The sequence below is a fragment of the Phyllostomus hastatus genome, unplaced genomic scaffold (genome assembly GCF_019186645.2).
Source record: "Phyllostomus hastatus isolate PE091 unplaced genomic scaffold, TTU_PhHast_1.1 phas_contig_40, whole genome shotgun sequence".
NCBI lineage: Eukaryota > Metazoa > Chordata > Mammalia > Chiroptera > Phyllostomidae > Phyllostomus > Phyllostomus hastatus.
Genome location: NW_025333872.1, coordinates 95,104,466 through 95,175,315, shown reverse-complemented (window position 1 = coordinate 95,175,315; position 70,850 = coordinate 95,104,466). Strand labels below are relative to the sequence as shown.

Genomic DNA, 70,850 nt, shown 5'->3' with positions numbered 1-70,850 from the left:
TGTGCTTCTCACTTAAAAAACCTTTTCACGTTTATTGGTGGAGGTGTTTCGGTTGCCCAAATGTTACCTGTCCTTGAGCAGTGGCTTTCAAACTTTTTGTCCATCAGATTTTCCTTTGAAGAAGACATCACTCTGAGTAGGCTAATTTTGTTTTTATAAATTTTATTTACTTATTTTTAGAAAGTGGGAGGGGGAGGGAGGGAGAGAGAGAGGGAGAGAAACAGCGATGCGAGAGAGAAGCAGCGATCCGTTGCCTCCCACGCGTGCCCTGGCTGGGGACGAACCCACAACCCAGGCGTGTTCCCTGACTGGGAATCGAACTGGTGACCTTGCACTTTGCAGGATGGCACCCAACCCGCTCAGCGACACCGGTCAGGGGTAGGTAGGCTAATGTTAAACAGAGTTAGCAGAGCTGCCCTATTTGAAGCCTGGGCTGGAGCCGAGCCCTCCCTCCTGGTGTTTCCTCCTGGAGGCGGCCGGGGAGCACTTCCGTGGGACTGCCAGTCTCCTGGGGGGGTGCGTGGTGGGTGGGCAGCTGTTCACTGAGAGCAGGGTCCCCTTGGAATCCGCCTGGTGTGCACAAATTTGACCCCTGTGGGGTTAGTCAGGTACCCCTGGAGTTCAGTGTTGGCCCCTGGAATTCTCCCGCCCATACCACACTGAAAAATGCCGCACTTAGCCATTAAATAGGGCTCTCACTCAGCATAGGTGGTGTGAAAAGCAAACCGTCTTCTAAGCCGACACGTGGAGAAAAACGTTTTGCCCTAACTGGCTTTTCTGTTTCAGATGGAGACTGAAGCCTGGAGGATGGAAGAAGGCAGGCTGGTGCTTCTGGGATGCCGTGCTCGGGACAGACGAAGCAGCCGAGTCCCGGGTCCTGATGTGTGGTCCCTGGTGTGTGAATTCGAGGGGGAGAGAGCACACACTTTCCTCTTTTTGCAGAAGGCCTGGGCTGGGCCACGTGACATCTGGAAGCTGACCTCAGAAGGCTCTGTGTGGAGGGCCGGTTTGAATCCCATGACTGCAGCCGCGGGGATGGTCGCCAGGCCAGCTGTTCGGTGTGCCAAGCTGGGTCTCTGTAGCTTTAATTCGTTCCAATGTAATTGGAAACATGTGTTAAAATAGTCATTTTTTTAAGGTTCAGAATTTCCTTGTGATGTACTTTCCGTACCGTTTTGATTTAAAAGCAGAGAAGGACAGTGCTGTGGCCAAAACCTTGTATGTCAGTATGTATGTGTTTTAAAACAAATGTTTTAAGAATAAAAATCCTGAAGAGTGGACAGGAAACTCTTGAAGGCCGAATCACCATCCTGAGAGTTGGGGCGTGTGAGGGGGCTGGAGGAAGGGGCTGGGGCAGGATTTCCCGGTGCAGAACCAGGAGTTTTGTCAGTGCAAATGTTTCCTACCCTTGCTTCCTGAGAAATGACTCCTGCCCCTGGACGCTGTGTGCGTGACCCTGTGCGGTGGAAGGAACGCATCTGCCCATAGTCACCCGCCCACACAGCTCCATCCGGGACAGAGGGAGCGATACCAAACGCCCTTGGGGCCTAGCGGGTACATAATGCGATGAGGCCAGCAGGTGGGGACCGGCCACGTGGATACAAGGGCTCACTTAAAGGGAGTTGCCATTAAAAAAGGCCCGTCCAGTGTTGTCATAGCTTCTGAGTTTTCAAGATAGTGTGGGAGTTAATAGTCAACGTAGAAATCTCCTGATTTCCAAAGTTTTGGAAATTGAGGATGTAAACACAGTGCGTGGTCCAGTGTATACCTCCGAAGTCCAGGACGGGCCTGGGGCTACCAGTGCGCCTCCTCTGTTCCGCAGGCCATGGTGTGGGCTGGCGGCAGAGCCTTGTAAAGGGCCTTACAGAGCCCTCCCGTCGGGCGGGGGAACCCCGGGGTAAGGGGGACAGCGAGAGCGGGGCCACGTCAAGATGAGGCCCGGAAAGGTGGCGTGTAGGGAGAACTTGGCTTTTCCACCTGGGTGTTTCGCTCCCATGCGTCTCCTTTGGGAAGCACACACGTCACTTCTGACACTTCTGGTGGCCGAGTGTGTGGTGCTTTTCCCGCACACCAAGCAGCTCCCTGCGACACTTGCTGAGTGTCCTACAGAGTGTAACTCAGCTCTGATGCTGTCCGTCTGGCAGTGTCCACCGGGCACTCCCTCGCCCCTCACAGCACCAGATCCCGCCGGCTGGGCCTCAGTCCCACGAGACCAAGCCCCACTTGAGATACTAATCACAGGCAGTGGGTCCCCAGGTTACCCCCAACTTCTGTCGGATTTGGCTACGATAGACCAGGACTTCCCTGACCCCCTCCTTAGGTTTGATTCATTTGCTGGAGTGGCTCCCAGACTTCAGGGAAACACATTTACCAGTTTGTTAAAGGACATGATTGATCATCTTGCCTGCTGTGGCTCAGTGGATTGAGTGCTGGCTTGCGAACCAAAGGGTCTCTGGTTCGATTCCCAGTCAGGGCACAGGCCTGGGTTGCAGGTCAGGTCCCCAGTAGGGGACACGTGAGAAGCAACCACACATTGATGATTCTCTCTTTCTCCTTCCCTTCCCCGCTCTAAAAATAAATACATATAAAAACAAAAAGGACACGATAAAGGATGCAGGTGATAAAGGATGCAGGTGAACAGCCAGATGAAGAGTACAAAAGGCAAGGTCTGGGAGGGTCCCACGCACAGGAGCTTCTGTCCCCGTGGAGTTGGGGTGTGTCACCTTCTAGTGCTCACCGACCTGGGAGCCCCCGATCCCTGGACTATTGGGGTTTTATGGAGGCCCCCCCACCCCATAGGAAGGGCTTCAGGAGCTCTGTGCCAGGACCTGGGGCAGAGGCCAATACATGCAGTTCCCATTGTGTCACATGTAGCAGTCCGAACGTGGGTAGAAGCGGGCGAGGTAGGTGGACAGCGAGCTGCAGGGACAGTTGGAAGGTCTGGAGTCATGGCCACCGGAGCCGTCTGTCACTGCTGCTGACAAATGGCTGGGAAGGGCCCAGGAGAAAGGCAGGCGGATGGCATCCCCTGGAGAGAGGCGACTTCTCGACGGCGTTTTTAGATCCTTCAGTATGGTCTGTTGTTATTAATCGCTGTTTTCAGGGGGACCTCAGTCCCTTTCTCCTCCCCTCCTTCCCCCACTAACTCCGCTTCCTTTCCCGTGCTGGCCCCAAGGAGAATGGCCAACACGGCAGCCTGGCGGCACCCGGCCTGTGGGGCAGCGCGAGTGTTTGTTGGAGGTGCTGGTGCTGTCATCGTCTTCCAGCCACGGGCTTGTTGTTGTTTTGACGGGGAGCGGACGGGAACTCGTGCGAGATGCACTGCTCACCACGGGCTCCTCTTAAACCCAGGGCACGTCCCTCACTCTTCCGGCCCCCGGACACCGAGCGTGCTTTCTGTGTTTGGTTGTCTCACCGAATCGCGTAAACAGTGCAAGGGGAATACTGGTCCCGCAGCTGGAAGCGAAAGCGTCCTTTCAGCGCGGCAGGATGTCCTCCAGCTTCCGCGCCTGTTGTCCTACTCTGTGTGGACGGAGACCTTCACGGACAAGACGGGGGTGGGGTAACAGGGTTTACGCATTTGGGGGATGCCTGTCCATCTGCAGGGAAGAAGCGCACAGCTAATTCTGTAGCAGTGTATCTGTTACTTGGGTAGCTCATGGCTCGAATTCAGGGCGTGTGCTGGTGGCACCGGGCGGAGGAACCGTCGTGTCCAGCGGCAAAGCTTCACCTGCTTTCGTTTCCTGGGGCGTTACATGCAGCTCAGACGTGAGTCCACGGTCCCAGGCAGAGCCTTAAATTAGTTCCTAGAACCTAGCTCAGTTCACCTTCACCACGAGGACAGGCACCAAGGACAGGCACCGTTGTCTGGGTTTTCCTGGGCTCCCAGAGGAGGGGCGATGGCCTGAGGGAGGCCCAGGGCCGAGGGGTGGGGCGGGGCGTTTTCCACCAACAGTTTCCTAGCTAGAAACAGACGTTCCAGGTGGCTCGCTAGCCAACAGCATGATGTAAAAAACATTAAAAACATTCTTCAGAGCATCCTTAGCTTTACTCCTCGGTTCTCAGTAGCTTCTATCTTGCCTTAAAAATGGATAGGAAACCAGCCTTTTCCTGGTCCACGTCTGTGGGCCGAGCTCGGCCTGGGCCGGCTGCTGCGCCCCGTGCAGCTGCGCCCCACTGCGCCCCTTCTGTTCAGTCTCCCTGCCCCTCTGCAGAGCAGCAACTCGAAACCACAGGAAGCGGCTTCGCATCGTTGGCAGCCCCCGTGGAGAAACCCTGTCTAACGTCCACAGGAGCGGCGGGATGGAGTGATTTCCCAGGGGCCTCGTGACCGGTGTGGGTTCACAGGGGGCGTGTGGCTGACCTGGACACTGGCATCGTGGACTGCGGCCCTGGACACAGCAGGCTGCTGGCCTCTCAGGGTCCACTGGGGGTCTTCGAGGGTCCGACACTGGCATCTCACTGAGATGAATTCCCAGGTCAAGGAAAAAAAGCCGTGCTGCAGGAAGAGAACTAACTGTAAATCCGGCCGTCTTCCCTGCCTGCCCCCTGACTAATTTCTAAGGCTGGTGCTTTGATTTAGAGACTGTGAATTATGGCTCCGTGGTGCTTTGAGAACTCGGAGCTCATCCGCTCGAGCCTCATTCTCGTCCAGAGGAGACATCAGGGAAGCGAGGTGCCCAGTGCGTCTCCCAAGGCCTGTCCCGGGCTGGGCCGCTGCCGCCCTCCCGTCCTTCCTGCTGCGCCACCCAGGTCCCCTAATTGTCCGCCCCCTCCTTTCTGCACCCGCACACAAGGTGCATTTTCTCAAGTCTTCACGGAGACCCTTACAGCAGCCCCACCTCCCCCCACCGCCCTGGCTGATCCCTGCGATAATCCGGGCGCATTTCCTCCCGACACGCGCAGAGCAAGCAGCACTGGCCGGCGTTTGAGGGTCGCGGACCCGGAGAAGGCCGAGCCTGAGGACAGGAAGTAACTTAGAGGAAGCTCGACTCGGACCCCGGAGCAGAGCGCTCGCTCCCGGTGGCACGCCCATTTGTCTTACTTTGCCAGGTTGCGGGGTGTTGCGCTGCGCCTCCCACTCCAGCCAGTGGGCCAGTGCTCCGTCGTCCTTTCTTCATCCCCTTGTCCCCTCTCTCCTACTCACCCTCTGACCCCCATGCCCGTGAGCTAACTTCTATAATTTACTAACATTTCTCTTTCAAATTTAGAACTGGTTTACATCGGAAAAGAGTTTTTCGAGGAGCGTGGCCAGCCACCAGCCGGCTCTCAACCCTCGCTGCGCTGGAGCAGCCCTGTGGGAACCGGCGCTTCCCCCGAGCTGCTTGCGAGGAGGGGGCTGGGCTCCCTCTGAGGGCCCCTGAATGGCGGGGTTCCCCGGCCCTGCACCCAGCTGTGCGGGGGGGGGGGGGCGCTGTTTCGTTGTTCCCAAACCTCTCTCCAGTGTTTCCTACCGTTGCGCTCATCGGTGCCCTGGGATGGGTTCCTGGGTTTGGTTGTAGCCACCTTGAAGAAGTGGGAGGGGCCCCCACCAGAATTCAGGTTGGACGTCAGGCCTGACGATGCCACACCCACATCCGGAGGGCGCGGGAGAAGCTCACCGCACACCTCGGGAGGCTCTGGGGGCGGGGAGGGGGGGGGAGCGGGCGGACTTCCCAGCGGGCTGGACATGTCTCGAGGGAGGAAGGAGACTGGGTGGGGTTTGTTCCGGTCCAGGGGCGCGGCTGGCGTGAGGCTCCCACGTGGGGAGAGGCTGGTGTGGATTGCCCCTCCCACCAGGGCCGTGGGTGGACGGAGCACCTGCTTTCTTACCAGCTCAGCTCACTGGGCGGGGGTGGGTGGGGAGGGGAGGGGCCTCCGAGCTGTCAGCACCCCAGCCTCCAAAAAACGGAGCCAGACTATATTGTCAGTTTATTTTGGATTTGAGAACGATTGTTCAAAATATGGAAAAATTTTATATGTCAGACCAGATTTACCCGTCCTTGATCAATAACCAGATTCGGGGGTGTGGAAACCCTTGAGTGACAAAGCCAGCCGTGCTCCGCCCACCCCACTTCCGCCGTCGGGAGATGGTCTCACAACACTGTCCGCTCTGCTGTGAAGCTTTCAGTAATGACTCTGGAAACATATGAGATGATTAAAATAGTCTTTATCCTTTATTTCAAAGTTATTTTTTAAAATATTTATTTTTAGACAGAGGGGAAGGGAGGGAGAAAGAGACGGAGAGAAATCTCAAAGTGTGGTCGCCTCTCATGCGCCGCCTACTGGGGACTTGGCCTGCAATCCAGGCATGTGCCCTGACTGGGAATCGAACCGATGACCCTTTGGTTTGTAGGCCGGCCCTCAATCCACTGAGCCACACCAGCCAGGGCTCAAAATTATTTGTTCATTCAAAGTCCCAACTGTCCTACCCATGATGAAATTCAACTGCCAATGAAGACCCTTATGCTGCAAATTTCCCAATTCACGCTTGCAGCCCTGAGCGCTCCCCCTGAGCTGCAGGCCTGGAGACCCGAGGGCGTCCTCAGCAGCTCCGAGTGCTCGGCTAGAGGGCAGCGCAGCTGGAACGGGCCCCCCACACGGCTCCCGCCCCGCCCTGCACACTTGGTTCTTCCCTGGACTCCCCGTCTCAGTAGAGGGCACCGCCGCCTCCCCCGTCGGGTCCTCCCGAGTTCTCTCCGAGGCCCTCTGCCCTCAGCCCCAAGTCTCGCGGGTGGAGTTTCAACACGTGGTCCGAATCTCGCCCCTTTTCCGCCTGCATTCTCTGGGCCACCGCTGCTGCCTCTCTCCTCCCCGAGGCTCAGGAGCCCCTCACGGCCCCGTGCCCGTCCCCGAGCCCCTGCTGTGGGCTGGACTGTGTCCGCCAACCAGATACATTAAAGTCCTCACCCTGAGAACTGGGAATGTGGCCTTGTTTATAAATCTTTGGTTAATTCGGAAATATAATGCATTTGTTCACCCATGTGTATATTTTATGTATTTTTAAGGTCAGTCAGAGGTCTTTGCACAAAACGACAAAGTAGCACGCGGCAGGTGTGTCTCCTTCCTGCTGCGGAAGATCAGAGCTGCAGTGCTCACGGGTGAGCCGCAGCCCCGGGCCGCTCCCCCAGGGACCCTCGGCCCGCCGAACCTGTCACAGAGGGAGGGGCCTCTGTGGGACTTAGGGCGCCTGTCCAGGTGCTGCTCCGGGAACTGTGTCCGGGGATCCCAGACCCGTGAGTCAGCGCTTTTCTATTGCCGTTGAAGCTTCGTCCCCTTTCCAGGGAGCTCCCGGGCCTCTGCCTCTCCTCTCTGGACAGCTGAAACAAAGAGAAAAGTCTAGAATTCTCTCAGGAGTGGCGAATAAAAATGAGCAAACTTTCTCTTGGAAGATATGAAATGGTCTAAAAATTAAGCAATACACCAATAACGGAAAGATGTAGCAGAAGCAGCTCAAAAAGATTGATACTCTTTTTTTTTAGGGCTTCTTGTTCAAATGTCATACTTGGCCTCTTGTCCTCATAGTCTAAGCCCCCGGACAGTTCCGGTACTGGTGGGTGGCGTGTCAGGGACCCGGCTGCACAGCAGGCGGTGAGCGGCAGGTGAGCAAGTGAAGCTTTGCTCATGTTTCCGCCTGAGCCCCGCCTCCTGTCCGCACTCCCTCCCCACCCCCGTCCTTGCACAAATTGTCTTCCACAGAACCGGTCCCTGGTGCCAAAAAGGTTGGGGACCACTGGTCCAAAGAATAGGGACGGTGCAAAAATGGGAGGATTCTTAAAGCCGTTCGAACTAGGACAGAGAGAGCTGAGTTTGAAGTGTTCACTGCGGGCTTTGTGTACTGAAGCACCTGGTGGTGCACGAGAAAGACCTGATTTTGTCCGTCATCTCTCAACTGGCAGACTTTTTCTTTTCTGCCACAGAATGATAGGACGTGGCCGGCCAGGCGGGGGCGCACTGTTCCGGTGGTCTCGGCAGTGAAGGGAACAGCCAGAACCCGTTGGAGGGTGGTCGGAGCCTGGAAGAAGGGGCGTCCCCGGGTCTGTGCCGTCCAAGCCCCACTGAAGCAGGAGACTGATTGTGGGGACCGCTAGGGGGTGATGTTGTATCACTTTCCAGTGGTCTCCAAAGTGGGGCGGGGCCTGTTCTCAGGGGGTGCCTGATTAATTCTGGTCGGTGAACCACTGACCATGTGAGTGCTCTCTGACGGGCCGGCTTCTAGATGAAATCGAGGCAGGAGAAGTATTGGGGGAGAAATGAGGTCCAGTTCCATTCGACCATGCTAAGTCTCATTAGTTACCGACTGAGAACAGTTTGCACGGTCTCACGGATCCCAACTTTGTCTCATGAATTATTCAACTATGGGAACAATTTCAGCTGCAGAACGCAAACTCTCAGCACTTGGAATATAGACATTTTATTTGGCCTAAAACTAAAAACTCCTTTGAAAACACAAATATTATTCAAGCCCCCACCTCAATTCCTGGCTCCTTTTCTCTTGGGAGAGAGCTTCCAAAATATACAGTATTTTGGACATGTATTTTATTTGTTGGCCTAGTCTCTCTTCTGTTGGGAAATAAGCATAATAGCATTCAACACATCCCCACACCAGTCAACAGTGGTGGGGGTCCTTCCTGAGAAACGGGTCCTTCCTGAGAAACGTGTCCTTAGGCGATTTCGTCGTTGCGCAAACATCATGGATGCGCTTGGACACACCTGGATGGACGAGCCTGCTGCACACCCAGGCTATGTGGCAGCGCCTGTTTCTCCCAGGCTACAAGCCCGTGGAACATGTTACTATTCAGAACAACAGGACATGAAACAATCGCAAGAGAAAATGATGCAATCAAGGGACTCGGGAAACACGAGGTGTCTGCTGCCAGCATCAGAGGGCTCCTGTTTTACAGCAAACTTGCAGAACAGTTTCAGTGGAAAGAGCACAGGCTAGCATACTGATACAGGTATAGCATCGCAAATATGTAAACCAGTACCATAATCGTTTGTTAGGGTTATCGAGTGTCATGTGCTGTACGTGATTGTGCGTGCTGTACTTTTATGTGACTGGCAGTGCAGAAGAGGTGTTTGCGCCAGCATCACCACTAACATGCCAGGGATGTGCTGTGCGACGATGCTACAATGCTACGGCAGCCACAATGTCACTGTGAGACAGAACTCTTCCAGCCCACTACAATCTTAGGGGACCTGCATCGTATATGTGGCCTGTCATTGACCAGAAGCCTGCTCTGAAGCGACGACTGTGTTTAAATAGCTCACGGGATGTGCCAGGCGTGGTCTTTGGTGCTTCGCATAGGTTCACTCATTTAACCATCACAGCAATCCTGCGCGGTCAGTACCATTATTGTCTCCCTCTTCGGTGTAAACACAGTGAGGCCTGGAGAGGTAAGGGACTTGCCCAAGGACGCACAGCTGGACGACGGTGGAGCCGAGGCTTGTGGCTGGGCAGCGTGGGTGTAGAGTGCCCTCCGTCCCTGGATTAGTAGGCAGAGAGCGGGGTGTTGGGCTGTAAGTGGTATTACAACATGCCAAAGTGAAATGCAAACACGCTGTTATTTAAAAATAATAGTTTATTAAGAACTGACTGCACCCAAGGCTCTGGGGCAGCCTTTTTAGATGTATTTTGTATTTATAACAATCCCAGATCTTTCTGACTACAGAGCCTGTGATTTCGACCACTGCCCTACATTATGTAGCGTTGACTCAGAACTTGACTTTGAACTTCTCAGATATCTGTAAGGCTTGTTACTCCTACATGGATTATTTTAATATCTGTGTTAGGTAAAGTCTATAGTCAATCACGAGTGTGTAGTATGGGCAAGTCTAACCAGAGGAGATGAGATTGCACTGGCTCTGAGCACTTATAAAATCCACAGCCAGGAGGGTTCTCGTAGGCCCTCTATCAGAACAAAGTCTCTCTTGTTGAACACACATGCACTCTTTTCTCAGTTACTTCAAATGATGGAACCCACCATATTTCTTTTGGTTCACCAAAGTTACGAGAACGCTCATAGTGATTTTGAATGTTCACATAAAGTAAGTACATTAACTTGGGTGTTTGGTGCTGATGTTTCTCCTTGTGCTGCCTTCCGCTTGTGTCTTGGTGGTGGCAGAGGAGCCGTGCACTGGGCGGCAAGGGCGTGTGAGGGGGTATCACCTGCTCAGGGACATTGGGAAGGTCCTGCTGGAAAAAGAGGTTGATGCTGAGATCGGGAGGGAGGGGGACGGAGGAGGGGGCCAGGCGAAGGGAGGAACATGCATGTGGCATGCACGAGGGACAGGAAAAGGGCCGGTGTGGCTGAGCCACAGTGGGGTGGGCTGTGGAGGGCACAGGGCTGTGGTGCAGGAGGGAGCCACGCAGGTGCTGCTTGGCCATGTTTGGAGTTTTGCTTTCTAAGAGCAATGGGAAGTGGCTGTGTATTTTAACCAGGGGGCAGAATGGATGGGACGAATGAGTGTAAGGGCCTATTTGGAAGGCCAGTGCATGGCCCAGGCAAGAGATGAGAAGATGCGGCTTGAATTATGATGATAGAGGCAGAGGAAGAAGTGGGTGGACTTGAGAACTATTTTGAAGATAGAACCTAAATTCATAGCTTAGAGTTGAGAGATGGATTAGGATACCTTATGGCCCCCCTTGAAAAGGATGATGAGAGGGGTGCCTCCCTGCAGCCTTTGAATGTGGACCTACTGGCTGATCTGCCAGCAAAGGGCCCTGAAACGCTCCCCTTACACACCTGGCGCCAGAAGACAGCCAGGCTGCTGACCTGGGGCCACGCCATGGGCCTGTGCCTGTGGGCTGGCGTCATCTGCCAAGGAGTGTCCTGATGTACTCTCTTGGAAAATCTGACTGCCTTGACCCTCCCTTGCTACATTTGGTTTAATTTTCCTTCCTTTTTAGTGATGCAGCATACCACAGGCCCACTGTGCGTTATTAAACTTCTAATAATAAGTTCCATAAATAATGCCCTACTTGTTGAAAACATTTACAGTTCAGGATTTTCATTAGATGCAAGACTTCCCTTGAAGTTGACAACAATAAGGAAACTTATAAAACATGTGTGTTCCATTAAAAGCCCAAACATGAGTAATCATTTGTTAATTTTGGAGGCCCGGGTAATTAATACAGTTTGGGAATGGAGACTCTTCGTGGGTTGCATGCACAGTGACTTCATGAACAGGGGGCTTTCTGGGAAGACGTGCCAGGCATTCACTAAACTCGATTCCTTTTCTTCTTGCGTGTGCAGTTGGACTACATTTCCCAGCCTGCCTTTCAGCTGGATAAGACCACGTGATGGAGCTCTAGGCAATGGAATCAATGTGGATCATTTCCAGGACTGGCCCAGTAGAACCTTTCCTGCAAGAGCCTTGGTCTCTTCTTTCTGCTCATTGGAATGTTGGCTCCTCTAATGACCTTGGGTATTGGCTGTTGGAGATGGCAGAGACTCTTTTCCTCTTTAAAAAAATTGGGATGGTGGCCACTGGGGGTCAGGGAGACTACACGGGGCTGCAAAGCCTGTAGGCTGGAGCCGCCACTGCCCCAGCTGCACCCCCCTCCACCCCAGAGCAACAAGAAGTGATGGCGACCCAATGAATGACAGGCTCCTGAGCCTGACACACCCACCTACGTCCTGTACAGATAGAGCACCGTGTGCGCGCTGATGGGGACTCAGCGCGTGGAAAGGTGGCCTCAGTCCCACAGTCCAGATCATCTGGGGTGGAAAATGTGGAGCTGTTTATGGTTACTTCCAGGCCATTCTAAAAGAAGTGAGTGAGCTTTTAAACTCACCCATTGAGTTAAATGTGCCAATTACACAGTGTGGCATTTTCAGAGAGTTCTCTTAAAGTCACTTCAAAGGGACCTACGTGTGGAAATGAACTTCACTGTGGCAGTTGAAGAGCAGCCCCCAAACTATCAAGTTTGGCATCATCAGTGAGTGTTAGTGGAATGGCTAAAGGACCCATCTCAGGAGCTTGAGTTTACTGCTGACGCTCTTAATCAGGATGCGAAGACTTAGCACGCTCGGCGACACCGACAGTGGGCTATTCAGGAATTTAAACCTTGGGGTACTGAGCTGCAGTATGTGGGCCAACTTCTTTTTTTTAAAAAATTGTTGTTCAAGTACAGTTGTCTCCATGTTCCCACCACCACTTCCCCCTCCCCACCCTCCCCCACCTCCCACCCTCAACCCTTCCCCTCTCTGGCTTTGTCCATGGGTCCTTTATACATGCTCCTCAATGACCCTTCCCCTTCTTTGGACCAGCTCCTTAAAGAGGCCGTGAGAGACAACTCTGTCTGGAGCCAGAGGGAATTACAGTTTCGCACCCCACTGGCTGCAGTGACTGCACTGCGGTGGAGAGGGCAGCCCGACACACTCTGGAGGTGGTCGCACTAGGGCCCCGTAGTGAGAGTGCATGCAATGATTTGAAAGGGATTTTGTAGGGTCTTGGTCTTTCCAAGTATCCAATCTGCTCAATCAATTACTTGATTTACAACCAAATCACAGTCCCCCTACCTAATTGCCTTCCTTGTGGATATCTACAAAGATATACTAGGAAACCAACGTGATGACAAGGAGGACATTCTTAGTAAAACATTAGAGCTGTGTGAAATCTTAGCTAAAGGGAAGGGCACTGTCAGAAAGGAATAATGGGGATGTGTCGGAAGATCCCTCGGAAGCAAACGCAGCCCCGAAGGTGACCCACCAACAAAGGTCCAGCAATGTCACCATCTAGGGAAACCTGATGGAATGCTTCTATTTCTCTAAGAGACTCTAACGCAGAAGTTTAAAACTGGAGGGATTGTTCCCTTCACCTGTGGTGTAGGCGCGCATCGCACAGGTGTTGCTCTTTAACGGGAAGTGTGCGTGATGCACCTCAGGTGCTGCTGCTTTCCACCTGAGCTCTAAGCAATCCGATTCTTTGAAAGCGGAGTAATTTAGGGGGAGGGAGAAGAAACGAAGCCCCTTCAGGGAACTTTTGTAGTCTTATCAACATCTACCCTAGTCCCTTAGCATCGGCTCTTCCCTGAATGGTCTGTGCAACAGGGCTTGTGGCATCAGGCAGTGCGGTCGCTTGTATGTATGTGACTTACACATCGGTTCAGGGAGCCGATGGGATGCAACTGCCACATTAGAGTGGCTCTGCTGTCACAGTGAGCAACTGCTGACGCCCAAAGCATGGTTTTATAACAAAATGATAGATGTTTCTATTAAAAATTAATACACTTTATTTTTAGAGCAATATTAGGTTCACAGCAAAATTGAGCAGAAACAGAATTCCCATAATGCTCCCCCCACCCCCGCCCACCCCATGCACAGCCTCCCACTCTCAGCTCGGCCCGGAGTGGGGCACAGGTGATGACCGGTGAACCTGCACTGACACCTCAGGATCAGCCAAGACCCCTGGTTTTGGCCGGAGCTCACTGTTGTGCATGTGGTGGGTTTGGGCCCGTGCATAACGGCCCGTGTATAACGGCCCGTGTATAACGTCACGTGTCCACCATTACGGCATCACACGGAGTAGTTTCGCTGCCCCAGACATCCTCCCTGCTTTGCCCATTTGTCTCCTTAGTTTTGCCTTTCTCAGGATGTCTTATCATATTGTTGCAATCATACAGAATGTGGCCCTTTCAGATTGGCTTTTTTCCACCCAGGACTACACACTTAATGTTCTCCCATGTCTTTTCGTGGCTTCACGGTTCATTTCCCTTTAGAGCCGCACAATATTCCACTGTCTGGACGGACCACAGTGTACGCATCTGCCTGCTGAGGGGCATCTCGGTTGCTTTCGAGTTTCTGCAATCAGGGATAAAGCTGCCATCGACACCTGGGTGCAGGTTTTCATGTGGAGATACATTTTCAGTTCGTTTGGGTAAATATTAAGGAGTGCAATTGCTGGGCTGTGTGTTAGAGAGTGTTTAGTTTTGTAAGGAACTGCTGAACGGTGGCTGCACCGTTTTGCATTCCCACCAGCAATGAGTGAGAGTTCCGGTTCTCCGCATCCTCGCCAGCACTTGGTGTTTGTTGTCCGTGTTCGGGGTTCTAGCCTTTCTGGTAGATGTGGAGTCGTACCTCATCATTGCTTCAAGTTGCATTTCCCTGATGACAGGGGAGGTGGAGCACCTCTGCGTAGGCGTGTTTGCATCCTCGTATCTTCTTTGGTGCAGTGTCCGTTCAGATCTTTGGCTCATATTAAAGTCAGGCTGTTCGTGCTCTTAGTGTCAAGTATAAAGAGTTCTCCGTTCATTTTGGACAACGGCCCTTCATCAGACCTGTGTTTTGCGAATACTTTCTTTCTGTCTGTGGCTCGTCTTCTCATTCTCTCGGAGGCCCCATTAGGAAGCGTTACCCATATTCTAAGCCAGTTTGAGGAGAAAAACCATGTGCCCAGAATTTTCTGGTAAAAATGTAGAACTCTAAGAATAAAGAGAAAAATCCTTTTCTAAATGCTTCTAAACAGAAAGACCTAGAAAAACCACTTGGCTTTGCCCTGGATGTTGTATCCGACGTCCCCGACCGTCCGTCCTTGTGAAACTCCTTCCACTCGGCTCCGCGAGCCTCGCCGTTGTCCCGCCCTCGTCACACTGTCTTTAAGGACAGATCGTCATGTGTTCTGAACATAAAAATACATACAGCCTTTGACCCAGCAGTTATACTTCCAGGAGTCAAATCTACAGAAATAAAAATGCTTGTCTCATTTACGTATGTGTAAGGATATCTAGAGTGGCCAAAATATAAACAAAAGGGATAACTATCAGGGAAATGGTCAGACAATTCATGGGATATTATTGAAGTATTATAACAGCATCAAAGAGGATGAATAGAGCTAAACCAGTTGTTCTGACAGAGTTGAGTAAGAAAATCAAGATTCAGCCCTGACCTGTATAACTCAGTTGGTTGGGAGTCTTTCTGCAATGTGAAAGGTCACTGGTTCGATTCCTGGTCAGGGAACATACCTAGGTTTCAAGTTCAGTCCCCGTTTGGGGCACGTACAGGAGGCTACCGATCGATATTTCCCTCTCACATTGATGTTTCTCTTCCCCTCTTTCTCCCCTTCCCTCTCTCTAAAAATACATAAATAAAACATTAAACCCCCCCCGAAGATCAAGATTCTAATCAAGATTAGACAAAACTGTCTAATACGTTCACAGCGTATATGTAGTGTGTTCATATGACGAGCACATGCAATTGCAGAATGTAAGCTCAGCTGGCACGGGCACTGTGCCGTTCACCACATGGTCTGCAATGGTTCCAGAGCTGACTGCATGTGCTGCCCCACAGAAGTGGAGAAGTTTACAGTACCCAAGGGTTTGAATTATTTTTCAATTGTTCCACTGAAAATTAAAGTAGTTGGAAACAATTTTGAAATCAGGCTCAACCCCAAATCAGAGAGTCTGGAGATTTACAGTGTTGGGACAGAAAGGATCCTGCCCCCTCCCCCCGCCCCCCCCCCGGGAGACAGACTCTGCATCGCTCCTGGCTCCGCAACCGGATTGCTCTGGAAGCTCGCGCAAGTTTCTTAACCTCTCTGGGCCTCCTCTTTTCGTCAGTAAAGATAGAGTATCGGAGAGGAGATCATTAAGATTCCTTCCAGCTCTGAAACCCTGTGCTTCTCCAAAGGGGGGCCGGTCTTAGAGCCGACCACCCAGGGGGACAGCTCGCTGGAGAGCATGCCTCAGCCTTCGTCCCGGGAGGATGCACCGCTAGGTTCTCGTCACACCATCGTGAGCAAGGGCAGACCCAGGCAAAGCAACGGAAACAAACTCGGAGCTGATGTTGATTTATCGCTAAGATGTGTTTTTCCATTTTCTCTGGCAAGTTCGCTCTCAAGCAGAATGGGCTGCAGAAGGACCAGCTGGCAGGAGGCGCACGGGCCCTTCTGCTTGGGGAGGGGCTCCGAGTCCCAGGCCCCCCTGGGAGCCCTCTGTTCATCACTGTCACCGCCAGCTCTTCTGTGTGAGCTCCACCGCCGCCCCCGGGGCTGTGGTCGTCCTCGCCTGGTGCCACACACATGGAGGCTTCTCCATCAGGGGTCATGTCACCTTGACAGCTTTCTGCTCCATCCAGAGGTGCGGTGTCCCCCCCGCTGCCCCTCCTGGCTGTGGAAGAGTGTGTGCTCTGAGAGCACTGGGGGCAGCTGTGTCCGGGCGGGCAGATGGCGTGCTTCTGCCGGGCTGGATGGGGGAGGCGCTGGATGGCTTCCCGAGGGTGAGAGCACAGCCTGCGGCGTCGTTGCCAGAAGATATTCTATAGCTCAAGGAATGACGGGCCTCCTGCGCCAGGCGCCTGACATGCTCGGGCCCAGATGACTTCATGTGGACAGTGACACTGGCTTTGTCATAATAAATAGCTCGTAGCAAAGGGCCTGGCAGGCTGTGTGTTTTCTCTGTTTTATAGATTGGAGGTATGGAAACAAGAAACAGGCGGCTTTTGTTTGGGAGGAATATGTGTGTCAAACTTGAGAAGCTTGGGGGGAATTTAAAGTCTTTTTTTTTTTAAGGGTTTGCCTCCTGATGGTTGACACCCACTGGAGGGCAGAACAGACTGTCCTTATCTCATGATCTCCCCACTTCAAGGATCTGCCGAGGGGCTGACGTGTCCGTCCCCGTGAGCACTCACACCCGAAAGCGGCCTCCCACCTGCGGTGCTGCGCGGAGCTGCCTGGCACCTCGAGGCGGTTCTGAGAGCGCATGCTCTGGCCAACCTGCACTTCAGAGTCTCCAGGATACAGTGAAGTATCACTCATGCCAAGACACGGGAAAATCTCTATTCGAATGAGCAAAAACAAGAGCCTCTGCTCTCGGGGCTCACTTTGAGGGGCAGATGCTGCCTATGGCCACGGCTCCCTCGTCTCTCTGGGCCTCAGAGCTCTCCCTCAAAGGCTTTGGCACCAGCGGCAGAGCTGGCTCCCTTCTTCCAGCAGTCTCCGAGTCCCGTGTCCCAGATGCACGCCTGGGGGTTGCTAGCCAGGGCCTCGAACCCACGGGGCCCCGATCAGTGCGCCTTTCTTGGGCTGATAACCTGGGCTTTCTCTAGATAAATACCATGGGGAGGGAGCCCCTGCCTTCCCCGGTCCAATCTTGTCTCCGACACGCAAGGAAATGCCTTCCACGGGTGATGCAGGAACCAGGCCTGCTCGGCTCTAGAACAACTTGGGGTTAAGCTCCACCTTCCTTAACTTAGTCAGTGTGCGCTGACCGCACTGGAAACCATTGCTGGTACATTCGGGGAAAGGGCAAGACCTCCTACGGCTGCCTACGGTTTAGAGCCCTGTGCATGGAGTGTGTATTTGAATCAAAGTTTAAGATTTAGAGCAACAAATTAAATAGGTGTTAGCCTGTGAGTACATTGGCTGGAGGAACTCTCGGGCTGGAGTATCTGGATGGCAGATTATTTCTCCTTTGGATACATTTTTGTGCCCTTGATGTTTAGGGAATAATTCACCAAAAAGATTATGCGTGTTATTTCCAAGCGGCCAATCTGCAGCTAATTTTGATGGGAGAGAGGCCATAACATATCGTGGGTGGGCTGTGGGTTCCAGAGCCAGACGCCGGGTGTGAGTCTCAGCTCAGCCGTTCCCCCTCTCGGTGTCTCCGATCCTTGCCCGTAACATACAAGAGCACCCACTCGGCCGAGATGTGGAGACTCATCTCTGTGCAGATCCCGTGCTGACAGGGAGGCCTGGCAGGAGGTATTTGATACGGCTTAGCTTTCCTTATTCATTGGAATGAAAATGCACAGTGCATCTCCATTTGTTAGCACTGATTTTTGTTAGCATGGAAATTGTTTAAGTGAAGTACTTCTAATCCGGAACAGAAGAATTCAGTGACATTGGAAAGCTCAAAGGCTGCGGTAACAGCCACGAAGAGGTGCTCGCAAGGAAAGCCTTGCCAGCCTGAGGGTGGAGTTCATGGCCACAAAGGCACGGCCTTTCGAGGCTTGCGGGCTGGCACTCTCCGTTGGCAGTGGGAGTGTAAATAGGCACCAGCTTTATGGAGGGCGTTTTAGTAAAGTTTGTTATTTTTTTTAAAGAAAATCCTTACATCCTTTGGCTGGACGATTGTACTGCTAGGAATACATCCAAATGAAATATCTAGGACGCGAACCATGTTTATTTGCAAGGCATTCAAGCAATATGTCTAATAGCCAGAAATAAGAAAAAATGAAAACTATCTAACAATAAGGGGTTGTTTGGTAAAACAACTAAGGCATGTGCACATACAGATTAATCAGCCATTAGAAGTAATATTGAAGATGATTTAATGATGAGAAAATGTCAACAATGTATTTTAAGTGGAAAAAAGTTGACGAAACTCTGTTGAGTATGATTTTTCTAGAATCGACCTCCTGCCCACTTGCCTTCCCGGGCTTCCTTCACAGCACCAGCCACAGGACAGTGGCACGGTGACCTGCTTCAGGCGGGGTCGCTGCACCCTCCTGTGAGTCACCAGCCCTCGCACGGGGCAGGAGGGCACAGGTGCCTGTGGCTCCCACACTGCTGATTGCAGTGAATGTTCGAGATCACAGCGTGGTCTTAGTGTGATAGCAAGTGAATGTTCGGGCTGTTTTAACTGGGAATGAAACAGCTTTGTTTTTCTGCTCATTCTTTGAGGCAGTAGAAGGATAGAACACAAATATTCCTCTCTACCTCGTAGGGGTTTTAAAAATTAATTTCTCTTTGCTTTTTCAGAAAAGGCAGCTTTCTTTTTTTGTTAGCTAATGGTTAAGAATCTGGATTTAGACTTCTGGCCAAGACGGAGGCGTAGGTAGACACCCTGGGCCTCCTCGCACAACCAAGATAGGGACAACAATTTAGAAACAGAATAACAACCATAACTGATAGAAAAATTGAACTGTATGGAAGTTGGACAACCAAGGAGTTGAAATAGATACGTTCATCCAGACCGGTAAGGGGGGGCGGAGTCGGGCAGCTGGGCGGAGAGGGGTCGAGGCACAAAGAGTGTTGGGACCAGGTACGTAAGACCTCAGTGGGTGGACCCTGGGTGCACAAGTGGCGGCTGGCAGGCCCCGGCCGAGGGGTGGCAACCGGCAGACCCAGCAAGGTGGCGATTGTGAAGCGAGGCACTGTGCACAACCCAGGATCCCAGCGCTGGGAAATAGAGCCCCGGGGCACTGATTGAAAACACCTGATTGAAATAGAGCCTTAGGGACACTGATTGAAAACACCTGTGGGGGGTAGTGGCGCAGGGAGAGACCCCCAGCCTCACAGGAGAGGTCATTGGAAAGTCCCACGGGGTGCACAAGCCCATCCATGTGGGAATTGGCACCAGAAAGGTCCAGTTTGCTCAGGGGAAGTGGTAGAAGAGACTGAAGTCCACGGAGACCAGAACAAGCGCCATTGTTCCCTCTCGGACACCACCCCCACATACAACGTCACAACCCAGCGACTGGGGTGCCCTGCCCTGGTGAACACCTAAGGCTCCACCCCTCATATGTAACAGACTCGACCAGACCAAAAAGATGGCCCAAACAGAAGAAGAAATGAAAGCCCCAGAACTGATCCTTTTAAGTGACTAAGAGATAGCCAATCTATCAGATGCAAAGTTCAAAACATTGGTGATCAGGATGCTCACAGAATTGGTTGATTTTGGTCGCAAATTAGATGAAATACTGAAGGCTGCAATAAGTGAAATGAGGAAAAATGCACAGGGAACCAATAGGGATGGAAAGAATCCTGGGTGTCACATCAATGGAGTGGACCAGAAGGAAGAAAAAAACATACAATCAGAAAAGAATGAAGAAATAAGAATTCAAAAAAATGAGGAGAGGCTTAGGAACCCCCAGGACATCTTTAAATGTTCCAACATCAGAATTATAGGGGTACCAGAAGGAGAAGAGGAAGAGCAACAAATGGAAAAGTTATTTGAACAAATAATAAAGGAGAACTTCCCCAATCTGGCAAAGGAAACAGACTTCCAGGAAGTCCAGGAAGCTCAGAGAGTCCCAAAGAAGTTGGACCCAAGGAGGAACACACCAAGGCATATCATAATTACATTAGCTAAGGTAAAAATGAAGGACAGAATCCTAGAAGCATCAAGAGATAAGAAGACAGTAACCTACAAAGAAGTTCCCATCAGACTGTCAGCTAATTTCTCAAAAGAGACCTTACAGGCAAGAAGGGGCTGGAAAGAAGTATTCCAAGTCATGAAAGGCAAGGACCTACATCCAAGATTGCTCTATCCAGCAAAGCTATCATTTAGAATGGAAGGGCAGATAAAGTGCTTCTCAGATAAGGTCAAGTTAAAGGAGTTCATTATCACCAAGCCCTTATTTTATGAAATGTTAAAGGGACTTATCTTACCTTCTTAGGAAAAGAAGGTAAAAAACATGTATAGTAAAATGACAGCAAACTCACAATTATTAACAACCACATCTAAAACAAAAACAAACTAAGCGAACAAGTAGAACAGGAACAGAACCACAGAAATGGAGATCACATGGAGTGTTAGCAATGGGGGGGTGGGAGGAGGAGAGAGGGGGAAAAGGTACAGGGAATAAGTAGCATAGATGGTAGGTAGAAAATAGACAGGGGGAGGGCAAGAATAGTATGGGAAATGTAGAAGCTAAACAACTTATGACACACGGACATGAACTAGAGAGGGGGAATGTGGGTGGTGGAGGGTGTGCAGGATGGAGGGGAGTGAAGGGGGGTAATAGCATAATCAATAAAATATATTTTTTAAAAAAGTATAAATAAATACATAAATAAGTGGAACAACAAAAAAATAAAAATTAAAATAAAAAAGAATCTGGATTGACTAGTTAACTTCTACTGTGGCAATAACAAGAAAGCAAAAAAAGGTTGAGGAAAGAAAGCAGTTGACTTGGAGAAATGGGTGGGCGTCCCGCCCGGAATGAAAGCAGGGAGAGAGCTCCGAGTTCCCGCCAGCACCTCTGGGAGACGGAAGGACCCCAGAGAGGCGTGCTGTTGGGGTATGACAGGACAGGTGTTCTGAGCCTTGGTAAAAATTGCATGGGCCACACACAGAGGGAAGACAGATGTCTTGGCGATAACTGGAGTGGCGCAGAGGACCCGCCGGGCTCCCACCCGCTGTGGAATCGCACAGGTTTGCATTCAGTTCTGGGGGGTGAACTGGCCAGTCGGTCGGAAGCTCCCCTGAAGTCACTGCTTGCGAGACCGTAGACCAGGCTTCCGTTTCAAATGCTCTTTCAGATTGTCTTTATTTTCTTTTTTTTAAAGATTTTATTATTTATTTTTAGAGAGGGAAGGGAGGGAGATAGAGAGAGAGAGAGAGAGACAAACATCAATGTGCAGTTGCTGGGGGTCATGGCCTGCAACCCAGGCATGTACCCTGACTGGGAATTGAACCTGCGACACTTTGGTTTGCATCCCGCACTCAATCCACTGAGCTACGCCAGCCAGGGCTCCAGATTGTCTTTATTTTCTACACCCTTTCCAACATAATTGATCAAAACAAGCTCCTCTAGCCTAGATATCCATTCAGATACAAGTCGTTTATATTTCAGAAGGGTGAACACAGTACCTCATACTAGAACAACTTAACAAAACACAACAGGGAGAGTAAAAACAAAACCCTCCCCTGGTGAGGGACAGCAGAACACAAACAAGTTTTGTCTCTCTTGGGACCTTTCCGTGGATGAGTCAACTCTCCAAGACTGTTTGTTTACTCCATTAGTTGTTATGTTCAACCTCCTTTTCAACAAAGACTGCATTGTTTCACATCCCAGTGTCTGACTGAAGTCCGCTCAGGTCTGGTGATTGGCTCTCGTATTTCCCTTCGGTGACAGCCAAGCTCACCCAGCGGTGATGGAAATGAGACAGCAGAGTGCAAGTTCAAGCTTCCCCAGCCTTCCTGTCCCCAGAAGACCCTGGCTGAGGCCAATCTTGCCTATTTGGCAGGAAGAGATTGTCAGGCCACAGAAGAAGTCCCCATCCCATTCACACCAGGAGTTTTGTACCCTCTGGATCCCTCCCAGCCGCTCTGGAGCCTGGGTCCCTGCCCGCTCACCGGCAGGGACAGGTCGCTGACAACAGCCGTGGTGGCCCTGACTGGGAGTCGGCGGGGACGAGGGTGAAGCAGCGGCGGCCAGTTTGCCAGTGGTGCTGTTTTTTCCCAGTAGACCTAGCACTTAGATCTCGTTTTGATCCTAAAGAAATCTGGCGTTTTGCCATTAAAATAAACTTCCCATTGGTTTTGTGTTTTAGATTCTCTTCAGCAGAATAAGGAAGTACTTTGTTCCAAGTTTGCTGCAAGATTTTAAAAATCATGTAAGGATATTGATTATTGTGATGGATATTTAAGATAAATGTATGATTTTCTCCTTTAAGCTGTTAATGTGGTGAGTTACATTAATTTGTACTAATGTTAAATCAACTGATTTTCTAGAATAAACAAAATTAGATCAGGACATTATTTTAATATACCTGTTTTTCTTTTGTTATTATCTTGCTTAGTTTTTTGTATTGATTTTCATTAGCGACTGACTGTTAATTTTCCTTTCTCATACACTCCTTGTCAGCTTTGGTATCAATAACTAATAATAACAATAATAACAGCAATATATCATTGGATGCTTCTTTCCAGCTTCTCACAACACATAATGTTTTCAAATACCTGTTTTACACATGAGAAAACTGAAATTAAGTAACTTGCCTTTAGCTTGTAAATGACCCGGGCTAGGATTCAAACTCAGATGGTTTAACTTGAGACCCTCATTCTTAATCATGCTTCTCTCTCTCTCTTCTCTCTCTCTCTCTCTCTCTCTCAACTACCTGTGTTATAATGACCTCACTAAGTAAGTTAGCAGGCATTCCCTTGTTTTTTGTATTCTAGAGAAGTCTGTGCAAAAATGTAATTATCTGTTCCTTAAATGAAATGTTGATTCAATTTCTTTAATGCTTATTGGACTGTTTTTTCTTGACTCAGTTTTGTTGTTATATTTTCCTAGGGAGAATCTAAAAAATGTTCCCTAGAAAAATCTTCCTGTTTATTCCATGGTATATATTTAATTCATACACCTCTGTTCCTATGTATTGTTTCTAATATTCTCTTAAGGTTTTTACTATTGGTGATTCTGGAAGCTCTGTTCCTAACTGTGCCCGTGGTGTCTCTTTTTCTGTATCAGTCTCACTCAAAACTTGTCATTTTATTAGTCTTTCCAAAGGACCGACTTTATTCCTCTTTCCTGTGCTTTTTTACAATCTCATGACTATTTCCTCTTATCTCTGTTATTTTCTACTTTATATTGCATTTTAATTTATTTCAGTTTTCCCCGATCTTCTGGAGGTATAGGCTTACATCACTAATTTTTGGCCTTTCTTTTTTACCAATCTAAATATTTAAGGCCATGAATTTCCATCTCAGTTCTGCTTTAACTGCATTCTGAAAGTTTTGATAGGTAGTATTTTCACTATCATTTAGGTAAAATATCTTCAGTTTTCATTTTTTGGATCTAGAAATGATTGAGAAGTGTTCTTAAATTTTAAACATGGCAACTTTAGTGATCTCTTATTCATTTATTTTCACGGGTAGCATTGTTATGAAATGTGGTGTGTGGTGATCATTCTTTTAAATGTGTTGAAACTTGCTTTAGGCACAGTATATGGTCAATTTTAAAAATTTTTATTTTTCAATTACAATTTACATTCAATATTAGTTTGCGTTAGTTTCAGGTAAGGTCAGTTTTTATAAATATTCTGAGTGGCTATTGAGTGCAGCAATATTCTCTCTGCCCCTTAGGTCAAATTTTTAATTTTTTTCAAATTTATGTCTTTACTGATTTTTTTGAATGCTTGGGCTTGTAATTTTTTAGAGTGTTACATAAAAATCCATAGCGTTGGTGGTAGATTTATCTATTTACATGCTCTGTCCGTTTTGGTTTCTGTAATTTGAGGCTTTGTGCTAGGCACCTAATAGTTTAGAATTATTCTAACTCACTAGCAAATTAAACCTTTATTATTACTTAGTGATCTTCTTCACCTCTAGCAATGCCTTTTGCTTTAAAGTTCATTTTTCTAAAGTTACTGTAACTATGGTAGTTTTCTTTGAATGGCATTTACTTGCACTTATATTAGTCTTTCCCTTTTAATGTTTCTGAGTCCATATGTTATTATTATGTTTCTTAAAAGTGTCCATTAATTATTATCTTTAGCTGGGGAATTTAATCTCTTTACATTTATTGTGATTACTGCAATAGTTGTGTATGGCTCCCATATTATTACATTATTTTGTGATTTCTACATGTTCTAGCACGTGTATGTTTTCCTTCTCTTTCCTTCTTTTGGATAGATTGGTTAGTTTTTCTCACTTCAGTTTCTTTCTATCATAGTTTAAAAGTTACGCATTCTATTTCTATTTTCATAGCTATTATCTGACTTGCATAATTTATCAAAATATGAAGCTACTCAATGCTAAACTGTCTTTCCAAAACACATGAAGTCCTTAAAATGCTCAGTTTCCATCACCCCTTCTAACATGGTGCTATTGCGTGTATTTTTATTCTATTTTAAAATTATTCCCTAAGAACTTCATTATTATCTCATTCTCCCCATTCTTATTTTATAGACCAGTGTTTCTCTAGTTTTACCCACATATTTTCCCCTTTCTTTGTTTTTCATTTCTTTTGTATTTTGTTCTTTCCACCTGGGATAATAAATAATCCTTTTTTCCCCTGAAATAAATGCGTAAGGATTCCCTTTGGTGCGGGTCTGCTGCTGCTGAGCTCTCCCGGTTTTAGTTTTTCTTCAAAGATCTTTATTCTATCCCGGCCCTCGGGAGACGTATTTGGTGGATGCAGTCTTCCTGTTGACATGGTCTGCCGCGGGGGGCGTGTGCACCCACTCCCCCGCGGGGCTGTCCCACAGGGGACACGCTGCATGTCTACCTGGACGGTGGGTTTACAGACAACTGGGACAATGGTTTCCACTCCGAACAAAACAAAACAAAACCCTCTCGCCCACGTGTCACAGAGCTGGAAACATCCACCTCTTGATGAGAGCCCCTGACTCTGAAAGCCTTCTGTTGTTCGAGTCCAGCCTCTCCCGTCAGCAAGAAGGAGGGGCGTTAGTGGTCACTGAGGTCAGCTCTGCACGGCGAGTTAACTCGGGCAGCGCTTTCACTGCAGGGCTAGGCAACCGTATCAGCTCTGAGGGGGCTCACAAAGGGCTGGACAGGAAGGCGGTTTTTGAAAGAGGGACGGGAGGGGTTCAGCTTCTGAGCCAGGAGGCTGGCCTCGGGAAGTCTGTTCAGTCTGCGAAGGCGAGGCGGCAGGATCCGGCGGCTGGGAAGCAGCCAGCGGGAAGGAGAGCGCTGGGCGGTGGCGGTGGTGGTGAGTGCTGACCACGTGCCTCCCAGCTCCGGCCCCACAGCCTCAGCTGTGGCCTTGAGAACACGACGGGTCAGATGAGAGCTCTCTCCACTGCCCCGATCCCTGCACTCCCCAAGCCCGCAGAACTGTGCTTCTCTTCCCCCTTACCCCTTGCTCTTCAGTCGTTGGCTTGTAAACCTTCCGTCTCTTCCACTAAAACCAAACCCCAACCCCAGTACTGTTACATACGTAATACAGTATTCACTGCAGAAGATTCGGAGAACACAGACAATTCTAAAGAAGAAGAATAAAGCTCATGTATGTATGAAGTTACCGTTAGAAGATAATTATTTACCATTTTTGTATATTATTTTTTTGGATTTCTGTTTTTTGTATGTGTGTCATCTCTTACTTTCTCCTTATCTACCCGCCCTTCCTCCCACTCCCAACGTCGGATGATGATGCAGGTCTGTTTTCTCGTTTACTCGGTCTTCCCACTGAACTCACTTTCCCTGTTGCTCCGTTTCTTCTGTCTCGTTGCTGCGTTTTCTAGTCTTCCCTCCCCTCGTGAGCACAGGGCGTTCACGCCCGCCCGGGCTGCACTTCGGCCACTCTCACTCAGTGCTCGACTCCTAACAACCGTGTTCTGCCCCCCTGCCCTCCAGCCCCCGCCCCCTCCAGATGCCGGCCAATGCTGTCGGAGACCTTGGCGCTGGCAAACCCGGCAGTCCTCTGTCTTTGCTCATTCTCCTGATCTTGTGCTGACATTCGCCACTTTGGGTTACTGCCTCCTGGAAACTCTCTCCTTCCTTAATTTTCGTGAGAATTTCACCCTGTTTTCCTGCCTTCCTTCCTTCCTTCCTTCCTTCCTTCCTTCCATACATATCCAGCTTCTTGGGGTTGTCTTGCTTATTAAGTGCTGGTAGTCTTCATGGATCTGCCCTTGGTCCTTTCGATTTTATTTCTTTTTAGAGAGAGGAGAAAGGAGGGAGAAAGAGACGAAGGGAAATGTCAGCGTGTGACTGCTTTTCGAGCATCCCCCCGCCGCCCACGTTGGGGGCCTGGCCCACATCCCAGGCATGTGCCCTGACTGGGAATCGAACCAGTGACCCTTTGGTTCTCAGGCCGGCACTCCATCCACTGAGCCACACCAGCCAGGGCACACATTTGGGAGGGTTTTATGGGCCAGCCTGAAAAGGTTGAGCATCTTTCTGTCCACATGCTCCACCTAGGACTCAGTCACCTGGGGAGTGCAGCCAGAGAGGCTGGGCAGTGGAGACGCCGGGTGTCCAGCAGGGGAAGGGACACAGCTGGGCGAGCAACTGGCCAGGCTGTGCTGCAGCCGCCTTTGAGGAATACCACAGCGCCCAACTGCCCAGAGGTGTGACTTCTGCGGGCTCTGCCGAGAGACCGGCAGGATGGCAACATGGAAAGAGTCCTTCAGGGCAGCCCGGAACTGCCACCTCTGTGAGGTTCTGCAGAGAGAAGTCCGGAAACAAGGCCAGGGATGAAAGGTGGCGCGCCCCACGTGACCTCCTCTCCACGAAGCCGCACGGGGACTCCCAGCTCCCCCTCCCACCCAGGAGGACACTGGACAGCTGCGGCCGTGCTCTGGACATGCCGTCATTGGTCACTGTCTTTTTCCCACATTCACTTGCAAGTTTGAACATGTTTAATGCTTTTAGATTTTCAAAGATAGCTGAAGTCTTTCAAGTTCTGGTTTTTTTTTCTCTTGGTCCTTCTTCTTAACTCCTTCAGTCTTTGTCTTTTTCTCTCTCCCATTGCTAAGTATCTTCCGGAAAGCGTGGCCTCAGAAGGTGAAGAGGCACCGAGCAGACACACCCCGTGCCTGTCCTCCCTGTGGTCCCCTTTGCTGGGGCCATCACTTCTTTGGTGTCTGCGAGGCCTAAGGCGTTGGCTCATTGGACCAAATAAGGGGCTCGACTGATGGAAGGCCAATTCCCTGAACATTTCCTCACCTGTAAAATGTGGATGAAGATGAAAATGAGTCATTCCCACCAGCCATCCTTTCCCTTATAAAAATGTTTCATGGAAGGACGTCTTTGATATATCCGGCGGGCGGATTTCTACGAATACTAAATAGTAGTCATTAAAAGTCTACATTTATTTGTCCCAAGTCAAATCTTCTTTCCCTTCCTTTTTGTTCCCAGTACAACCGTCTCTTAACGGCTCTGTCTGCTTTTTTTTTTTTTTTTGGTCTCATGGGAGTTACCAAGAGGCAGTTTAAAGAGCTTCGCCCCTCCAGGCAGGCCACTGGGGAGTCCCAGCCCTGCCACTCACCAGCTCTGTGGCCACGGCAAGTTCTCGAACATCTCCTGTTGTCCTCATCTGCAAAGTGAAGGAAATAACAGGACCTGCCTAAAGGGTGGCTGTGAGGGTTACACGAGTTAATGGTTTTTGTTGAGAGGCAATTGACATGTAACATCGCATTCGCTTCGAGTAAACAATGCGGTGACTCAGTGTTTGTAGCTGCCGCCAGTTAGGAAGAACTGATTTTCTTGTGCTGAGAGCACTTAAGACACACTCCCTTGGCCTACATGTGCTTCCTTGGCTGCTTTCAGACTCCACATTGTTATTAACTGGAGCCACCATGCTGTACGTGACCCCCCAGGACGGACTGCCTTTATAAATGGAAGTTCGTACCTGTCGATCCCCTTCGCCACTTTGCACACCCCGCCCCCAGCTCTGGCAACCGCCAGTGTCTCCATTCTCTGCGCCCACCAGCTCAGCTTTATTTATTGACTTAATAAGTTAAGTTTTGTAAAGAACTCAGGGCAGTGCCTAGCACGTGTTTAGCTTTTATTATTGTTATCTACATTTTAATCCATTCAGAAAGCCGGGGGTGGAGTGTAGAGACCTTTCCTTTTTCTGTGAACACTCTTCAGTGACTGTGTTGCCCAAGTGTAAATGTCACTCAGGGGCCTGGATGATCTGGGCGGTGCGCCTCCTTCCAGCATGTTCTCTCTCATCAGAACCAACCATGAGCTTATTCTTTGGACACACCGGTCTCTTTCCTGCCTCTGCATCCTGGTGCGTGGTGTCCTCTTTGCCTGGAACTCGATCTTCCCAGGTGGGGGTTTTCCTCCTGGCGTGGCGCTCCCCTCTCATCCCGAGAAGATCTGTGGCTGAGCGAACGGCTGCTTACCTGGGGCTTCTTCCCGGCTCCCTGCAGCCTGTGTGAGTGAGTGCTCGCGGAGAGGGCAGCCGCGCGCTGTCAAGTGGACGGTCACAGTGAGGAGGCAGGAAGGTGTTTGTTCCAGCTCGGACAGTCAGACGTCTCCAGGCTAACCTTTACACTTCCGGGCCATGCGGTCCCCTCATCTGTAAAGGGGGGATACAAGACATCCTCTGCCCCCCTCACAGTGCTCTTGAGAGGCACACATGATGTCAACAACATGAGCATTTTGTGGGATTGCAAAGAATAGGAAACTTTGCAAATATGCAAAAGGTGATCATTGTTATGATAGACGGGATTGAATAGAAAGACTGTGCCCGAGACTTGGATGCATTGCCAGACATAATTGGCACCAGGCCGACTGCCTGCTGTGTGCAGTGCACGGTCCTGTCAGTTCCCAACGGCCTCGGGGTTGCAAGGGTGGAGCGCGGCTCAGGGAGGTGTGGGAACTTGCCCAGGCTCCCGTGGCTGGTTGGCAATAGGCACATAAACTAAGGCTGAGAATTGGATCCAGACCCATCTGACCCTGGGACCTGGGTGACCTGCGCGGTGGCCTTCTGCCTCCAGACCTTATGGGCGGGGCCGGTACCGGGAGCGCGCAGAATTCCGAGCAGCACCTCCAAGCAGGGTCTTCAGCCGCGGGCGGCACCTGACTCCTCTGAGGACGCCTCTCAGAGTGCGGCGGTCACGCAAATGCAGCCCCAGGCGTCCACTCCATGGGTCTTGCGAAGGGCCCGGGACTCTGCATTTTAATAATCCCTCCCCCACTAAAATCCAACTGTTTATCCCCAGTAAGAACCTCTACTTTCACATCGAAATGAAGGGCAAACTGACAGTAACCAGAGGGGAGGTGGGCGGGGATAATGGGGGAAAAGGGGGAAAGCGTTTTCAAGAAATGTATGTAAAGGACCCATGGACGAAGCCAAACAAAGAGGGGTGGGATTGGGGGTGGGAGGTGGGGACGGCTGGGGTGGAGGGGAGGGTGGGGCGAAATGGAGGCAACTGTACTTGAACAACAATAAAAAAAAGAAAAAAAAGAACCTCTACTTTTAAACCTGAATCAGTGGGGCACGTGGTGTTCTCTCTATCTGGAATGCACCAGCCTTTGTGCTGGGCACCGGGGCACAGACGTGGGTAAACCTGACTCTCTGTCCTCAAGGACTTTGTGTGTGTGTGTTTTTTTTTAAAGATTTTATTTATTTATTTTTAGAGAGGGAAGGGAGGGAGAGAGAGAGAGAGAGAGAAACGTCAATGCGCGGTTGCTGGGGGTTATGGCCTGCAACCCAGGCATGTACCCTGGCTGGGAATCGAACCTGTGACACTTTGGTTCGCAGCCCGCGCTCAATCCACTGAGCTACGCCAGCCAGGGCTTGACTTTGTGTTTTAGAAGAGAGCTGACTGTGTGTAATTGCTGCCCAGCAGTCAGTACAAATGGCACCCATGCACGGGGAGACGGGGTCGTGGGGAAGTGGACGCCGGACCCCGTCGGGCCCTGGAAGGGTCCTCCACGGAGGAGAGCACTGGAGCCAGAGGCCTGAAGGAGGAACAAGCACTTCTCAGTAGAAATAAGTGGCCCAGAGGGCGTTTACGATTTATCCAACGTGCAGCAGGTCCGCCCAGCTGGGGCTGTTGGCAAGAGCAAGCACTGTGGAGACTTTGGGAAGGATCGGCGGGAGAAGGAAACGGAGGCCCACGGCAGTTTGCCCTCGTGGTCCCAGAGGACCTTCGCCGCCATCCAGGTGCGCTTTCTCATTCACGTGCGGACGCGCTACCTGTTGGATCTGTACTGCCTGTGAACTTGGGACTTCTCTTCCTGCGTCTTCCCGGCCCTTCCACATGGCCACGGGAGCTGCTCTTGGGGGTCACCACCCTCACCATCTCTTCCCGGGCCTCAGACGCCCCCAATCTCTACAGTTCGTCACTCTCTTGCCAACCCCCCTTGTCTTCCTGCACCGCCTGGGACCCTCCGATAGTCATTCCAGGGAAACGCTGGTAGTGCGTCCCCTTTGCCCGAGGAGAGGACAGAGGAGAGTTTATTTTGACAGTATAAATGAATCAGTTCAATAGTATTATCTTTGGAAACCCCACATGTTCTGTGTAAGAAACATGGTCTAGGGAAGGGACAGCGTTAAAATTAATGGACAGAGAGTATGCCGTCAATACTGACACATTTCAAAGCATGGAGCCGGGACACACGCATGTATGGGGCGGGGCAACAGGAGGGTTGCAGTTGATGGGGTGGAAAGTAACACAGTGACTGATGAATAAAGATGCCAGCGTGAACGCCGTGTTTCCCATACTCACACCTGTCAGCCTGCCTTTGCCGCACCCTAGTAACTGTATAGGTGTGCTCTGGTAAAACACGAAGTCGAATTATTTAGGGTGAACTTGTCAAATGCTGTACTGTATGGAGGTCCCGTTTACATGCTTATGTTTGTATTTTCTTCAGAAGTAGGCCATTCTGCTCTGGTTCCTGCTTAGCTGATTATGAATGAGCAAATTGGGACCTAAATGTTACTGCAGGACGGACAGATAATATATGAATTACTCCAAACTCTCGGTGAATAGCAAGCAGTTAGAATTTCTCCTCTAGTAGGCTATGACCTTGGGGTCCAGAGCCAACTTAAATGAGGTGTGCCAATGCTGAAACCCTGCAACGGATTCTAAAGGCATGCCAGACAAATTTGAATATTTCCCCAATAATTTCACTTATTTTCTAATGATGCTGTACTGATTTTTTTTTATTGCAGATGCTATTGAACTTAACAGTTTTGTCAAATGTCCCGTGCAGTCCAGGAGCTGCCGCCTTGCTTTGTTCTCTCACTGTCCTGCCCCCGGTCCTCCGTCCCCTGGTCCTCTGCCCTTGGTCCTCCGTCCCCGGTCCTCCGTCCCTGGTCCTCCGTCCTCCGGTCCTCTGCCCCTGGTTGTCTGCCCCAATTCCTCCACCCCTGGTCCTCTGCCCCTGGTTGTCTGCCTCTGGTCCACCGCCCCCGGTCCTCCACCCCTGGTCGTCTGTCCCGGTTCTCTGCCCCCAGTCCTCCACCCCTGGCCCTATGCCCCTGGTCCTCTGGCCCCGGTCCTCCGTCCCTGGTCCCCTGCCCCCGCCCCTCTGCCCATAGTCCTCTGCCTGTCCCGGGCAGTTGAGCATCTTGAGGAAAGTCCTGGACGAGGGCTCCTTTTCATTTCATCTTCCTTGCGCGTGAGCACATTTCTCAGTGTGCTCGTTCCAAATCTTTCTGACCCGCCCAGTTCCTAGCCCTCATCCCTATTTGCTCATTCTGGGCATGTGACCTTGTCCCCACTCTCCAGAGGAAGTTGAGGCAGGCGTACAGTCCCCTTCCTCCTCTCTCCCGCTCAGCCTTCCTCCGAATCACTTGGTTCTGCTGCCTGTGCGTCTCAGGGAAGGAGCTGCGCCTCACACCCAAGAGCAGCGTTTTTACTTGGTCTGCCCCCCTCCCCACCCCAGGGACGCCCCAGCCCGTCATGTCATCCGCAGGTCCCTTCTTTCCACGCCCTTCTCCTACCCCCTCCAGCCTTCCCTCGGGCTCAGCTCTCCCCAGTGTGACAGCATCTCCTTTTCTAACGGCTGTTCTGTCACGCCGGGCCCTTAGAGCTCCCTTTCCTCCTCATCAAGCATCTAGTGCAGATCAATTTTCTTTCTCACCGCCCTGCCTTCACTCTGGGACCCACCGGAGCTGTTTACCTCCGTGCATCTCGTTAGAGTCAGCATGTCTGTTCGTTCCCGGCTCTTTGCACACAACTTTTCTTCCGTCTTTTGTGACTTCCGTCTGCTGTGTGTCTGCTGGAAAGCCCTCCTCCGCCACAGGACGAGCTCTTGGGCGCAGACGCGACCTCTGCTCCGGCGAAGTGCAGCCCCCACCCGAGAGCTGACGTCTCACCAGGTCCGTACGGTCCCCCTACGTAACGTCCCGGCTGCGTCCCACCTGTAGCATTCCCAATCCCCCACACCCCTTATTGACCGAAACACACTTAACTGCAAGTAAGTTTGCTTTCCAAGAATGATTTCCCGGTAACTTTTACATGCGTAGCAGAGAGGTTTGGAATTACACAATCCGATCCGGGGGATTCGGGGACACACGGCAGCACACAAGTTGGGATTAATAAAGACCCCGACCAGCTGCATTAACTTTTGTGTGCAGGGAATCCGAGTAGGGTCCCTAGGAGGGAGGCCCGTTGAGCATGAAGGGTCAAGCTGTCTTCCACGGATGGGGCCGGGGCAGGATGAGCTTGCCGCTTGGCCTCTCGCAGTATCTGGTTTGTCCTCCTGGCCGGCCCTGCGTGGAATGTGGGGTGGTCACTTCAGGTGACTCGGGCCTTGATGTCAGGCCACCAGGCGTTAAGAGCCTGGCCAATAGCTCTGGCCGAGCCCGCTGGACAGGTAGTGAGGGTCATCTTCCTCCTGAGGTCCGGGCGACACAGTCCTGGTGCTGATCCCCTGGAGGAGCTGGTCTCCATGACGACATTCTCAAGAGACGGATCAGGAACCAGGCAGTTACAATGTCACTTGACAGTGAGAAATAGAACTTTTGTTCCCCCCTGTAGGAAAATGTGCAGGAGAAACCGAGAGTAAGCAGGGGGCTGTCTGGCGAGCACAGACGCAGGGGGTGGCGGGGGGCGGGCGGCATTGCCTGCCCCTGCCCTCACTGCAGCTGCTAGGAGGGCAGCCGCCGCAGAGCTCAGCTGTGTGCCGGCAGGTCACCAAGGGGCTCACCCACCACCGACGATGCAGGGGTGCCTCCTCACCTCCCACGCGAGCCCGAGAGCCAGCGTTCCCAGAATGGCTACAACCCTGCCGAAACCCGCCCCCTTGGCTGGCGGGCGGCCTCCAGGCGGCCCCCCAGAGAGCGCTGCAGGAGCGCGTTACAGCTGCAGGGTATTCATCAGCGGGAGCTGCCTGCAGCGCGCGGTCCCCCGGCAGGAGATCAGAGAGCTGGCCGTCAACCACCCGGCAGGGCGGACGGTAATTTCCTTGGGCTGTTTTTAATCGACAGAGCAGATGGCGACCCACACTGGGTTTATCTGGGGTTTCACAAGTGATGTCACCACGTAAGATCGTCACCCCAGGGACACAGACAGCCCCCCCGCCACCCCCAGCCACACACACACAGACCCAGGGGAGCAGTGGAGGGACTTGTGTGTCTCGCATCGGAGTCACGTCTAGCACTCACCCCAAGGAGACCCCCTTCCTGGGCCCTGCTCTGTGGGGTCTCACCGAGCAGGCTGTTGAAATCCGAAAGCCTCCGTGAATCATGGGTAACCCCCCGAGTGTCTACCACTCACCTTGCCTCCTGGAGGACAATGCCAATAAAAATAGTGTCACTAGGTTTATGATAATAGGTTTATCATAACTCTGCTCAGAATAAAACCACTAAAACTGTATGGAATATGACTTCCACGAATGGAACATTTATCCCGTAGATCATAAAAGTAGAGACATGTGTGAATACTATACTGAACTGATGGCAAAGACAGCTCTCCTTTTGCCTCTCACCGTGGGCCGAACCACTGTTCACTGTAGTCTGCGTGAGATGCTCCCCGGAACAGCCCGGACCGACTCCCAGGGAGCAGTGAGGGCCAGACCAGACGAGCGTGAGAGCGCCCAGCTTGGGCTCTGCTCCTGGCGGGCACTTACCATGTGCTGCATTGAAAGGGGTTTGAAAATAGAATTCCCACCTGGCTGGCGTAGCTCAGTGGATTGAGCATGGGCTGCAAACCAGTGTCGCAGGTTCGATTCCCAGTCAGGGCACATGCCTGGGTTGCAGGCCATGACCCCCAGCAACCGCACACTGATGCTTCTCTCTCTCTCTTTCTCCCTTCCTTCCTTCTCTAAAAATAAATAAATAAAATCCTAAAAAAAAAAAAGACAATAGAATTCCCATTTCATATATTGTGGCACTGCTTCTAAGTTGATTTTTCACCGAAGAACTCGGCAAACTTATTTTGGGATTCCTCGAGTTTAACGGTCTCAGGGTCGGCGGATGCAGCAAACACGTCTCACGACGAGGCCGTCGGGGAGGTCGGTTGGGACTCCCAGTGGGGAAACCCGTCTATCAAAGGCATTTCCAGAGCAGAAACCGCATTTCTTCAGCTCGGCCGCAAGACGCTCCCCGCGTGAATTGCTTCCCTGGGGCGGGGCCGGGCTCTGAGGCCCCGAGGGAGCTTCTGTACCGGGGAGGGCGCCTGGACCCAGCCGGGCCTCTCCAGGATGAGCTGTTGCCAGCGGGGAGGCCGGGGTTCCTGGCAGGTGAGGGAAAGTCTGGATCAGGAGGCGTTACTAGCGTTTGGATTTCCAAAATAGTGTCCCATGGGGCTCTGCTGGGTGTCTGAAGGGCTGGGGGAGAAAAGAGAAGGAAACGGCAAGGATGCTTTGTGTGGAGCTAATGGGAACCTGGGTGACGTTCGCTAGAAGCCAGGGGGCCGTTCTGGGAAGTGAATTGGGCTCCAGTGGGGGGGGCCCGGGGAGGCTGCTGCCTTTGGTTTGGTGGCACACATGTCGAGGACGGCGCTGTGGCCACGGAGAGGAGGGATGAGCTGAGAAGGAGAAGCGTCTTTGGCTGCGAGGGACACGGGGCCAGCGGACACACAGTCCCATCTGCCTTCCGCACTGACCGGTGGCACGAGCTCGCGAGAGTCATTGCTCTTCCTAGGTCCCTGTTTCCCGCCGCCTTAGGTGGGGCCTCGGCCCACGCCATTCCCAACGTCCTTCTGTCCTCAGCTCCGGGAGGCCCGCTGGTGCCTGATCACGGCGTGCGTTGTGTCTTCCTGTGCACCCGGCGCTGTGTGGATAGTTACGCGTATTTTCTCACCGACTCTTTGCAAACCGTCCTGGCAGGTTCAGGGGCAGCGTGTGCTCTGCCCCAGCCTCTCAAGAGAGGCCTGAGCTGGGCGCTGCCAGGGAGTTGTGCTTCTGTCTGAGCATGCGGAGAGGCACCCGGGCCAGCCCGGTCCGAGTCTGTTCTGGTCCAGGGTGATAGGGAGCTGTCGAGGTCACGGCGTCCTCTTGCAAAGGTGTACGTTTTCCTCGCTCACTCTCAGCCGCCAGGACCTGGGACCTGGTGTGAGGGAAGAAAGGAGGTTTTCTTTGGGCCGCTGGGGAACTCCCAGGGCCCACGGGGCCGCCTCAGGGGAGCCCCTCCGGCGTGTCAGCATCCCAGCTCTGCAGAGGAGGGACCTGGAATTCGCAGAGGGTTAGGATTTTCAAGTTAAAAGGGTTGTTTGCAGTCAGCTACTCTAATACCCGGATCCGCCTGAAACCCGCAGGCAGCTGTGTGGGGCCCGATTCCGAGACTGTGGGAGAGGTGGGTCCCTCTGGGGCTGCGGGGCAGGCTGTTCAGGGAGCTCCGCGGGTCCCGCAGGGCGCCCTCTGACCCGGCCTTCTTCGGCTGTGCGTCTTCCAGGCCACGTGGCGTCCAGGCGGGGCCCCCAGTGTGAGGAGCCTGCTGTGTGCTGGAGAAACGGGGCCCGGGGGGCCTCTCCGGGAGGCGTCTGGGAAACTCGATTCAGATCCAGGTCCGTGCCAGGTTCACGGGTAACTGGAAGTCCAGATGCCTCCCTTTTCCCCTGAATCAAACTGTTGGGTGTGAAAGTCGCCTTCGTGTGTCCGGGCTTGATGTCATGTCACTGTCTCGGCCAGGCATTTGGGAAAGGGAGTCGTGTGGAAACGTGTTCAGGGGAAGAACGATCACCTTAGCTTATTCTTTATTTTTCACTGTTAGGTCATTCTGTTAGTGGATGATTGGGGCCTCTGCCTTCTTAGTCTCCTGTGTTCGTGTTGCCCTCTGTTTCTCCACAGCGGGGAGGGGGCCAACCGCTACCACCCAGCGCCTCCCGTCGGCTTGGAGGGTTGTACGTGCCGTCTATGCATCTCCACTGACGCAGACCCCGGACGCCTGCCCCTGAGTGTCACCAGGTAGACAGAGAAGTAAATCAGGGACAGGCTTGGTTTGCAAAGCTGCCCTGGGACGGCCACCAGCCCAGATGTCTCTGCGCCCTGAGAAAATCTGGGTAACGGGCACATGGTATTTGTTGTATTACTCTTCCCACTTTCCTCTGTGTTTGAAGCACTTCATGCAGAGAGAGGCTGCTGTCTGGTTGTGTGGGAGGGATGTGGGGATGAAGCACCCCGGGGGGTGGAACCTGCGGTGTTTGGGAGCCCGGCAGGCTGGCTACGGGAGAAGAACAGGGTGGGGCGCCAGGGGACTGATGGTGGCTCTGCCAGCCCTCGCCACACAGGCCTCCCTGCCCCCCTCTCTCGCCCTCACCCCTCCCCTGTGACAGAGGCAGGGGCTTCAGCCCAGCCAGTGAGGGTTCATCATAACTTTGCTCAGAATAAAACCACTAAACCTCAGTGTGACCCCCCCACTCAATGTGGCCCTGCCTGAGCCCCCTTCCTGCTCTGCTCCATGGGGCGGGGCATCCTGAGTGACCCCGGTGCGGTGGAGGTGTGTCCCCTGGAGATTACCTGCAGTCCCAGAGCTCCTGGGGGCTGGGAAACAGAGGTGATAGTCCGAGTGGGTCCCCAGTACCTCCTACGGGGCTGAGAGCACTTGCTCCTCCAGGCGACCCCTGTTTACAGCAGACGCACCGGCGGTGTGCTGACAGTAAGTGCTCTGAGCCACACATGGAAATGGAATCCATGTGTTTTGCGTGTCTGACGTGGGCCTTGGGGGTTACGGGCGGGGGCTGGGAGGTTAATTTCATACAACAAAGAGGCCCTTTGCTCTCAGTGACAAATCTTTGAGCATCTTCTCATGGAACTTGGCAACACTGCTGGAAGCTGAAGATGAAAAATGTATTACAGAAAGATAAACCAGTGACTTCAGCTGCTAAGAATAAATCCAGCCACCCCAGCCTGCGACCTCCCAGTTCCCTATCAATCAATTTCTTGACAATTTTTGTCCATTTCCCGCATGCATAATAAGCATTTTAGAGGTGTTCACCTAGATCAACCCTCCTTCTTTCGTTTCCTTCAAACAAAGAAGGCTTGTGTTAGAAAGCAAGTGCTTCTTGCCATTAGAGAAAGCGGGCAGCTGTAGACACTAGAGTATGAATTTAGTCCAATGTAGCCAAGTCCACGCTGGCAGGAGAGAGACGAAGCAGGGACCTCGTGCTGCCAAACTTTACTTTGTGTGTTAAACTGACAAAATGCTTCCCCAAATTATCCATATTATTACTTAAGTTCTTCTGGTTGCATTGTTCCTGCCTAAAATTAAGGATAGTTAAACTTTGGACTCTATGTCTTAAACTTTATTTTTTACCTTGATGAAACTCTTTATTCTTTTAAAATGAAATTCGAATTTAAATGCTTTTTTCTTAACTTGGTCCTGAAAATCAGCATGCTACTCTTTTACAGAACTTCAGGGGAAAAAAAAACACTAAAAAATACAAACCAACTCGATTCTTTCTCAGTTAAACAAACTCCTTCCCCTATTGCCTTAATTCCACGGACTCAGAGTAAAATAAACTGAGGTGCGTTTTTAGGCAACTAAATATTAGTACTTTCTAATGTATTTGTCAGAGATCCACTATTTTAGACTAGAATGGAAAAGGTGGGCTTTGAAGTGACACAGCCCTGGATTTGAACGACACGTTATCATATGCGGTGACCTTGGGAAGGCTCCCTCTCCACTCAGAGCCTCTGTTTCCTCATCTACAAAATGGGAATGTCAATACAAACCACTCTGATTAGCTGTGAGGGTTAAAGGGGAAGATGTACCATGGGCCAGAAAAAAAAAGGTACTATGTACAGGTAATAAATGCTCAGTAGAAATGAGATCTTTCCATTCCTCTGAAACAGCCCCCTTCCCTCGTGGAACCCCATCTCCTCCAGGGGAGCTCAGAGGAGGGGGCGGGGAAGCAGGCAGCTGCAGGGTCAGCCTATCGGAGACGCGTAGGAGGAGAGTCTGCTGGAAGCACAGAGGACCCCGGGGCTGAAGAGGAGACAGTGTCAGATGTATGAGGGGAGATCAAGGCTGAGAAGTTCTGTGCGAAGGGGGAGACCCCAGAAAAAGGAGGAATCATTTCGGCAGGAGCGGGTGGGAGCTGCCTGGCCCTGTCCCGGCTGGTCCACCTCCGCAGGTGCAGGCCCTGGGTGGAGCGTGCCGCACAGGCCAGTCGGGAATCCACGGGCCCTGCACTTGGACGGAGGGGCTGGCGGGTCGCCGGGGAGGTTCTGCAGGACACGGGGACTCGGGGCAGACACTCTGTCTAGGAGTGGAGTTTGTCTAACTGGCTTGAGTTCTCTTCTTTCCGGGTACTGGGGGAGGTCAGGGGCTGTGGTGTGTTTTCAAGCACCCTGACCACACCACACGGCCTTCTGACGACAGTTAGTACGAGGGAATCGAATGACGGCATCTGTCATCTGGAGACATGAGGTCGACCCAGAGGTCGACGGGCTTGTGCTGAGGGGCTTGGGAAATGTGAACAATCATACAGAGTAGCATGCTTGATTTTACTTTTTGCAGAAGGCATCTGGAGCTTCGCTGCAGCTAATACACGGGCCCAAAGTATTTCGGACAGGAGAGTCTGAGCAGAGATTCCAGGTGGCCCCCACGTGTGTCTTTGGGGGGAGACGTGAATGGGCGCGTCGCCAGAGGGTCCGAGGACGGCTGGGGACGCCTTTCAGTTCTCCTGTCCCACTAGTCTCAGCGAGGGGCTTCTGTCTGGGCCTGGGGGCGGCTTGGGGATCGGGTCATGACACGGGGACTCATCTGTCCCCATTAGAGGCCACGTCACTGGTGAAGGAGGCTGATCTCCCGGTGCCGGCCCGGGAGGGGCACGTGCTCAGCGCGGTTCCCGGGGAAGGAGCTGCACCATCCCCGAGACAGCGGACCAGGGAGATTGTTCCCGATGCCGCTTCATCGTCCTGCTTGGAACATGGGCAGAGACGCAGGGCGGCCGGGGGCAACTCCAGGAACCTCCTCCTGCGTGGAAAGAAACGTGGGCCGCTGGAGAAAACGGGGGCGGGGGAGGGGAAGTTTCAACGGGGGAGTCAGCCTGGGGTCGAGCTGAGTCGGCCTGTGATGTGCGCCGGGAAGCATGCTGGGAGTCGTTCCTCCCTGCGGTGGGAGTCCCGGCCGAGTTCCCTCTAACTGGGGGCGTCTCCGTGAGGCGTCATTAACGACCGTCTGCACCACTGCGTTTTCCCTGAAAAGGAGCGCGTGGCAGGCCTGGCGAGCTGATCGCGTCCGGGGCACTTTGCTTGGATCAGGTTTGTCTGGGAGCAGCAGAGCCCCTCCCAGCAGAGGGTGGTAAGGCCACGTTTTCATATCCCTGCAGGAGCCCAGAGGCTGGCCGTCGGGCACCGCGTTGGTGGCTCAGCCCTGTTGCCGTTCACACTGTTGTTTCACCCCCTGCGGCTGGCATTCCCAAGGTGACTCTGGGGTCTGGCATCACTGGCTCCGGCCACCAATGCTTCTTTCGAGTGGCAGGAGGGAGGAGGGGGAAGGCTTCCCACTGATGATTCAGGAACCACACGCGTTTCTGCTCCGACCTCATGGACAGCCGCTTGGTCCTGTGCCCAGCTTCGGCCACCGGAGAGGCTGGAGCATGCACCGTCCCGTCTGAAAACCGGGCTCTCCTCAGGACCAAGAGGCTAGGGGCCCTGGGAGGCGCCGCTCCATCTCTGTCCGAATTAAGCATAGAATTTTCTGGAAATGTTATCAGTGTCTCCAGCTAGTGTTGGAGGCTCGTCTGTGAGAGACACCCAACCAGCAGCGTCCTGGTGACAGGAAGGTCTCAGTGCCACGGGGAGCTGTCAGCTGAAGTCGAGACGTGCACCTTTGTTATAACTATCCTGTTTCCAAAAGGGTCTCCGGACTGCACTGACGATCGACATGGTCACTAAACTCACGCACTTCACACGACTGCAGGGGTTTGCGCTGGGCACCGTGGAGAGTGAAGGCTTCCTCAGGGAGTCTGAGTAGGGTAGAACAATGAAGACTGCTTCGTGCTCCTGGCGCCAGGACCCGTGAGCACGGCCGCCCGTGTCACGGCACTGTTATCTTTTTCACCCGTTCTCACCGCCGAGGTTTTCCTCCGACACTTTACTTTCTGCAAAGCAGCAGCAGCCTTGTCTGTCTAAACACAGAGTCGGAGAGGGCTGGTGAGGCGAGAACAGCCGCACTCCGTAAACGGAGAGACGGGGGCCCCCACCGTTCGCCCACGTGTGCGCGCCTCTGGCGCATCGGGTGGTCAGACCTCTGCACCTTCCGTTGCTGGATCTTCCCATCGAGGAGACTCATCCCCACACCAGGTCCCCCGAGGGAAGTCCCATTTTTAAAGGAACACCAACCTCTCCGTGTGCCAAGTACCAGGGACCCATTTAAAACATGAAAGCGGTTCCGTGGTAAATAGCCAGTTCTTGTTCTTGAAAAGAGTGTTCCGTCCTTCTAGATAGACTGATCGATTAGGAAGCTTGCATTCCCACTCGGGCCTCCGGAAAACGGTCGGCAGAGCAGCAAAGGAGCACCCGGGAGCTGTGATGAGTTAGAGGTGACGGCTCCCCCCCCGCCAGGGGCTCTCCCAGGGGTGCTGTCTGTCCGGTCCGGGAGAGGGCAGACAGCCCGGGTCCTCCACTGGCGCCGGCACACTCGAGCGAACGCTGTGAACTGGACGTGCGCTGGGTGCAAGTTATGGGCGCACTGTGGTCCCACTCGCAGGGCCCGAGGCGGGCTCGTTCCCGCTGAGCTGACGTGCTGCCCGGTCCAGGAGTGGACGCTGAGGATGGCCCCTACCTTCTGGGAATGATGCGGGTAGCGGCTGAGTGGGCGGAGCAGGTGCTGCAGCCGGGCCGGCATGGTGGGTGTTGCCCCCACTGACCCCGGCTGGATCGGCCACGAACGCCATGCCAAGAGGACCCCCGGTCCCTCCTTCAGAGCGCCCTCTTCTGCAGCTCCCCGCGATGGCCGGCATGACTCTGCAGGCCCACGGACGGCCACGGGTCGGTGCCCCGCAGGTCTCGTCTCTCTGCCCGGTCCGAAGCCTGGGCCTCTCTCGGCCTGCCCCGGGCAGCTCTGTCTCATTTGCTTCTTTCTGAGCAAGGCAGGAGAGGGTTTTGTTGTTTCAGTTTTTGTCGTTCATTCTTATTCACCAGAGAAGTTCACGGCTGCGTTTAAGCCTACTCCATTGCAGCCTGAATTCCACAGCGGGGTCCTGTTCGAACAGTTAGAGCAGAGGGGTCCAGTCAGAACAGTTAGAACAGAGGGGTCCAGTTAGAACAGAACAGTGGGGTTCAGTCAGAACAGTGGGGTCCAGTCAGAACAGTTAGAACAGAGGGGTCCAGTTAGAATAGTCAGAACAGAGGGGTCCAGTTAGAACAGTTAGAACAGTGGGGACCAGTTAGAACAGTTAGAACAGTGGGGTCCAGTTAGAACAGTGGGGTCCAGTTAGAACAGTTAGAACAGTGGGGACCAGTTAGAACAGTTAGAACAGTGGGGTCCAGCTAGAACAGCAGGGTCCAGTTAGAACAGGTGTCTTCAGAGAGCCGTCAGGTGGCTGATGAGCGTGAACCACTGATAGGGCGGTAAGTGGATGGTTCACGCCTCGTTTTGAAACGTCCCTGGTAACAGAGCCCCAAACAGTGGGACTGGTTACTCAGTGGTTGTGCACGCTGGCTGAAGCGGGTGGCCCGGGTTTCTCCTTGGTCTGCTGGATAACTCGATGATGGCGAGAACCACCTGGACAGCCAAGACTATACCGCTGGAAAGGGCCGGGCTGTGGTTGACTTTAAGGTCATTTGGTTTGGTTGCATTCAGGATAATTTTATCTGCATTATACACCATTCAATCTGTTCTTCTTTTAAAAAATAAAAAAATGAACTTGAGTCTAATCACGCCTTTCTCTTTACACCTGTCCTGACGCGTGCCTTGCCTTCCCCTCTACCCTCTGGGCGCGGGCGGTGGGCCTGCTGCAGGCAGGACGCACCCAGCGTCAGGGGGCAGGGGGCAGGGCCCAGAGAGGGCAGGGACAAGCCAGATGTCACCCCACGCTGCAAACTGTGTCTCCAAGGCAAGAGCCGGAGGGCTCACTTAGGAAGGGATTGAAATGGAGAGATGGGAGGGGGGGCTTGCAGGGGCGGCAGAGCGAAGCAACTACAAGCATCCAACTTTCAGTTATAAGATGAGTCAGTTCAGGTGAGGCAGGGACAGCTCGGGGACTACGGTTAACAATACATTGTATAATGGTATAATGGTATTGCATAATTGAAGCTTCAAAGTGTTCTCAACATACACAAAGGGGTAACCGTGTGAGATGATGGATGCCTTAGTTGATTGTGGTGAACATTTCGCAATAAAGCTGGAAAATAAAATAAAAGCATCAAGCTCTCAAGTCAGGTTGTTTGGATTCAAACCCCGATTCCACCTCTCGCTGGCGAAGTCACCAGAGACTGCTCACCTGTACAGCGGGAACCTTGGCTGCTCGGGGGAGGGCGAGGTTGTCAGTGTCAAGTTCACAGAAAGAGCGCTCAATACAGCTAAGCCCCTGGAGGAGTTAAAGGCTCGGGCAACGACGCCCCAAGCCCAAGCTTTCCACCCCGGTTGCCCAGCCTCTGTTACGAGGAATCCTACTTCTATCGGAGTCCTGGGGGTTCTCTCCGCCTTTCATGCCAGATCAGCCCAGTTGGACGGTTTACCCCTCTCGTCGGCAGGTGAGGCCCTGGCTTGGTTTATAGCCCCCAGGCCATCTGCCCTGTGTCCTCCGAAGGTGACAGCTGCAGCTGCTACTCCTGCTGTCGGAAGCCACGCAGGGACGATTCTTTCCTGACGACTATGAGCTGTCCCCGCCAGCCTGAGTGCCAGCCTGGTGCTCGGTGAGCTCTGACCCTGAGAACCACGTGAACTGTTGGATGTCCCGGGTGGTCCTAGGGCTAGCCCACCCGTCCTCCCCGGTCTCAGCCCTCCCACCGGACTTCCCCCGGCTCCTTGTTGATTTGGGGTCACGGTCCTGACCGTGGACCTCAGCCACACCACTCATCTTTGATCGGGCTCAGCACGGACCCTCCAGTGCCCTTCAGTCAACTCCCTTGGCCCACGGGGTGGGGGAGGGGCGGCCACCTCGGTCAGGCATCATTGCGTGTGAGCCGTGTGTGTGTGGGGGGGGGGTGGGTGAAGTCACCGCTTTAGGTCACGACGCGGACCGAGAGAGTGCGTCTGGGGCCACGGAGTGAGGACGGCCCAGCGGGAGGCGAGGGGAATAGGGGAAGAGGGGGACCTGCAGCCAAAGCTCATCGGCTCCCCACCTCGTGTCCCTTTTGGTCCTCATCGTGCGTTTCAGTGTTTCTCTGGCAACGGCGGTGCGTGTGGCGCTTCTCCGCCGCGTTTCTGGGCTCTGCCGCCAGCCGTCCCCGGGCTGCGGGAACAAATGCAGCATCCGGCTAACCCCGCCCCGAGCGGAGGGGTGTGGGTACGTGGACACAGTCCCAGACGTGGAAGAATCGTGGTAAAGTGTCATAGGGACGGCGTCTACTCAATGCGGGACACTTGCTGTCACTGAGCTCTTCATCTGTCGTTTCTGAACTGGCAGCTGCGGCTGTCACCTGCGACCCTGTGACCCTGTGACACTGCTGGCCCTTCGTCACCAGGGGGCAGCAGTCCGAGCTGTCAAATGTATGCCTATTCTGAGAGCCAGAAAACCCCATGAATTTTCCTAACCACACTTAAAAAATGAAAACGGTATTAAAGAATTCAAAGACTAAACAGCAGAGCAGGTAATCTTATGGAGTAAGCTTTTAAAAGAAATAAGCTCCTAACTCTATTAGCATCTATATTGCTCTCACTAAAAGAGTCATTCTCTAGAACAACTGAATCTGAAACGGTTCTAACACTCAGTCTCAGAGCAAATATTTTATTGGTCTTAGCCTATAGAGCTGGGACCTACTACCAGTGCCTCCTGCCCCTACCTGCCCCCCTCAGTTAGGAGAGATCAACTCACTGTGTTTAGAAGATTCTAACTAACCCTAATCTGCTTCTTTAACATAATAGGTCCCCTGCCCCCTCCAAGGTCCAGCCCAGTCTTCTCCAGACTCCTCTGATCTCCCAGCATGCAAATGGAAAGGAAGAGACTGGCCCACCACGTAGTTGCTTCTTCATGCCAACTCCTGGCTCATTCTCTGAAATAGCAAGGCAGTGGTTTTCCATTTATTCATAAATCAGAGGGAAGCATCTCGCACAGTCGTTTTCCTAACAGCTGCTGGGGGCGGGGACGTCATGGCAGGGAGCCCTTGCATCCTCCGAAACAGAACCCCAATTCCCAGTGTACACGGGGATGTGGGTTCTCTTGGGGAGAGGGCCCAGAGCCGCCATGAGGCATCTGCAGGTGCCTACAACCTACTTCCCCCTGCAAAGGTAAAGTGTGCGGGAGGTGTGGCTGGTGGAACACATGTGTGAACTGTTGTTATCAGCTGCCGAGCATCTGATAGAGCTCATTTGCTAGCTTTATAAACTCTCTAACTCCTCCAGGTCCTCTCTATGTTGTCCAAACATCAGTATTTCCTCTTTTTCAAGACTGAGGAATAGTCTCTCGTATGCAGACACCACATTGTCTTTCCCCGGTCATCTGTTAGGGAGCCCTTGGGTTCTTCCAGGTCTTGGGTTTTGAGAACAAACACCCTTGCAGCGAACACGGGAGTGCAAGCATCTCTCAGAGGTTCTGACCAATTCTTCTGGACAGATACCCAAAAGTAGCATTGCTGGGTCATCTGGCAGTTTAATTTTTAATTTTTTAAAGAATGCCTGTACTGTTTCCCACAGTGGCTGCACCAGTTTCCATTCCCACCAACAGCGTGCAAAGGCTTCAGATTCTCCACATCCTGGCCAACACGTGGTATCTTTCGCTTTTTAAAATAAAGTCCACCCTGACACGTGCGAGGTGCTATCTCATTGTGGTTGCGATTTGCATTTCCCTGATGATTAGTGATGTCGGCCATTGTAGGTCTTTCTTAGGAAACTGGGAGTGTCAGAGCGTAAGAGCAGAACTGTCCCAGCCCTGCCGTGGATGGCTGCAGCTGAGCCGTGGTAAGAATCTGCGCTGCCGGAACAAACCGAGACACTCACTGTCTCCTCCGGGAGAGAGCTCCTGCTGCAGCTCTGGCCCTAGTGCTCCTGCAGACGAGCCTCTGGTTTGCCCATGGCGGGTGTCAAGGGGCTGCCGTGGACCGATCCCCACGTGCCTCTACACACAGAGCTGAGTTCTCCTCCCAGGGCTCGTGACCAGTCCCCAGAGGACGTGGCCTGCCAGCGGTCAGCAGCCGCACGGTCAGTGTGGGCCCAGCTCTTTGTCCCTGAGCCGAAAGGAGTGGAGGGCACACCCACCGAGCTGGGGAGTGTGCCAGGCAAGGCAGGGGGGTTCACATCCTGGAAGGGAGGCGCAGGACTCGGTCCCTTGGATGAGCAGGCAGACGGCTCGAAGAGGGGAGAAGATGGCTGTCACCGGGAATGAGTTTAAAAATCAGCACCACAGATGCGCGGAGAAGAAGGGCCAATAGGCATAGCTTGGCGGGGAGAAACGCAGCGATGGAAAGGCGCCCGCTCTCGAGAGCCAGAAGATCCTGTTTCCGCTGCGGTCACTTCTGAGCTGGGTCCTATCGTTTCAGATCTAACTTGGGTCTCAGCATTTTTAAAAAAGTGAGCTGCAAAGAGTCAGGAAAGAGGGAAAAAATGAAAGGAGGTGAAAACGATCCCCCACGTGAGAAAGATAAAGAACCGTAGGACGAAAAGGTGTGAGACATCTTGGGTCCCTTTCACAGTGTTTAAAGGAAAAGGTGTGGTTGGATATGATAGTAAGTGAACATCATGTCTTGAATAGTTAGTTGACAGTATTCAAGGATAGGCAGTAAGGATACTGCTGACCCGACGTTAAAAACAATTACTGAGGCCAACCCAGCGGCCCGGCAGAGCTCTGCTAAGGGAAATAAGCCAGACGCAGACAGACAGACAGACAGACAGACAGACACTGTGAGGTTTCACTCGCGTGTGACCCCGAGTTCGCAGAAGCGGAGAGTAGAGTGGCGTTACCAGGGCCTGGGAGGGTGGAATGTTTGCGCCCGCCCCCTAAATTTGTATGTTTAAATCCAATCCCCAACGTGATGGTGCTGGCAGGGGGGCCTTCGGGGGTGATGAGGTCACGCAGGTGGACCCCGCGTGAAGGGGGCTGGTGCAGACACCCCTCCCACCGCGCAACGGCAGCCTGGACGTGGGCCCTCACCAGACACCGCATCTGCTGGTGCCTTGGTCCTGGCCTTCCAGCCTCCAGAACCGTGAGGGACAAACTGCTGTGGTTTATACGCTCCCTGTCTTCAGTGTTTCGTTACTGCAGCCTGAACAGACAAAGACACTCCCTGTTTCTTCTTCATCACCTTTCAAACGTTTAAAATTCACAACCACTTTCTCCTCCCCCTGAACCAAGATGATGGTACTGTTTCAGCTAAGGAAAGCTGTAACCTTCTGCCTGGAAAACCCAGTGAAGGGTTTCCAGGCTGTATCTTACTGGACCGACGGCTCTCACACCCTGTGATCCTCCCTCTCCCTTCTGGGCCGGGCCCTCCCCCCCGCAGGGCCTCCCCTCTCCCCTCTCCAACGCTGGAGCGTCACAGGCTTTCGTCTCCTACCCCGCTCTGCCCTCCCGCCACGTTCTCTCCCCAGGTAATCTCATGTACCTGGTACCTACATAAACGTCCATGGCCTTTCCCGGATCACCCCGCAAACTTGGAACGCATTTTAACCATCTCTGAACATCTCCCCCCATAGGGAAGTTAAGTCCAAAGTGCTGGAAGCTGAGTTTATCATCTTCCCTTCAAAATGGTTTCTCCTCCTCCTGCGACCCGTTTCGTGTGGCGCCGCTGCCGCCCGCCTCACCCAGGCTGGAAACCTAGGGGAGCGTGCCAGGTTCTCCTCCTCCCCTCTCCGCCCACGTGCAGCCAGCTTCTCCGCTCTTCCCCCGTAGCCTCCGAGCGTTGGCGGCTCTGTAGCCCCGGCGTCCGCCCGCTGCACAGGCTTGGGCTGGTTTGCGCTGGCCCTCGTGCCTGTCGGTGGCCCTCGTTACTCTTCTCGCCTCTGCTGGGCTCGTCTCCCCACGCAGCCACTGGAGGGATCTGGAGACACGTGACCAGGTTGCGCTTGTTCTTAGAGACACTTCCACGGCTTCTCGTCCTTTCTAGCAGCTGATTAAAAAATACTAGGGGGTCGCCTGTGCCTTTGAAAAGTTTATGAGAAATATGCTGAGACAGACACTTTGAAGATAATTGTTCAGATTTCAGAGAACACTCTGAGCCCTGGGTTAAGATGTCCTGGTCTGCAGGCTCCCGTGCAGTCACATGTTCGGGGAAGACCGCCCCCGACCCCGCCCACACCTGTCGCTCCGCCCCCTGTTGCCCACTCCCAGTCTCCCGCCTGCCGCTCCAGCCGACCGCGTAGGGGGGGTCCCCTAACGCCCACGCTGCATCATGCTCCCCGGCTGTCCGCTGGGCTGCTTCTGCCTGAACCCCACTTCCCCACTCCTTGGTGAATGCCTCCACGTTCTTCAAGGCTCCGTCCTCCGGGGGGCCTTCCTGGAGTCCTTCCTTCCCCTGCTGCCCTCACTCTGTTGGTTGAGTTCCTTGTGTCTTCAGAATGCATAGACGGACACGGCTCTTGAAAACTCAGAAAGCATTCAAAGTAATGTCAAGTTTAGTCTAATATTGCTGCTGACAAAGGAAGACGTGCTTTTCCTGTCTTTCTCAATGAAGGAGCTGCAGCGACTGGAGCAGCCTCCTCTGGAGTTGCCGGCAGTGGGGCCCAATAGAAGAAGACTCCAATTTTCAGCTGCTCAGACGGCTCTATGGTCGGGGGGCAGCGGCTTCACGCATCACACATTGCTAGTCTCTGGAGTGGGAAACTGCATACAGCCCCGGGTGCTGGAGAGGGACCTTCGCTCACAAGCAACCTCCTGACCTGGAAGATGTCAACATTATTCCCGGCGATTGAACAAGGAAGGCTAATCAAGACCGTGGAAACATAATTATTCTCTCAATCAGGTCCCCCTCCAAGTCACTGTGAAAGTCAATGCCACACCGCTCTTGGCCCGTGCCACAGCCCAGCAGTGGCACCGCGGACCCTGCGGAGGGAGGGTCACAGCGTGGGTGGCGACAGACGCTATCAAAGATAGAGGGCACATTTAGAAATGGCTGGAATTCCTTCATGACAGAGTAAGAATAAAAGGCAGTAAAAACTACCCGAGGCTGAAGGGGTCCCAGAAGCAAACAGAGAAGCCGTTATGAGAAAGGCAGAAGGGAATGGCACGTTTTGATGAAAACCCTGGACCGAGTGTGGAATTTTCAGAAACTTGTCTCTGGGCATGTTATGTTTAGTCCAAAAATAGCCATGACGTTAGGTAATAGATTCCTGGGCATTTGGGAAGGAGAAGGTGGTTCAGATGGCAAGGCAGCAGGGTTATTTTAACCCCTGCTCTATCGTGGTTGGAGACTGACCTGGAATTTGTCACCAGCCCTCCTCGGGCTTTGGTGTCATCGCCTGCACACCGGGGGCGTGGGCGTGAGTGATCGCAGACACTCTTCCTAACTCTGCGATTCCGTGCGTCCTGACTATTAGACAGAATTGCACGGCCCCAGGCAGACAGTCTGAAAACGCACTGCTAAATGAGATTAAAACAAGACAGGCTAGCAGAAATAGACTTCTCAGTTGGCTATAGATAGGGCTGACCTTTAGCTAAATCTGGAAAGAGCTTGCTTTATTTTTATTTTATTTTATTTGCTCCTCGCCCTTCTGGTTGGAGCCCTGCTAGCCTGGGCACTCACACCAGACTCACTTTGCTGCCCACTCTGGCTCCCAGGACCCCACAGAGCCCCCCAGAGGAGCCAGACCCGGGCTCTCTCCTGACACTGACTAGTGTCCTCTGGCTCCAGGGGGGCCCCGTAGCTACATCTCTGTCTGTTCCCAGGTGGCGGGCTGGCAATCAGAGAGCCGTCCCCGCTCACAGCCAGCGCACCCCTTGCCTGAGTGGGAAATAACATAAAAGCAGGCCCATGTTCGGTGGGTGGGCCAGTTACCTTTGGGTGCCTTCAGAGAAATCCCAGATTGTAGCCTCAACTTCCTGGATCTGCCACTGACTGGCTACATCCCTCTCTTTCTCTGCATTTCAAGCATCTTTATATGCAAGTCGGAGAGTTGAGGGTCATCGTCTCCCAATCTTAGACGTGCGCTGAGATGTCCCAGTGGGGCAGCAGATATGACATTGCTTAGTGGCCTGCAAACCCTTTACCCAGTAGCAGGTGGCAGTCTTGGTATTGTTGTTACCCAGGCGGCAGGTGTGGCAGCCGTAAGAGATGGGTGGGGGGAGCCAGGGACACTTCTGGAGCCCGGCTTCTAAATCGCTCCCCCGCCCCCCGGGGAACGACCCTGGAATAAAGGGAGACGCTCCTCCCCTCTGAGTCACACATGTAGTAGCTACAGCGTTGATTTTGCTCCAGCTCCGTGCTGTTGACTTTACATAGCACAGCCTCCCGCGTGGCAGACTGGGGCAGGACCGGGAAGGTGCGGGAAGTTGTTCCAGGGTGCGTGGCTGGTATAAAACGCAGCAAGACTGCGGACCTCATTCTGTCTGACCCCCAAGGTCTGCTGGGGCTGCTGCCGCTCCTGTTGTGCCCACTGGGGAAGCCATGTGGTCCTGAGCAACCTTGGACCATCGGGCAGGTCAGACCCTCTGCTGCCGCAGGACCTTGACACCTGCTGTTCCTAGGCCAGCGGTTCGCTTCCTGTAGTTGTTTGCATGGCTCACTCCCTCCTTTACTCAAGGGTTCCCTTCTCGGGGAGACCTTTCAGACCTTTTCCCCTGCCGTCCACCTCCCGCCCCGCCCTGCCCCGGCCTGCATGCTCTTCCCCTGCTCTGCATCTCTGCTTCTCTGCATCTCTGCTTCTCTGCTTCTCTGCTCTTGCTGGTCGGCACCACCACTTTGCGATGTGTGGCCCCCGCATGTGACGCTCCGTCTCGGAACTTAGAAACTGGGCTCAGATGCAAACAGCGAGGCGTGTGGTTTCTGACTTTATTGTGTGTATTATCTGTCCTCCCCTCTCTCCACGAGGGCAGTTCTTTTTTCCCTGGCTTGTTCCCTGCAGGATTGCTGGCTCCTGGGTCAGTGCCTGGCACGTGGTTGGCGCTGGTAAACACGGGCCGAGTGAAGGCCGGGTGTCCACAGCAGCAGATGCTGGGGTCAAGAGGGTAGGTGGGGAGCGGGCCCGGACCCAGGGCAAGAGCCCAACACCCAGGGAGGCCGAGAAGGTTCCAGCTGCTAAGAGAGCCAAGCCTGAAGCTCCTCCAGGCAGCAGGGTGTCCGGGCTGCAGCCGGAAGTGGCATTTCCCCTAAATGATGCGTCCCCTCTGCCGCCGCCTCAGGAAGGGAGCATGCAGGCACAGGACCAGCCCAAGAGGCAGTGGCCAAGCCGATGCCGCGTCCATGCGGCACACAGAGTGGACGCCATTGCTGAGTCACCCACAGCTGTGCTCTGCAAATTGGTCTTGAGCCCTGGGGCGCACCTGGCACGTTGCCGTGACGGTTCTGGGGCTCAGAGGCCTGAGAGACAAATTGGGCACAGCATCTCTTCAACGCAGAGTGAAGTCAGTCTCTTGTGCCCCACGGTCCCCTTGCTGCATCTCTAGGATGTCACCGCTGCGCTGAGCTGGTGGGCCCAGGGGCGTGCTGTGCCCGTGAATCGTGAGCGCTGGTTGGTGGGCGGGGGCTGGGAGCAGGAGCTCTGGGTCGGGATCCCTGGGTCCGCTCTTGGCCCCAGCACCCAGTGCCCACGTGACAGTGGTCACCTTACCCAAGGTGCTCTGCGCCTCCATCTGCCTTGTCTTCTCCGTAGGACTGTTGAGAGGTGTAAAGAAAGTTGTGTGAAGTCTCTGGAGCCTCGCCTGGGAGAGTGGGAGAGCGTATCCTCCAGGTCTCCCCACATGGGCAGGCGGGTGTCTGTGCGAGGGGGTGCTCGCTGCCGGTCTGGGGGCGAGACGGCAGGGTGAGGAGCCAGAAGCACAGCCTGAGACAGGTTCCAGGGCTGCGTTAGCAGGTAATGGTGCATGACAGAGGGGGCCTCTCAGGGCCCCTCTTAGACAGGAGTGCTCTCAAAGCTGGCCTGGAAGTGCACAGTCGGGGTTTCTGGTGACTGAAATAAGGCAGGTGCCCCGGCCAGTGGCTCAGTTGGTTGGAGCGCTGTCCCATGCACCAAAAGGTTGTGGGTTTGATCCCTGGTTGGGGTGTGTACGGGAGGCAACCGAATGATAGTTCTCTTTCACATCGATGTTTCTGTCTCTCCCCCTCTCTCTAAAATCAAGAAACATATCCTCGGGTGAGGATTAAAAAAAAAACAGGGAAGGGAAGGACTGAGTTAGTAAATATAATTGCAAACACATACTTGGTAACTAAGCAATTTGGCAAAGATCCCTGCTCCAGAGAGGGAACTTTCCCCTTGAAACTGGAATCTTAGCGATGATTTCATGCAGGGCTTTGGAGGGCGTGTCTGAGTGTGGTCGTGTCTTCACCGCTGTCTTCGAGGCCCTGCAGGTTGGTCAGACGGACACACAGGGTCCGAGCCCTCCGGGTGCACAGAGGAAGGTCACTGCAGATGGGGCGTTCTCAATCGGTCCTTCCAAGGCCATTGCTGAGTCTGCCCGTGGGTTCCTATCAAGGCCTCGGTCCCAGCATTCGCTGCGCTGCGTGCACTACCAGCGGAGGGTGTCCTCAGAGACGCGTACAGCCCAGGCTCTGAGGCGAGGCTTTGTGCTGCGTCTTTGCTCTTTGTCTGTGTTGGGGGGGGGGGGGGTCCCTGTGGGTCAGGGGAGGAGTGGAGGGAGGCGGGGACACACTTGGGTGGTTGCACTACTGTCCTCCGGCCACCAGGAGCACCATGCTCAATTTCCTCATCTCCCAGACCAGAGGCAGGTGCTCACACCTCCCGCCTGTTTTCACAGGCCAGGGTGATGGGCAGCTACTCTGCTTCCGCTGGTCTCCAAAAAGGAAGAAACAACGCCCCATGGTGTTGCCTTCCCCTGCCTCCCGGGAGAAATCTCTTGTTTTTCTGTTTCTTCCTCAGAACCATCACTCTCTCCTTCACGTGTCATCACTGGCCGTAGATCCGCCTCCACAGAGCTTCTTCAGTCACTCGTGGGCTGGTCAGGACGCCCACGTTCAAAAACAATCACATTCCTCCCCCCACCTCCCTCTCTTTTTTTAAGATGAAAATATCCTGTTGTTTTGTCCACGGCTTGTTTGTTTCTTTCTTGTAAGTTGCCTTTGAGATCATACTGGGCAGGGTTGCGATTAGAACATTCATTTTCCATTCAACCCCACGAAGGAGAACTTGATCAATTCCCCGAACAGCTCTGTTTATACAAATTGGTGAGGTCTGGGGCCAGGTTCTTTTGGAAAGAGCCTCCCATTGTGAGAATCTCAGATGCGAACGATCGTTGAGTCATAGTTCGCATAGATGGGAGCCAGAAGCCAGGGTCCTCCGGGGTTGACACGACTTCAGTCTTTTAAAAAATAAACTGTGAACCCCAGGGTTTGGGCCCAAGACGAGGTGCTTGGTGGGCTGCCTTTCCTTTGTGCAGGCTGAGAACTCAGTCATGTTCCTGGGTTCAGGAATTCCTGGTACAAACACAAGTGTGTTTCCACACACACGCGCACACACACACCATAAATGGATCACAGGGCAAAGAACTGCTATGTCAGGGCAAGTGTGACCTCCTAGGTGTGGGAGGGTGTGGGGAAAGACGAATGAACTTGACATAGCAAAATGAAGCGCAAGGAGAAAAAGTGTGGCAAGAAGAATAAACACACCACCGGTGGGCTGCAGGGCCACGTTTCTCGGCCTGCTGTCTGTGCAGCTGGAGTTTCTGCAGGAGAGAAGAGAGGAGGGAAGACAACGAAAACAGTGGAAGAAATAGGCAGGGAGAGAAGACAGAATTTGGGCTCTCAGGCTGGGAGGGTTGGGAGGCGACTGAGAAGCAGCAGGCCCCAGGTTCTCCTGCGTCCTAGCCCAGGTGGGGGGCGGGTGACAGTGTTGATGGCTTGGCAAGAGATAAGGAAGATGGGGCAGGTTTCCTGGGGTCAGTAGAGGGTGGAAAGTTTAATTTTGGCATGAGCATTGTGCAAATTTGCCCTGCATTGGGGCGATGTCTTCTTCTTCTTTTCTTTTTCTAGTTTTGCAGTTTTGATACCTACTGACAGGAGCTAATCTTACAACATGCCCCGTTCTGCTTTAATAAAGCATCTAACACAGCGGCAGGAGGCCGGGATGGGAAGGGAAGAGACGTTCGGTTCAGCTCTGTCCCCGACAAGCTGAGGGGTCCAATGGCGGGTGTCCTGTCTCCCCCGTCCCTCCTGTAGGCAGGCTGCACGGGCACCTCCTTGCTCTTCGGAAAGATAAACACGTCTACACTCCTCCCAGGTTTACTGAGTCGGACTTTTCCAGGGGACAGCCCAAGTATCTCTATTTAAATTTAAAATTTTTTTTGACATATTTTAAAAGGCACAGAGAAGATGCGAGAACCATACAAAGAATTCCTGAATAAGCTCACCTGGACGGTCTAGAAGGGAGCATTTCACCGCGCCGGCACTGGCGCTCTCAGCACGCACCACGCACACACCACATGCCACACACACGCAAAGCACGTGTCTCTTAGTGTGCGAGTGTTTCCTGCACCGCCGTAGGGAAAGTTGCCGACATCAGACACGATGCCTCTTCACCCTTAAATATCTTCGTTTTCTAAAAATCAGGACTTATACCATGTAATGATCACAATCAAGAAATTAATATCAATAAATACTATTATTAATAAACAAACTTATTCAGATTCTGCCAACAGTCCCAACAGTGTTTTTTTTAAAGATTTTATTTATTTATTCTTAGACAGAGGGGAAGGGAGGGAGAAAGAGGGAGAGAAACATCCATGTGTGGTTGCCTGTCATGAGCCCCCTACTGGGGACCTGGCCCACAACCCAGGCATGTGCCCAGACTGGGAATCAAACCAGCGACCCTTTGGTTTGCAGGCCGGCACCCAATCCACTGAGCTACACCAGCCAGAGCCCAACAGTGTTTTTATAGAGGGAGGAAGGAAGCCGGAGGCCTTGTGTTGCATCGGCGCATCTCATTAGCCTCACTCCCTCTGGAACGGTCCCTGAGGACTTAGTTTTACCACTCTGGCCTCACGAAAGAGTGCAGAGCAGTGATTTCGCAATGCGTCCCTCCCTTTGGGCGTGTCACGATTCCTCATGATCGGATCTGGGTCGTGTACTCTGCACCATCTGCTGTGCCAAGGAGTGATGGAGCGTCTTTCTGTGTGGATCGAGTCCCTGGGGCCCCGCAGTCCATTAGCTGAGTTCCTGACAGCGGGGACTTTGGTCACTGGTGGAGGTGGTTCCTGCCAGATTCCTTCACTGTAAGGCGATTTTACCCTTTGCAATCAGTAAGTGTCTCACAGAGAGAGGTCTTGGGACAATATTCGTTTCCACTAGCTTTGGCATTCATTGATGGATACCCTGTACTCTTAATGAGGCTTCCAGGGGATTCTGGGGTGGTGGCCTGGCCTGGTTTGAGGACCAGTGCTTGGGAGCTTCTGTGTCCTTGGGCAGCAAGTTCCATGGAGGTGGAGCCTTACCCCCGTCCCAGCACTGGCCTAGTGCCCGCTCCCACCAGGGGTTGGGTAAGTGGAGAGAAAGGAAGCCAGAGGCAACTGTAGCTCCTCCCTGGGTTGCCCCCCATCACGGGTAAAATGAGGACGATGACCAATCGTCACTGGGGTATTTTTTGATTGTATAAGTTTCTACTTTCCCAAGCAAGACGGTAACTCCATTAGACAAAGCTTTCTTCCACACGGTAGACTGCGGTTGCGTGTGCCGTGGAAACAAAGGAACCCGGACATATTCTGTAGCTCAGTGCATGCCACGGGAAATGGGGGTTGCAATTGGTTTATTCAGTCCGGCGCATTCAGTCACACCTTGTATGTGCCAGGCGCGGCGGCAGGTGTTGGGGATTCAGCAGTAACGAGATGGGCGTGTCGCCTCGTGATGCCTAGAAGACCACTTTTCCCAGCTCCCTCTAGTCGAGCAGTTGGTGACGAGCAAGGACAGACTTGTGGACATGACCTCCCTCCCCGGTCAGGTTCACGATGGTGCGGATTCGGTCCGAACAAGCACCTCCCGGGAGAACGGGGCCAAGGCGTGTGCGCGATATAGAAGGAGGAGCTCTCGGCTACAAGAAGCACACGTCATTCGGAGAGGCTGGTGGACTTAGTCTCCGGCATTACTCACCCGAACTTTTTATGTATTTGTGTTGTGGAAAACTCACTTTGCTTTGTTTCTAAAGGAATGAATCTGATCAGAGACTGTTTATTTCTCAAAGCAGCCTAGGGTAAGAGCCAAGATAAACTCTTGATACTTTCTGATTCACAAGTAAACCGAAGCTGCTTATATACAGATGAACTTTGCAGAATAAAATGAGTGAGGTCATGATAGCGAGTTCGTCGCCGCAGTGCCGATGCATACAGTGTGGTTTAGATGAGTGAAAGAGCGTCCTACAATACACATAACAAATACAGTTTTCTAAAACAGAAGAGCAAGAAAATGCGGTTCTCCATAAACAACCTTGCAGAGCAAGCGTAGCAGAGTGATTAAGGGTTACATTCCATGACAGGTAGTAATAAGGCTTTTAGAATTTATAAACAGATGTCACAGGAGAATTTTTTTGCAAACCAATTAGCCTAGACTCGGTTCAACAAGGTCGAGAGTAAGCACTGGCCAAGCACTGGCTAGCTACAAAACCCTTGAGCGTCTTCGAGGTGTCCGACCCGTGAATGTGCTTCACCCTCTGAGGTGACTTCGGAATAAGACGAAACGGGGAGCTTGGTGCCTTGCTGTCTCAGAACACGTGCGTCGGCAGCTTTCCTATCATCTGAGGGTCTGTCGAAACCTGCGGCCTTTGCTTTCAACCGTACTCTGAACCAAAGCTGAATATGAGGAGGTAGGACGTGCTGTGTTTTGTTTCTACACATCACGTTTCTTCACAGGTAGACATTCTGTTTCTAAAGCCGCCGGGACTCTATTGTGTGCTGGGGGCTCCTATTGAACTGTTCATCCTAATTCACGCCAAGGGACTGTGATTCAACATAGGCAGCTTTTCTGGGGTCCTTGGTTTTTCCCACCCGCGGTCTTGGCTGCTGCTGTGTGTCCTCTGATGCAGTCCGACGCATTCTCCCAGGACAGTTGGACCGCGTCTTCACGGTCACCTTTCCGAGCGTTCTGCTTCCACACCCCTTTATGTGCCGCTGTGTCTCACGGCATTTGTCCCCTGCGGGCGACCCTCCTGGCTTGTTCACTTTTGTGTCCACAGCACAGTTCATGGTACGTAGGGCGGGCTTGGTTAGTTAACTGACTAAATGAAACAACTAGTGCAGGATGAAAAGGGATTCTGGGGGAAATGCTCGTCCCAATCAGAGACGACAGCGTGTGAACGACTGAGTGGGGGCTGTTTTGCTGAGTGGGGCTCCCAGGCCCCCCCCTCCCCGAACTTGCCTGCCACAGTCCTGCTTTCCTGCCTTGGAGGGGAGGCCCTGGGGACTCTGTGGTCAGAGACTGGTGTTTCTGGAGCCATCTTCGGGGTGAGAGAGTGCAGCTGGTTTCTGTCTGGATTCTTCCACATTTCCCGAGACCCCTCTTCCACCAGCAGAAATGCCCTGGAAATTCACAGAATCATCCAGGCTACACCATGGAATCGGAAATCGGGTATCACATACCAGTGCCGTATTTACTTACCCGTGCCAGGGGAGCTGGGCGAACCCAGCCACCCTTTCCTACTGAAACTCTTCTGAAAGGCTGGGGGAAGCCTGCAGACCTTTATCTACAAAGGATGCCGAGAGGAGGAAACAGTAGGCAGGGGACGTGCACACACCTGCAGAAAGAAGCAGGGGCTGAAGAAGAGGTAGTTGGCTCAGCAGAGGAGAGGAACCGGTGAAACAGCGCCCACAGCGCACGCTGCGGAGGAGCAGGCCAGCTCCGTCCCAGACCCAGGCTTAGTGGCACAGAGAATGTCTGAAACACGTGCAAACCGAGGGCCCCATTGCTTGTGGGTTCTAAGATGACTGTCACTGAGTTTTGCTTGTTGGGGAACTAATTGTCCAGTGGCCCTAAGCCTGCGCTGTCCATTAGGCTGACAATCTGTGCGTGGCCTTCATGGCCCAGGTGGGAGTTTCACGGTTCTCCCCTACACAGTGTGTCTTCCCCAAGTCGCTTCCTCTGCCGTCTTTGCGGATCTCCCAGACCTCACTCACTCTGTGGGAGGCAGGCGGGGGAGACGCTGGGCTCCAAAAGCTTACTCTTTTCGGCCAGCCTGGTCGAGAGCTCTTGCTCTCCACCCTCTGCAGGACAGGCAGCACGGGCTTGTGCACTGCCAGGACTGTTTGCACACTCACAGTCGGCCTCGCCTGGCCATCCGTGTGGGTCTTGTGCACACAGCAGGCTCGGGGTGGGGAGCAGGGGCCCTGAGCGGTGCACCTGCCCAACAAGGCTGCTCACGGCCAACGAGCTGCCCGCTGACCGTGGAGCCTCCAGCAGAGGCGTCCTCTGGGAGGGGACCTGCCGGGGGCCGAGTGGGCAGCCTCAGGTGGTGGCTGCACCTCCAGGGCCCCTGAGAACCGTCCGTCTGCACCCCAGTCTGCCTCTGGACGGCCCCATAGATAGAAGTGCTGCCTCCCGGCTGTGTGGCTGCCACACCCCGCTTTTGGCAGCATCTACTTGGAGCGCAGCCCCTGGGGCGGTGGGGGGCCCAGGAGACATTCCTATTGGTGCAGAGTCTGGGTGGGCTGTCTGCTGCACCTGGGTGCCCCGAGGGACGACTCAAGTCCAGGGCCTTGACTTTGTTTTAGGAGCATTTCTAGGTTTACAGAGAAATTGAGCGTAACGTAGAGAGCTCCTGTGGACCACCCCTCCCCGGTGCCCCTCTCATTGACCCCTGCATTAGAGTGGAACATTCACTGCAGCCGATGAGCCCATAGCGATACATCGTTATTAACCGGAGCCCAGAGTTGACACTGGGGTTCACCCTCAGTTGCCCAATTCCACGCGTCTGGACAAAAGGATGACGTAGCATCGTATGGAACGGCCTCTCTGTTCTAAAAGTCCTCTGTACCCCGTCTCTCCGCCCACCCCATCTCACCTGACAGCATTATGAGGTGGGTTTCACAGGCCCGTCAGGGTGGAGAACTCCAGCCCCTGTCTCCTTGTCTGTAAATGTAGTGAGGGGCGTGTCTGCTTCCTGTCACTGAGTGAGTGTTCAGGGCTAGTCCACAGGAGGTGTGAGCGCTTCTCGGAGTCACCTGAGGCCTTCTGAGAGCAGAGAGCGGGGGCCTACCTCCTCCTCCCCCTCCCTGGGGGCTGGAGGTCAGGATGCAGGGGTCAGGCAGCGGGTGTTTGGGGTCGGTACTAGGAAAACGTTCTCCGGGTCCCTCGGGGCACCCGGGCGGGGCTCACTGTCGCAGCATCTCAGGGCAGCTGTGCGGTGGTCCAGGGCGGGTGTGACCCCTTGGAGACCTGTCCCTGATGATGCCACAGGGCAGGACGCCCTGCGGGGACCCACAGGGACCGTGCCCTTGTCCTTGAACTGGGACCCATGCGAAGTCGTTTCCCTTTCCCATCCCTGCCGTGTTGGCTCGGGGAGGCCTGGCCTGCAGTGTGCAGGGGTGAGGTCATGGTCATGGTCAGGGAGAGAGCTGCAGGCACTGAGCTCAGGCTGCCTGGCCAGACTCGGGAGGGTGGAGCGGAAGCTCACGTTGGCTTAGTTATTCCAGGAAAGTCTGCTTTCCAGAAGGAAAAAGAATCACTCGGCAAGTCTGGCACCCTCCCGCGAGTCTCTAGCAGCCCACTCCGACTGGCAGCACTGCCTCCCGCTGTCGGTCCCGGCAGGGGGCCAGGGGCCCCCAGGGAGGGTCCCAGGCGTGCAGGCCGCCTCGCAAATGCACGGTCAGCAGCTGCGCGCGGTGGCCCTTCCCGGAGCGGACCCTGCACCTGGCTCGGCCAGTCCGGGTCTCCGCACCTCTGCACACCCCGCACTCCTGAGGCTGCGGGAACTCCACTCACCCTGGCGTGAGTCTGGTGGGGCCCCCTCGCCCATGGGGTGATCTGGGCCCGGAGAGTCTCCCCCAAGAACACGGGTCCCACCCCTTCCGGGCGTGTCTTTGCCCTGACGCTCTCAAACACCCCGCTGCCCCCACCCCTGTCGACGTCCCTGTGCTCCAAGCCGGGCTGTCTGCACTTTCTGGCGGGGACCTGGGAACGGACCCTTGCCAGGCCCGCAATGCGGGGCCTCCTTCAGTGTAGCTGCTGTCGCTCACGGGTCCGTGTCTGCACAGGTGTGGCGTCCCACAGGCAAGTTCGCTGAGGGACCAGCCAAGCCCTCAGCGGAGAGTCCCCATGAGCAAGGAGGGAACGGCTCAGGAATGACACCCCCCCCTGGAGGGATGGGCTGCACTGACCGTGACTTGGTGAGCGTCACTCACCGCGCCCGAGCCCACCCAGCCCCTCCCTCGGTGCGCGCAGTCCTGGCTCCGAGACCAGGGGTGCCGTGTGTCGGCCGCACCTGGGCCTTGTTCAAGGTCGACCCTGTGCTCTCCCTGCCCGTGCCCGGTCTGTCGCAGACAATGGACACATTTTGCTGAGTGACTGTATGAGTCAGTAAAATAGGAAATCTCTAAGGTCCAACAACGAGGCCAATATTTAGCAAGTAAGTAGGTCTCACCCACGGCCACGGGAAGGTCAGGAGGCAGCCAACCACAGGAGAAGGGGCGCGTGAGGAGTAGGGGCTGGTCGCCCAGCTAGCTCAGCACGGAGCATACGGCTGTTCCTGCCTGACCCCAGGAAGGCCGGCAGCCCCCGGCCACGCTGCACAGGGCTTTGCCAGCACCTGGCACTCGGCCGAGCGCGCTTCACCTGGAGAGTGTCCTGCCTCCAGCAAGTCCTGCAGCCGATGCATGTGCGGAGAAGAAAGACCTGGAGCAAAAGCGAGTTTGTGCAGCCTGTGTGGTCGAGGCTGAGCGGCTTTGTGCATTAAAGACTGAGTGTGAGAACTGGTGGACAAGGCGATCTGGCTTTCTCCGCAGCCAGGGGCTGCGGGCAGCAGGGCAGCAGGGACCCGATGTGGGCAGTGGGAGAGTCGAGTCAGGATGGAGCTCAGAGAAGGGCCGACCTTGAGCAAGACTAGGCCAGAGGCCGGCACCCGCGCCACACTGGGGCCGCGTCGCTAGGCCTCGTGGTGGTGTCGGTGTACAGCTGTGTTCCAGTCTTCTTCTCAGCCCTCGGCACGCACCCACACAACACTCACAGCGGGCCGCCGCACACCTTACCTCCTAACGGGCTAGCGGTGCAGTCGGTTTCTCTTTAACAGAGTAATGTTGTGAATTCTCGATCTTTTTCTTTTCTTTGTGCTTAGGAGCATCTGCAGAAGCTCCCTAGCTAGAGAGGTGATTTGTTAACCCGTGCCCGACAGAGACTTGGAAAACGCCCGAGCGTGACCGTGGCAACAAGAGGAGGCTCCGGGAAGGACAGCCGAGAGGAAGGACGCTGCAGAAGCTCACGGCACAGGTGACTGTTTGTAACCTGCCTGTAGGACGTGACGTTGCTCGCGGTGCCTTGTTTTAAAAGACGCTACGGTGTGGAGATCTGGGTTTATTCAGCTCATGAATTGGAAGTGAAGCCTCAGAGTTTATTGTTGTTCCTTTTGGGTTTGTTTTGACTTTCTCTTTTTTTTTAAAGATTTTATTTATTTATTTTCAGAGAGGGAAGGGAGGGAGAAAGAGAGAGAGAGAGAGAGAGAGAGAGAGAGAGAGAGAGAAACATCAATGTGTGGTTGCTGGAGGTTATGGCCTGCAACCCAGGCATGTACCCTGGCTGGGAATTGAACCTGCGACACTTTGGTTCGCAGCTCACACTCAATCCACTGAGCTACGCCAGCCAGGGCTGTGAATTTCTCTTTTGAAATGATTTCTGATTCATAGAAACGTTGCAAGAGGAGTGCAAAGAATGTCTGTCTGTCCATGCACTTCGCCACAGGCGCTGTATGCTCTCCTCCTCTCCCCTCGGCCCCCAGTGTACAATTCCGCAGCAAACAGTTAGTCTGGGTTGTTTGTTGGCTGGCGGAGTGGGTGTTCGGTGGGGTGGCCCGCACTGCGGGGAATGCTCAGGGAATTGTGGGGGCATGAATGCCTGCCTCTTGAGACTTACTGCCTTGCCTCATTACTTACAAGTGTGTGTCTCCATTGAGGGAAGTTGCCTGACCTTTCTTTACCGTGCACTTGAAGATCCCTCAACGGGAAGTGTGTTTGTTTTTATTGGGATGGACATACAGGGGCAGTTTGTGGGACTAAAGACTGTTGGGCCTTTGAAAGACAATCTGAAGCGGGAGGAATGTGGGGTTTTGTTTTGGGTTTCCCTTTCATAAGCTCAGTCTCGTGGGTTTCCCATTTTACGGGCCTTTGTCTGAGGATAGAGTTTACAGATGTTCCTCCCGGAGGGAGGCCGCGCGGGCGGGGAGAGAAACGGGGCCGCTGGCACGGCGGCGCTGCCTCACCGGCCACCGCAGGGCCATCCTGGTTGGGGAACCAGGACACGAAAGACGGGCCGAGAAGCTTTCTGAACGGATTTCCGCGCTGAGTGTAAGGCCTAACTACTCTAGCCTGGCGCTGGGGGACGAGACAGAGCGTGCATGGGTAACGTGATGGCTATGATTTTAGACACAGGAAGTCCTCTTCCTGAGTGATACCCTGTCTCTCTGTGCGCTCTGGAGGCCCTCCCAGTGCACGCCACCGCGATGAACCGCTCACTCAACATCCCGTCTCAACCCTCTCTCAGTTTCAGGCAACCGCACCTTTCCTTTTTAGAGAGAGAAGTGAAGAGTCCTTTGAATTCATACAGGAAAACAATCACTTTTGATTTTTTAAGATGGAAAACATGAAAAAGTGAGAATGGATTCTAACGCCGTTTGCAGGGCGAATTGGCTTTAAGGGGGCACGGGTGGTCGGGAGCACTGGGGAGAGAGGGGGGACACAGGGAACATGAGGGGGACGCGAGTCCCTGATGAGGGTCGGTGGTGCGGAACGAGAGGAGACCCAGGGGGGACCCAAGCTGGCTGGCTGGAGGAGCGGAGTGTCTCCGCTCTGCCGGCCTTCCGCCCAGCACTGGGGCCGTCCGTGTGTCTAGCTCTCTGGGTTACCGCCCTGCCGTGTCCCCGGGCCGGCACGGGCCGGCACAGCCCGGCCACCGGGTACTTCACAGCAGTGATGGCAAGATGAATAACGTTGCTTGAAAGTGCCGAAAGTGATCCTTTTGTACCCTGGCTGGCTGGTTCAGTTGGTTGGAGTGCCATCCCACACACCAAAAGATTGTGGGTTTGATCCCTGGTCAGGGCGCATACCCAGGTTGTGGGTTCGATCTCCAAGGTGCGTAAGAGAGGCAGCTGGTCGATGTTTTTCCCTCTCTTTATCTCATTGCTCCCCGCCCCCAGCCCTTCCTCTCTCTCTAAAAAATCAATAAGCATATCCTTGGGTGAGGATTTACAAAAAGAAAAGAGAGATATTCTTTCTTTTGGTGATAGTGATGGGGCAACTCAAACCAATCATCTCACTGGAAATAATCACCCTCAAAATGAAATGACATTTTTTACGTTCCTCAAAGGCATCTAAGAGTTCGTGAGATAATGAGGAATTACTGGACTGAGATTCAGGAGAAGATGAAAATCCAGGACAGTGAGGCTGGCACTGGGGATCGCTTTTGACCAGGGGGAAGTTAAAATCTGGAACACGTGGTCAGAGGGTGAGCAGCCCCTCCCCGGCCCTGTGAGGTCGGGGGACAGGGAGCGGGGGCCCAGGGCTCAGCTATGCTGCGGCCTCAGACTCAGCAGAGCTGCTTCTCCTGAAGATGAGGGTGACGTGGAGGTCGAACAGCTCTTGCAGGAGCTGTGGCCTGTGCTGGCTCATCTGAGCGACTGCGGAGTCTCTGCACCTGAAGCTGGAATGAGGATAACGAGGGGATGGTACCCCAAGACTTGGCGGAAGCCAATGAAAATTAGACCTAAAGAAAACTGACAACATTGTAGGCTTCAAAGTATTTCTACAATTTTTTAAAAGTACACAAGGTCAAGTACATAGTTAAACACACAAACCAACCAACCCCCAAAGTACGCATATAGAGGCGCACGCTCACCTGAGAAAGAACCAGCAAAAACAAGAAATCACACCCACAGCCACGGAGAGAGGCGTCCCCAGAAGACGGCTGTTAGGGAATCATATAAGAGGGTTATTTAGGCAGATATAAAATAATCTTAAATGAAGGGTTAGAAATAAAGGAGTTATCAAGAGCAAAGAAAAGTATAAATCTGTGAGTAAATCCAATGACACCAATTTTATAAAACAGTAATATTTGTGGGACACGCATGTGTGTGGTGTCTATCTTTCTACCTATCTAAAGACATGGGGCAACACAAATCTCTAAGTCGGGGGTGGGGTGGAAGGGTTTTAGTGTTCTGGGGTCCTCATATCGCCCAAGAGGAGCTGAAACTACCAACTGTGATTAGATTTTGGCAAGCCCAGGACTCCTGTTTTGGTTTCCAAGGTAACCATTGAAAGCATAATAAAAAGTGTAAAACTTTAAAATTAAGAGAGTGATAAAATGGAGTAAAAATGGAGTGATTAGCCTTGATCTGTGCGGCTCAGTTGCTTGGAGAGTTCTTTCGCAGACCGAAAGGTTGTGGGTTCAATTCCCGGTCAGGGTCCACATGGAAGGCCACCAATCGATGTTTCTGTCTCATATTGATGTTTCTCTCTCTCTCTAAAAGCAATGAAAAATATGTCCTTGGGTAAGCATAAGAAATAAAAATTAAAAAATTGAATGATTAAAAATAGTTCAGAAGAAGGCAAGAAAAGAGAGAGAAAGGACATGGAGTGAGCTGGACAAATAAAAAGCATTTTGTAAGGTAGTAAGTTTAAAGTAAAATATATTAGTAATTATATTAAATATAAATAGATTAAGTATTTCAGTTAAAGGACAGATTCCTAGATCTATTACAAATTAAAGCCGAGTTATACTCTATTTTCAAGGCATACATTAAAATATAAGGGTAAAAAGTTTGAAAAGAAAAGAGTAGAAGAAATTATACTCTGCAAACAGTAGTCAAAGGAGAGCTGGTAAATCTATGTTAACATAAAAAAGTGACCTTAAAGTGAAGAGAAATTATTGCAGATCAAGGGTCGCTTCCTACTGATTAGGAATTCGACTCATCAGGAAGATCAGATGATTTAAAGTTGATGTGCATCCTCATGGCCTCCGAACATTTGCAAGAAAAGGCCAGTGGACAACCTGAGCGGGGACGGGACAGACCCGCAGTCACGCTGGGAGTCCACAGCAGACCCCTCACAGAAACCCACAGGTCGAGCGGGCAAAATATCTGCGAGGCTATGAAAGACCTCACTAACACAACCAGAACCCGGAGACACAAGGGGCAGCGTGAGAACACACCTCGTTTTCAAGGACCCTTGGAACAGTCACGGACACTTGGCCAAGAAGCAGGTCTTGATGATTGATGACAAGGGTTGAAATGACAGATGTGATGTTACCACAGCTCAAAAGCAAAGAGATAACTGGAAAATCGCCATATGTTTAAAAGTGAAGAAAAATATCGAAACAACCCACAGGTCAAAAAAGAAACAAAAACAAACAAACAAACAAACAAACAAATAAAAATCTCAACAAAAACACTGTTTTCCAAACACGTGGAATGTAACAAAAGCAACGCTTAAAGGGATGTCTTCGCCTTACTACGTTATACTAGGAAAGGATGTAAGCTGGGAAAACTCAGTGAACTAACTGCTCATCTCGAGAAATTAGAAAGAGAAAAGCAAAGCACATGCAAAGAAAATAGAGGAAAGGGAATAACAAAACAAGGACATAAACTACTGAGATAAAAAACAGACTAGAGAAGATCAACAAAGCCAAACAACGTGTGTTTTGAAAAGATAAATAACATGGATAACCCACGGGTGAGGCTGATCAATACAAACTTAAAGGAGGCACAAATGTCAATGCTGGAGAGGAAAACAGGGTGCACAGGATGAGCGTGAGTCGGGAGGTGATGGAGGCTGAGGGCCCTCGGGGTGAGCCAGGATCGCTGGCACCAAGGACGAGGTAGAGAGAAAGACGGCTGCAGGGACTGGCGGGGCGAGAGGCAGGCCAGGCCAGGGGAGTCCATGTTGGGATGGGTAAGCTGAGTCATCTGTGCTTTGTCTTGAGAGCCAAGGCAAGCCGCTGGAGGATTTTAAGGCAGGGAAGAAGTGACACAACTGATCTACCCTTTCAGTTTATAGTCCTGGCTGCAACCTGGGGAATGGCCAGGAGTTGGGGTGGGGCCAGGAGGCAACCTGGGGCTGGCGAGGCTGGTGAGGAGGCAGATGCAGCCATTCAGGCAGGAGGGGCCAAGGCCCCCCTAACGTTGGAAATGGAGTAGGAGGGGCAGATCAGATACATCCTGGGTGTGGAAGCTGAGGATGGAGGACAGAGCTCTGGGAAATGCCGTTATTTAAGGGTAAAGGGCTAAAGAAGAATCTGCAAATGGGATGGAGAAGACGAGGAGGAATAGCCCAAACAGGAGAGAATTCCAGGAGGTAGGAAAAGACCCAGTGTTCTGTGTCATATGCATTGTATTTGGCCACCAGGCCATCATCTGTGACTTTGGAAAGACTTAAGGGGAAAACCTAGTTTCTGCCGATTGTAACTAAATGGAGCTGAGCGCCTGGAGTTGGCGTGAAAACGTGGCTGGGGTCTGGGAAGCAGCGCACGCAGCCTCAGGGGGCAACGTGGGATCACAGAGTTTTAAAAGATGGAAAATGCAGGATTTCCCCCCACCGTTCCTTGAATCCTCCACCTGAAAACATTAAAATCAGGACTTGCGTCGCACGACTAAGATTTTCTAGCAATCTCAACCCAGGTGGTTCCATTTCTCCCCTTTTGCTCCCCATTAACAGGGAAATGTTTTTAACCCTGGCCTCACAATCACTCTGTGTTTGTATGCGTGGTGACTTTATTTACCACAGAAGAAGATGGAGAGAAAAATGTTTTTAAGAATCGCAAAAGGCAAAGAGACAAACTTAAAGGATCATCATAACTTTCTGCCAAGGAAGTCCATGAAATGTTTCAATCAGAAATGGCCAGTTTACATGGCAGATCGGTATTTCTAAATTTCAGCTTTTCCCTGCCTGAAACATATTGAAATTGAAAGATGCCCAAACAGATGTTTTCTGTTATATGGATCCAGTTCCAAAGGTTTCTTCATATGCTGCTCACAGACCAACAATCCCCAAGGAGTTGCAGGGGCCAATAATTTTCATTTTTGTCATTGCACATGAAAATACTTCAGGCTGCTCATGTTAGATTAATTCTGTTTTTGAACAGCATCATTAATAAAAATGGATCTTATCACCTTTCCGTGCACACTTTAACAATCCTTTTGCTTTCTCTGGTGGTGAAAAATCTATTCATTCCTTCCGTGGCTGTCAAATTACTTATTCATTTCCTGTGGTCAGTGCGAATCCCTCTTCCTCGAGCCAATTCCATCCCGTTGAGCTGCGGAGTCCCTCCCTGGGGACGCTCAGGTCGCCCAAGTATGTGGTCAGGCGCACCTACCAACAAAACAGACCTCATGCTTTCTTGTTGGACCGAGAATCCAAAAATGAAAGATTTACAGTGGAAAATAGTGGAAGCATTGTCTCCACGCGGAGAGTGGGAGAAAGCACTGTCTAGTTAGACATGTGAAAACTAATAAACAGAAGCCTCCACTTCAAGTCATGCACGTGCCCTCAACACACGTGGCAGACCCCACCGGAAGAGAGGTACCCACGTCTTTGACAGGAAGTGACCCTACGTGACTACGTCAGCAGGAGGAAGAGAAGAGTCCTTCGGCTCCAGGAACAGCTCAGCCAATGGGAGGAGGCCAGAGCTCAGCCAATGAGAAGTCACCACACTTGGAACTTCCAGTTTCCTCCAATGGCATCTTCGTTTACAACAGCCCTGCTGGAGTCCGTAAAAGACACGGCCTCGTCTTTATTAGCGTGGACTTGCATGTGGTTCACTGTTAGACTGCAGGTCACCAATTGCAATTCTTTGTTGTTCACAAATAAACCCGTTTTGCTGGAGAAATACCTGGCTGCTTGTTTAAGGTCAACAGACTCCATCAATATTACTTTAAATCTTTAATTATTATGTGTCAAAGTCATTCTGAAGTCAGAGCTTACTGTGAATAGTGGCTTGAAAACTGAGAACAACCCTCTCCTGGGATCCAAAGCACCGACCCAAAGATCGGAGAGGAGGTCCGGCCGACCACACGCGAGGGACTGAGCTGCGCCTTCTCTGTGCGACCTTCCTGGGGTCTGGGCCCTTGCGCGCTAGCCAGCAGCTTCTTTGGGAGCATCTTGGGTCTTTCTGCTCCTCAGGCAAGAGGACGGGGGAGCTGGGGAGACCGCTGCCGGGGTGCCTTCTAGGTCTGGTGTTGGATGTTAACAGTAGAACACAGGGGTAATGAATTTGAAATTCCTTGGTCCAAAAAGTAGAGAATTCTTGCAATTTTCGCTGCAGGCAAAGGGTAGGAGCAGGGGAAGAATCTCAGTTCTGTGCACCATTGTTGAAGCAAGCTATTGAAACATTGGAGGTCTAGAGGAGATGATCTAAAAGCAATGAAAAGATAGTTTAACGGACACCTTGTGCAGTTCGTTTGGAGGCTTTGGGACAGCGCTCCCTTTCAGTCTTCACGTGGGTGAAGAGCCACAGTGTGTAGCGCAGATGGGAACGGGGAGTGGGGGATTGGCGGGGGGGGGGGTGGGGTGGGGGGGGCGTCCATCTATGGCCCACGCTCCACGTTAGCCGTGGGAGGAGCTTCCTGACCAGAGGCCCGGAGCTGTCAGGACACACAGCAACGGGAATAATTGCATTTGCTGAGGGCTGGGGTTCTTCCTCGGGGAGCTCATTCTTCATGGACTGGCCCCGCCACTTTTTCTGAAGTCCTTCCTCTCCGAGCACCAAGCCCCCTTTCTGCAGCCCGTCCCCACCACGAGGCACCTGGGCCGCTGCTGCAGTTTCCGGCGCTGGCGGAACCCCCTGGGGCGGGGGCTCCTTTTTGCCCTATGGTGGCGGAGGCTCGTGGTCCTGCGTCTCTTTCCTGAGCAGCTTGCTCTGTGCCGGGTGCATCCAGCTCATCAGACCTGCCAGGGCTGCTGGGCATGGGTGCCAACATGTACTTCACCCAGGTTAGCGGGGTACAAAACTCTCCTTGTTTTCAAAGTTGTCTTTATTTAAAAATTTGTGCTTAGAAGCACCCAGACAGGATTTATTCTTCTCACAGCGGGCTGGTGTCCTTGAGCAGCCCTGCCAGGTGGCCTCCAAGGAGACAGGAAGCAGCGGGCGGGCGGCCGAGGCCATTGTGCAGACCTGTTTCTGCACGTGGGGCAAGTGGCTGGGCCTGGGCAGCAGGACCTCGGCTCAGTGCCTCCCAAGGTCAGAGTAGAGCCTAGGACAAGGCTCTTCATCTGTCTCTGTCCCCACGCGGCCATGTCCCAGTTCCTGTCAGGGCTCTGTGAAAGCTCTATGCGCTTGGGACCGGCACCGACATGAAGGAAGCAGCCACATTTAAACAGGAAATAGTTCCTCATGCCTTTCCCCATCTTCAAAGTCGAACCCCTCCTTGAGTCTCAGTGGACACTGTGCCTCCTCTGTGAAGTTTCCCGTAAACTCCGCCTGCCTTCTCTCCTGCCTGTCTGCTTCAAACCATGCTCTCCACTCAGGGGTTATTCTCCATGGCCAGCTGTGCGAGATTGCTCTGGGCCAACTTGGTCAAGCTGGGAGCTACGGTTCCTTGAATCCCTTCCCTGGGTTAGAATTGGCCAGAAGAGATTGCCATGGACGTCGGAAGGCAGCAGTGACGCAGTGGCCATTATTCTCAGAAGCACGTTGTGGCTAGATCTGGTGACAGAGAGATGCAGGGCTGCCCAGCGGCTCGCAGCCTGTGCTGGGTCTCCGTTCTGTGTCCATCTCCCCAGAGGCTGGCCCACTGACCAATAGCATTTCCAAGCCCACCACCAGGTTGTGGGCCCACAAAGGTGGACGGCTTCCCAGGCACCTGTCCACGAGCCCCTTCACAGCCTTGCCTGGGGCTGCCCGCCCTTGGCTTCTCAGGTTTGCAAGCTCTGAGCTCTCACTACCCCCACACCCCCAGAGCTGGTCTTCAGGGGCTGTAGTTGGTGCCATTCCAGCTTTGCTTTCCAAGCCTTCATGGCTTTAGTGTCTCCTGAGTTGACGTGAGGTCTAATTCCCATTAAATCCCTTATCCCTGAAATGTGGCTTTGGTTTCCTGGCTGAACCTTGACTGATATGGCAACCAACCCTCCCAGATAGGCTTTGAGTCCGCTGGGCGAGGGCCACGTCTAGCACTTCTTCATACTCCTTGATGGTGCCTGGAGCCATGCTGGAGACAAGGAGGCATTCAGTGCTTTTTGTGGACTGATAGATCGAACAAAGTCTCTACAGATGCTTTTGGATAAATGAGCCTGCCATTGCTTCCCTCTCCCAGGGTTGGAAGATGGAGACCCCAGACCATGCAGGAACCTGCTGGTAGGCTCCTGGCACGAAGTTATTTAGGTGTCAGCATTCTGTGCAAAGATCCACCATCATTTCTTAGGGCTTTGTGCCAGGGGAATAAAGGGCAAAGTGATGCTCAAGCCCATTTGACTTTTCCCTCCCTACCCAGCCGACCAGCTTTCAGAGGAGATGGAGGAAGGGAAGCCGATGTTCAGTAGTGCTTCAGGCTCGTGTCTCATAGATGGGCAGTCAGAAATAGTGACTCCATCTGAGGAACAGTGCTCCTGGAATTTCTAAGTAGTCTGCGTGTTCATGGAACATGCACGTCTCTCTACGATGCGAGGCCACTCTGCAAGTCTGACAGCCCGACACATAAGTTGCATAAGTGATACGCAGCCTTCACTCCTTGCCTCATTCCTTCCTTCTCTTTCTTCCTTCCTTTCTCTCATAAACATGTTTTGAAGCCTTGTTCATCTCCAAGTTAGATACTAGGTGCTGACCCAGTAGAGAGAGCAGCCTGGCGGTAAGGTCAAAAGTCTTGTAAAGGAGTTACTGTCAAGTACTGTAGGGACACAGGTGACAGATGGGAGCCTTCCCCAACAGGGAACACCTTCAAGTTGCCAACTGGCAAGTTGCCACTGGCTCTTTTGCAGGACCTACTCTGGAAAGTGAGACTACATTGCACGGCCCA

General features: G+C 52.8%; 1 pseudogene; it reads left to right on the top strand.

Annotated features, from left to right (window-relative positions):
- The first annotated feature begins 11,422 nt into the window (after window positions 1-11,422).
- LOC123821885 lies at window positions 11,423-30,290 on the top strand (annotated as a pseudogene).
- The last annotated feature ends 40,560 nt before the right edge of the window (window positions 30,291-70,850 follow it).